We start from the raw sequence: 60,948 nt of genomic DNA on the forward strand, positions 1-60,948 counted from the left end.
TATCTCAGTAAGGCCTCTGTTTGAAAAGCTTTTGGTAAACACAACATTAAATACTGTGCAATAAAGAAATTCATTAATAATAATGAAGCATTAGTAGTAAGAGGGGTTCACTGTCACTGTGCGATACCACCAAAATCTCATGTATCCCGATCTAGTTCATTTCATATCCAACGATACATATGACGATATAGCACATTTTCTGTAAATCAGTGAGTAAATAGTTAAAGTGACCACATGGAAAAGCTTGGTATTTATTATTACAGTTTTTGGAGATGTGAGTCGCAGCAGCCCCCGTTAACAGCTCTCTGTGCTTTCTGAAATGATTCCTGTGTAGGTGGTAAAAGAAGTCAGTGGTGTTTGTGTCTGCTGTAGGGAGCGGGTTCTGGTTTTCTGGTACGTTTCAGACTTTTCATACCCAAACCATGTCCATACAGAAGTAACCCCTTTAGTCTCGACTGGTTAGAGTCCTCCTGTTTCGGAATTACCCTGTTCTGTGTCATGTTCACTCTCCTTCACGCTAACTTCCTCCCTGCATCTGTGCCGTGTAACGCAAAGTGCAGGGTTCCCACGCGTCCTGGAAAACCTGTAAAAAACTGGAGGTTTAGAGAATTGTTTTCCATCCATGGAAACACCTGGAAAGTAATTAAAATGACCAGATATCCTGGAAATCATGCAAGTTGTCCTGGACATTTTTTTTTATGTATTAATTTATTAAAAGATTTTATGGGGGCTTTTTATGCCTTTATTTGATAGGACAGAACAGAAGGGGGGAGTCAGGTGGGCTACTGTGTGCCCTGAATTCGTATTATAGCCCCTCAGTGAGATCACCTACATAAAGCTAGGTGCATATTTTGTTTGAAACTCGACTGCTGGTTAGATAAGTTGCACGGTATGACACTTCAAAGCGTGGAACGGACTTGCAGCAATATCTTCAGCGTCAAGTCTATTTTTACCAGCGCTGCTAGGGGAATTCTCCTATCTACATCCATACAGCCAGTTAATGATCAAATTTACATTTGTTGTTGCGGTCGATAAATACATGCAAAGTGTTGTTAATTGTACATGCAACAAACACTTTCACTGTCTACTTATTTTAATTGGCTAATAGGTGAGAATAAGAATTTTCTATAACATCAGTTAAATTCTACTTGATTTTTTACTTATGGGCTGTTTTGAATTCACTGGAGACGGCAGCTCTGCTCTGCTAAGACTGCAGTGGAAAAATCTACGTCTGTGGCGAGAACAGCCAAGTGTGCCATGAAGCGAGCTAACACGGAGCGTCCCATAAACACTCAGCACCTACCTGTAATGAACACTTTACTAGAAGCAGTATCGGCTGATACCGATCACCGAGTCTATTTAAAGCAGCAGGTGAACCGCGCTTTGGAGGCTTGTTACTGATGTCGCCTATCAAAAACTGTTGGTTTACCTGCTCAGTGCTTGTTAAACGTCAACCACATAACACCTCTATCTGTTTCTGTGAAAAATGCACGAGACTGAAAAACAACGTTGGCTGCGAAACCTGTGAAAAACACAAAGGCCCCTATCTAGAGCCAGTGTTTGGTTTGTCCCTTCTGGGCTACTGTAGAAACATGGCGGCTAAACTTGGCGGACGGAAGCAGGCCATGGCATCTGTAGATATAAACAGCTCATTCTAAGGTAACGAAAGCACAACCATTCTTATATTCAGGTCATTATACAATAATGGAAACATAACTATGAATATTATATTCCATTTCTAAATGATACACACTGGACCTTTAAAAAGAGTGGGCACGCTGAAAGTGTCCAAATGAGAACAAATGTTGGCGTTAAAAGAGTTGATTTTCGACACAACGAGAGAAACGTTTTTTCTATCATCACATTGTATATCATCACATCACCCAGGCCTGCTGTCCGCTGTGGTTTACTGTCCAACTCAGACTGCAGAGACTGCGCTATGATCTAATCAACTGCATTCTATGTTGCAGAATAGCTGTCCCACCCCCCTGTTGTCTCTTTCTCTCATGTGTTTGTATCGTCTGTCTCCTCCTGCCTCCAGATGAGTGTCGGTCAAAGGGCCAGGCTGACCTGCTCACCTGACTACGCTTACGGAAACAAAGGCCACCCGGGTATCATTCCTCCTAACGCCACCCTCATCTTTGACGTTGAGCTGCTGGGTTTGGAATGAAACAAATTCACGGCCTAATTCTTTGTTTGGTGTAAGTATTCTTCAGAAGTAACAATTTACAATCAGTGTATTTTTAGCTACAAATCACCTTCTTCTTGTGGCACAGCCAACGTCATTGCTGGTAAATGACTGTAGCTGGCAACCTTGCTAACGTGCTTGCAAGTCAACCTATTTCTGAAGCATATAATCGTTACTTTTTATATTTCCCAACTTTCAGGCAGCCAGTGTGGTCCCTATCTTTCACCACAAAAAGGAATTCAAGTAGCAGAGACTTGTGTAGATTGGTATTCCATCACAGTGAAGAGTTTTATTGCAGGGGCCATTTTGGCCTTGGCAGTGCATTGACTGAAAGCTTAAACAACAGATCTGTGAGTAAGCTGCCTAAATGCATTGTATTCAGGATCAACATTGAATACATGTGGACATAAGCAAGTGTGAAGACTCTTTAAGCTCATTTTAGTGCAATAATTTGAGTTCTGCTTTGGGAAATGGACAACAGTAATGTTAAGCACAACTGATTTATAGCTAATAGGCTAAAACATGCAAGACCTCAGTTACAGTCGTTGGAACTGACCTCGTGGAAGGTTTTGTTTTAGCCTCCCTTTTATCAGTTAACAGGTCTTCCTCAGGCAAATTCCTGCAATTTGTTTTTCACAAAGGGTTTAGAACCAAAATAATATTTAAGCAAAGGAGGCAGACAGCACCCACATCCAACCTTAGGAAGGTGTAGGGCAAAGGCAGCTCACAGTGTCTATTGCAAGCTCCCAAACAATGCAGCTCTTCTGCCTTCAAGATCAAATATGACAAAGATCTTGAAGGTTTGAAATTTTAACTTTTGGGAGCTTGTATTATTCTCTTTGCAGACTCACTGTCCTTTAACAAAATATTGTCTGCCGTAGCTCTGCGGTGCATATTCAATCATTCTTCAAGAGTTAACTGTAGGTTAATATCCGGAAAATGACATGAAAGTAAGTATTGTTGTTTTGTAAATGATCAGATCTGCAAAGCAAATCATGATCTTTCAGTGCAGTCATTTTGTGATTGCTCATGATATGTCAGCGAACAGTGGTGGATTACGGTTATTATTGACACATTTGGAGCAATGACCTGCTGGAAAAAATACACACGTGTGTGGGGGGAGTACAGTTGTGAAGACGCAGGCAGGGACAGACAGCAGAACAAAAGATTAAATGCAGCATGTGGCACTTTGTTATCACAAGCTATGGAAAAATAGTTTTGTTACAATCTGTTCACACTTTGGCAATAAAAAGTGATTAATACATAAAAAGAATATTTTCGAATTGTACATATGTGACCTTTAAGTGGAGATTTAGGGGCTGTGTGTGGCACTGCTGTAACCATCTGATCCATGATGATCCTAATCCTGCAGTTTTCCTTTTCGTTGTCTCCACAGGTGACTTCCTACCTGGATGACCTGGAGAGAAGCTAGGAGAGTCTGCACTTGATTCTATAAGAGGCTTGAGTCTATAGTTCCACTACTTATTTCATCAGACTATTACAGTTTGTGTTATTTTGTCTCTCTGTGACTGAGTGAATTATATTTTCCATCATATTCTTCCTCCTAAAAAACTATGGGCCATAACCTTACAAACCTCCATGTTCTTAATCTTGATTTTTTTTTTATTTGAACTGCTCTTTTCATTTTCTTTGTGTTTTTGAAGTGTCGATTGTGCATGGTTGCGCTGAGAAGTACAAAATACCAATGAACCACTAGCAGTGACATTCATCTCTTAGGAGTCGATGCGTAATAGTAATACAATGTTTGAGAGCTGGTGCTTGTTATATCACAGAAACAAAAAAAAGTGTAGAAAAGAAAAATGAAAAGCACACATTTGTATCCCTGTCCAGCTTAAAATCAGAACAAATGAGTTTCTGTTAGAGAGATGAGGCTTAGTGTTAAATTTAGTGGCTAGCTGTAGTGAAATGTCGAGTCATGGGAAGCCTTAATAGTGCGACACAGGAACCGACCCATTTCTATATAGTACCACTGTTTTCTTTGTCATAGAAGTTGTGTGTGAGCTAGAGGGGGGTAATTGGCGCAAAGGAGAACCAATCACACTTGTAGATAGTTCTAATGTGTGCTGAAACACATGGTTACGACCTTGCCCCGTCTGCATGCTCTAGGCCCGACGGAAACCCTAGTATGTACGTTTTGAAAGCTTTGCATCCGATTTGCGTTCTTATATTGCCTTCTTACCTCGCCAAGTCTTTAAACCCCATTTAAAGCCATACACAGGTCGAACAGTGCAAAGGCAGGATTTGCGTTGACGCACATCAATTGGATTGTTATTTTTTTCTTAGAAGAAAAAGGGAAATGCTTGAAATTTACAAAAGGGGGTTGAGGGATCAATCAGATTGTGACCCCCCACCCCCCAAACTTATTTTGTGTAACAACTACAGTCATGTATTTTTCAGATGCCAACTTTCTATCTCTGAGAATCAACACAGCTAATGTATAACCTATGATGTTTTTCTTTTCTTTTTTTTTTAAACTGAAGTCTAGAAAAAATGCTTACACACAGGCATCCTAGTGGTTTTGTATCTCAAATAAAAAGTTTTAAATGGAGTTTAAATGAAGGAATATGCTGGCCTGGCTGTCAGATATTGACCGTGGCTATCGATGTTACATATTGGCCAAGCTGCAACTGGTGTGGCAGCAGTCCACTTCTGTACTGTGTAGTTATTTGCTGATATGTTATTGTATGCAGGCTAAACCAATGATGACATATTTAAAATAAAAGAAGTGCTCTCCACTTGTCTATTGACGTTTTTTTTGGGGGTATTTTCTCGTTATGATGTGTATTTATGCTTTTAATCTTTTACATGAATGGAATAGTGATGGTTCGGGTCTTTACACCATGCTAACACTAAAAATAATTCCTTAACATGTGTTGTTGTGTACAATAGTTTGAATAGTTTCAAGCTGTAATGTATCATCGCACTCTTGACACCAAAACAGTCAATCTACGTTCCAATTAAGTAAAGTAACTAAGTCCATTTACTTAAGTACTGAGTACAAATTTGATGTATTTATATTTGCTTAAGGATTATTTTAATTTTATGCTACTTCAAAATTCTCCATTACATTTCAGGGGTAAATTGTACTTTTTGCTTACATGTATTTTCAGCTTTAAATTCAAGCTTGTTGATTGCCATCCCCACATACAGAATATAAGGGATTGCTAATATAAATATAAAAATACTGAAAAATACACAAAACAAATGCAACAATCATGGACATTCATGCATGCAGCAAACGTTAAAAAGCGATGGTGACAGGAGTGCATTTTGCATAAGTATAAATATAAAAGTAAATTATTCTGTACAGATGAATTAGTAAACTACTAATAATCAAAAGTAAAAATAATACCTAACTAATGAGCCCATTTCTTGTATATAAAGGTTATATATATGAAATTCACCTGCTGCTGGATGTCACACTAGCATCTCAGACCAAAATAATGGGACAAAAGTCAAATCAAACTCACCAAAACCGCCTTTGTTAGTCTTTCTAACAGCCACCAACGTTGGTTTGGTTGTAATAAATTATGAATTCATTGAGTTAGATGTGAAAATATTCATGAAAAGGGCTATAATAACTGCAACAAGTAATGTAAAGTAACATTAATCCTCAGGGACACATATGCCTGTTAAAGAACATCCACAAAGGGTGCTTTTTTCTTTTGCCACTGACAGACTCAGTTTGTTATTCTCAGTGTCTGACAACATTATGGAAAGGATCTATTTAGAGATTTTGTTTAGCCAGAAACGGCTATAATATCGCTATCACTAACCACCTGACTCCATAGACAAAAACAGGGATTTTAGCTTGCATATCATTGTTACATTGTAACTTCCTTCAGAGTGGACTGAAACAACATAAAACTTACATTAACTTCAACCTCCACAAACTCTGGTTTGGTCAAATAATTTCACTGATATAGATGATAAAAAACAGCAGTTTCAGTCGCTCTGCTCAGCTGCACAAGGAGCAGACCTGCTATGTGAACAGACCACAGAGAGGCTGCGATAGCAACACAGGCAGAGGGAGTGTGACACCATGACTCCATAACTAGCTAATAGTTGTTTGCTGCTATATTAATGTTATCAGTCTCATATATAAAACCTTTATGTTACTAGTTCCTTACAGAAATCAAGTTTTACGTATAAAACGTGATCATCTTATGAAATCTAAGATTAGGGTTAGGGATTTACCTCTGGGGCCCCAGAGGAAAAAAAAGGTTTGTTGTTGGGTCATATTGCACCCCTTCCTTCATTATACAGTATACCTGAGGACCTGCAAAGAACAGAAAGAAAACAGGGCCCCACTAAAGGATAGGGCCACAAAGATTAGATAACCCATGAATTGCCTGAGTTAATACTTTTTGTTTAAAATTCTAAATTCCTAATGAGTTAATCAATTTACATTCAACCATGAACAAGGGGATTTTTGGACCTCTAGGGATCACCTCTGTGTCAATCTTGTCCAGTGTGTAGTCCAGCCATGCCCAATAATATAGAAAGTATGAACAACATTAATGCATCTGTAATTAACGCTGACAGGGTTGTTCTGCACAATGAGTACTTTTCAATTTAATTTTTTGAATGCAAAACATTTTCTTGCAATGGAGAATTTTTACACTGGTTTAACTACTTCTTGTTAAATGTGTGTAGGAGAAAGTACAGTGGCCGTGAAAAACACATAACACCCTATCTAGAGCCAGTGTTTGGTTTGTCCGTTCTTGGCTACTGTAGAAACATGGTGGTTCGTAGAAGAGGACCCGCTCCCTCTGCAGATAAAAACAGCTCATTCTAATAACCGAACAATTATTATTTTTAGGTGATTATACACTTAGGTCTGTGACTCATTAGCCCCTCTCCAGTGGCTGCTGGTGGCTTTGACAAAAAATATATGGAAAATAATAACCTTATATATAATTTACCTTTTTTCAATTTTCACTTGTGGTAAGCCTAAAGTAATTCTTAAATTCTCCAATTATAAAACAAAATGTAGCCTATACACAGAATCAAATATTTTTTTATGTATTTTGTTAACTACAATGCGTGTTGAAACTGAACTGGACACATAGTTGACAAAGGTGTGTCCAAGTTGAAAAGTCTGAAAGCTGAGCTTGAACCAATCAGAAGGTCAATTTCACTCAAATCCTCAAAGGAAATCGAAACCCTCCCAAACACTGATAAATTGCTGTATTTGAAACATGGAATTTTGTGGGCAATGGGAACACAAATAACAAAAAATGTCAAGAGCTATAATTATTATAGCTCTATAATTTCATATCAACAAAACATTTTATTATTGTAATAGAACTGCAAAGTTAACGTACCAAACAATCTCAGAGCCACATTGTGGTAAAACATGAGGCTAATGCATTTAGACCTGTTAGTAATGTTTATAGGCTAATTAACTTAATAGTACTTAATACTTAATTACTTAATAGGCTGTATTATAAGGCTCAAATATGTTTTGTGGCTCCAGACAGATTATTATTATTAGCCTATTATTTGGTCAAAATGATCTTTTGATAGTAAAGGTTGACTCCTGTCCTAAATGTTACACACTGGTCCTTTATATCAATAAATCAATGTAGAACAATAACCATCGGGAGTTGCTAAGGTCCCATACATATTGGGAAAGAAAAGGCCCAGTTTATGCGTTAACTGTTGCTGAGGAAAAGGTTTGCAGTTAAATCTTCAGGGCATTGTAAATATTTGCTAAAGTCTTCTCATACAGCAGCGGCTCTCCCCTCTGATCAACTACAGGTACGGTTACAGGTGAGGAACGGTTATTGTGAGTCAACGCTCATGTGACCGATACGGGGCGTGGCTTACGACGTCAACATTGATTGACGTGGTGTGCCCGACCAGGAAGCCAGCAGTGACATCACTTTCCAGAAATCCCCTCTAGTGCCGTTTCAAGTGAACGACGGAGAGCCACAGCGACGAGGAGAGAGAAGGAAAAACAAAGGAGTTTGCTGCTGTCTGAGATTCCCAAGTGTTTGAGCTGATTTTACAAGCAAGACATTAAAGGTGAGCCCGTCTCTACCGAACCGTTGACCCAAACCCTCCCTCACCGGTACATCCGCGTCTCGTTTACCTAACAAGCTAACGTTACGGCTAGCTCTTCGCTTCCCTGCTGTGTCGGAACAAAGACGGTCCACTCGGCTGAAACACATTAGTTTAGTCATAATTCATGTACATTTCAGTCTGCTCTAATTTTGCCTAACTAACTAAGTTAACGTTAGATTTGTGTGTCTGCTTTAAGCAGCTAACAGCGGTGCGGTTGGTTAATGTTTAATGCCTGTGCACTGAGACACCTTTATGGTAGCTAACATGTAATGTCGTAACTTAACCAGTCATAAGACAGACATAACTTCACTGTAGTTCCTCATTTAAATCGTACACAGATGTTTGCCTCAATATTAGAAGATATAGGAAACGCCTTGTCTGTTATCATTAAGCTACCGCCAGTGAAGCCCTGACTAAACAACGCAGTTCCTGTGTTGTTACAGCGTCAATAAACCATGAGCTAACTTAGCTCATGGTTTATAGAGGACGGTTAACGGTATAATATCTGTCTGGCCCCATGTGATATAATGTGGCCCATTTTATTTAATGGCCGCATTAGAAAGGGTGTGCAGCAGAGACCTCTGTGTCCTTTTTTACCGTTGTCAGTCATCCTCTTCCTCCTCCTCCTCCTTCTTCTCCTCCTCCCCACTCCCTATCTGTTTCCCAGCCGTGTCAATAGACCGGAATAAGCTGCCAAGAAGACCACATTCTTGTAAATAACCAATTCGTTCAGGCTTACTGAAGTTCCTTTCCAGTGTTCACCAGAGCTTTTGCTTTGCTAACCGAGTTGCTGAGTAGCAGCGAGCACAGCAATGCCTGTCTCACCTGTTTGTTGTTCAGATACATTTCTGTATAAGCAGGGTTGGGAGGGTTACTTTGAAAATGTAACCTGATAATTACCTGTTTAAAAATGTAGTCAGTAACCTAAACCCAGTATCACAGTATTAAAGTAATGTAACTTGATTACTTTCCGTTACTTTTGGATTACCTCAACGCCAAATAAGTAAATACAGAAACAGGAGAAAAGAATCAACAGAACAATGTAACCGTGGAAAACAGAATGGGAAATAGAACGATTTTTAGCATCAAAAATGTGTCCTCTGCTCAGTGTATTTAAAAAAGAAAAGAAAAACTGACGTATATTAAAAGTGTAATCATGCTAAATAATCCTAACTGTAAGGTAATTACAGCTAATGGATTACAGTTTTACCTTTTTTTTATCGTGATTATGTAAATCAGTACATTGATCTGTTACTGCCAAAGCCTGGATATAACAGTGCGGCCGTCCGTTAATCACAAAGTTTGAAAGTTGGAGTTGAAGTTTCCTAGAGCAGGGCTGCAACCATTAGTCACTTAATCGATTAGTTGTCAACTATTAAATGGATTGCCAGCCGTTTTCATAACCAATGACTCATCATTTTTAAAGGAATAATGTCCAAATTCTTTGATTTCAGCTTCTCAAATGTGAACATTCTTTGGTTTCTTTAGTCCTCTGTGACAATAAACTTTAAACACCCTGGGCTTTGGGGAACATTTTCCACAAATTTCTGTCATTTTACAGACAAAACAGCAAAATGATGAATCGATGAATAAAAATAGTTTTCTGAATCCAAAGTTGCCACCGATGGGCAGGCCAGAACCCTGCATGACACCTCTGCCGCCATTGGCGTATGAGTGTGTGTGAATGGGTGAACGAGGGGCAGCATTGTGAAGAGCTTTGTCTGTTACGGTTGAAAACGCTGTATAAATGCACTTCATTTTCCTTTTACATTTCAAAGAACGTCACTTTCCACTTCTTTTGAGCTGCAGTTGCAGAAGTGACTCAAGGATTTAGGTTATGTCACTGCAAGAACTTCCCAAGAACACTCATTTTTTCCAGGCTTATTCACTTATACCACTGGCCTGCTAGTCCGAATGAGGGAGGAATATAAAGCAAGCAAACAAACACAGCTGTAAAGTAAACACTAGAAGGTATTAAAATGCTCCTCTGTCCACTGACACAATGATGCACTGTCTGTGAGGACTGAGAATAACAGACTGGAGTAGTGGCTGGAGTAGCTGGGAGAGTGAGACGTTGCAGTTATGTGATTGTGGTAAAGATGATTAGTTTATTTAGGACTCAATGCACTTTTTGCCTACTGCTGTCAACATGAATGTTTGACCACATCCTACCACTGTGTGCACATTACATATCTGTGTGGACTATTATGTTTGTGATGTTTTGTACTCTTTAAAACATTTGTTGAGTTTTTGTTGGTGCAGTATGGTGCATAAGCTTTTTTGGAAATTCTATATGATAGGGTTTAACAGTATGAAATACAGGGAATCTGTGTTTTTTACTTGACTTTAGTTGTCAAGTCCTCCTCCCTTTGATTTTCTGTTCCTCATTGAGTAAGGTCACATATCTTGTGATAGTGACACACAGTTGTTACAGTGCAGGCAAGAAAATGGGAAAGAAATCAGTGATACTTCTGTCCTCTTCACTTTTTTGATATAAAAGTAGAAGGATTGCAAAGATTAAAGTGAAATCACATCGCTATCGCACATCGATAATGTTTTCGCTTTAGGGACTCACGGATCCCACACATAGGATTGGTAGCAATCCACATTAAATCCACATTAAATGCAGTGTCTTTATAAATCAGGAGTAGAGTTGCAATAATTAACTGATAATCAGTGAGTTGTTAAGTAGTAAGTCAGTTTTCTGAAATATGAATATTATCTGTTTTTCTTTGTCTCCTGTGATAATAAGTTGAATGTCTTGGAGTTATTTGAAGATGCAAAGTTGTGTTTGCATTCTCACACTTTTCTGACATTTTAAAGACCAAACTGTAAAACAAATAATTAACAGATTAATTGAAAATAGTAGAAGCCCTTACTGGAAGAGAGACCTTGATCAGTGCATACATATAGTACTTTATTTGACGGTTGACAGTAGAGACAGAAACACACTGGAAGACTGTGATGACATGCAGCAAAGGTCCCCAGCTTGAATCGAACTGGGGACTTTGTTATTGGATGCGCCTTGGCCAGTTAACATTTTTAAATGTTAACTCTATATGTGATCGGCCACTGCCTTATTTTGTTCTTCCAAATCACTATCAACAGACACCAGGGCACAGGGAGCAATGTGGGCATTATCAAGACAGATGAAAGAAAGAACTAAATTTAAACAAACTTCCGTCAGACTCAAACTTATTTTATTATCACTTCCTTATCAGGCTGCTGTTTTGTTTATGTGCTGTGGTAATGAGTTCTTCTTTGTTTAGTTTGGTCAGAGTAGACCACTGTTATTATCAGAACAACATCCTGACAGCCATTGACCATTATCTGTGCTTTTGTGCCTCCACCCTCCACCCATCATGCATTATGTTTTGTGGCAGCCTGTACTTCACACAAGTCACCCATATGTACAGACTGAAGTGCTTCAACAGAAAGCTTTATCATGAAAAGTGCAGTTGAGCTTGAGAGTGGATGAACAAAACAGAAATATGTTCCTTTCTTCTCACATCCTATGCTACTTCTGCCTGCACGCTCTCTGTCCTCCTCTCACCTCGTACTGTGGTCCACATGTTTATCATTTACAGCAATAAGTCAGTACACACATATACCTTAAGCTCACCCTGCATGAGAAGAGATTAGATAAGAAGAAGTGGTGCCAGGGTGAAGCGATCAGCTGTGACTCCAAAAAGTCATGATGCGCATCAGAATAAGTGCACCTGTTTTATGGAAGTGCACTGGGTACTTAGATTATGTTCACACTGTATTGCCTTATCTTAGATGTAATTATAACTCACCCAAATTCTGTTAATGAATGCAAATTGTGATGTTTATCGTAATGTATGTGTGAGATATCTGCCTAGCAACAATATCCAGAGGTCTAGAGAAATTCATTATATCATGATACATGTCGATAGTTGATTGGATTTGTAAGTTTATCCTGGAAGAAATGGCTACCTGCCTAATGCATGTGAAGCAGATGTTGTAGTGCGGGTAAAGTTGGATTTTCTTTATCAGTCATTTATTTATTAGATTAGGTAAACAGCAACAATAAACGGGATGTGGCTGAAAGCTGCATACAGCTAGAGTTGGTTTTAATTCTCACTCGCATCCTCAGCACTACCATCCCTTTCACACCATAAGGAGTCCTTTGATTCAATGTTACTCTAGAAAGTAACTTAATGGAGTTCAAAGGTAATAGATGATGTCATGGTCATATGAGGTTATCCCAGTCAGTAGTCTGGTGAGGCTAATCTGGCCCTTTTCTCAAGGTCCTCCATTCACTGCTGTTTGTGTTTTCTCCTTAAGATGTCCCTGTATCCATCCCTCGAGGACCTGAAGGTCGACAAGGTCATCAAGGTAAGTGTGTTGGAGTGAATCGTTTTTAGACAGAGACATCTATGTGGACACGATATGCTTGGTAATCTGTAGTAACCTGTGCCATATTTTTGTGCCACTTTTTAAACTAGATTACAAAAAGAGCTCATGCTTCCTGCTTGTCCGTGCAGTATATATGTAGCAAATATAGCAAAATTGCAGGGGGGGTTAAAGATATACCCAGTTTACTCAATTTATTTGGGGTAATTACCATTAAATTCAGCTCACACCACCTCTGAAAGCAGATACAATATTATAATGTCTTCTGTGGTTCTCGAACTTTCAGAAGTTTGGGCCTGAGATTGGGTTTGAGACTTTCAACAGAGAGCCTGCTGGCGGTGTGGGGTTTGAAAGAAGTGAGCATTTAAGAGTCAGGAGGATCTGGGGCAATGCAAGATCCAGTATTTTTGGAGCTTGACCCATATCAAGGACCAAAAGTCAGGATGTCTTGGGCTCTGCTTCTTGTGAGTCCCCCAACTTCATTGAAGTCAACAGAAAATTCACTAAGCTCAACTTTTAGCATTACATTTGCATGTCAGTGAAGATATAAGCTGTTAACTCCTATACACTGTGAAAGAATAAATTACCATTAGGTGTGTTGCGTAGGCCCAATAATGAAGGCGGTTCCCTCTGAGTAAAACCACTCTTTTAGGGTTTGAGTGTCGACTCTGTTTCCTTAACAACCCTACTTTAATCATTTCTCCTTTCTCGTTTATGTTCCACTCATGACAGCTGCCTTTCATCCAGTATTTACCATTTTATGTCCAAGTACACCTCCAGTTGACTGGCGCTTCTGATTACTTTCTAGGCCCAGGCCCAGTTTGCCCAGACTGCCACCCCCATGCCAGCCATCACTGAGGGAACCTACCAGCCTCAGCTTGCCACTGCTGGGATGCCAGGATCAAGTGAGTCTCACATATACTGAAAATGTGTTACAAACTACTGTAACAGAAACACCTTCACTGGTATCTGCTTTCCGTTTTTCCTTGTCATTTAGTCTCTGTTCCTTTTGTTTCGTATACTGGATATTGGTTGGTGTCTCAATGTGGGGGGTCTGTGCTTCTGAGCCTGTGCTATTCTTCGTTGGAGAACAGTTCTGTAGTCTTAGGAAGGGATAAGGACGGGTGGTGTGAGAGGACTGGGATGGGAGGAGGAGTTATGGGGTCTTTCACAATAACAGGAGTAAATGGGCCTCCCCACACCAGCTGATTTCTCCCTCTTTCCCTCTGTGTTTGTGACTCTCTGTGTCTTTGTCTCTCATTGTATTTCTGCTCAGGGGTTTACGTTTTTCTGAGTTTGTGTGCAAGTAGGCTTGAACTCTGCAGTAAGCCAGAGTGAGATGGGAGGAAAGAGAGAAAAAGGAGGCATGCACAAAAGAGTAAACGTGTGTAAATGATGGGCAAGGGGCTCTTTAGAGATTACAGAACACAACTTTTGAGCTGATTTTCACTCACTACTCCCCCTTTTTCACATTCTCCCACTCATTCAGTTTCTCTTTTCTCAGTTTGGATGCAAAGTCCTGTAGGCCTTTGGTCTTTTGTTTTTACCTCAGCAGAGCTCGCTATGAGTCACCATGGCGACTGGCTCTGGCAGTTGTGCTGGGACGGGGCATGATGGGAGAAAGAGAGAGGAGGAGGAGGAGGAGGAGGAGGAGGAGGAGGAGGAGGAGGAGTTGATTTGAAAAGGAGGGTGGGAGGGAGGAGGGCGAGCGTAAGGGTGAGCTAGAGGAGAGACGAGAGGAGTTTGTTCTCCTGGCATTGAGTATAGAAGCAGAGAGGGGAGGTGTAAGGGGACATCAACACTGGACCACAGTCCAGCCATATACGCTAATGCTATAAATTGCGATCACTACCTTTAAATCACCCCAACCGCGTGATGTATTTTCTTTCTTTCAGGGTCTTTAAAGCTGCAAAATAATGTAAATTGTGATTTTAGTACAGCTTCAGTTAGACACATTTTACACCGTGTACTGCACCCGGGTACGGATTAACGACCTAGCCACCTCAAAAGGTTGCGTCAGTATGGTTCAGGTTTACTCGGGTTCCCATGAGGTGTGAAAACAATAGTACCAAAACAAGAAAGTAGGAAATAAATTTGTATTCTTTGTTAATCATTTCTTGTGGCCGTCGTTCACTTAATGAGCCAGCTTTCCACCATTTTCTCTTAAGCGGTGCTCTTATGTAATTGCTCCGTAGAAAGGGAAACTTCCGCCTTAGTGAGGTGTATGAGCTTGGAATCTTGTGATTGGCGGGGTTTTCTACACTGTAGCAACAACATAAGCAAATGTCAGGTAGATTGTGACACAAGTGTATAATCATACTCGGGCATGGTGTGGAGAAACCGTACCTAATATGAAAATCATAATCAACCATTTCTTAGAAATTCCACTGGCTCCTTTTGGAATTAGGGAGTTTTGAGTTCAAGGGCTAATTTCTGAATACTGTAGCTGAAGATAGACATTTGAGAAGGAAGCGGTCAGGCGAGGGGTAAATTGCATGAACAGTGAAATAGCATTGAATTGAAATAAAGAGCAGTTCACTTTTTCACATTATGTGGGTAGATGTGGAGCAGGCGTGTGTGGGAGAGTTCAGTGAAAGAGACGGTGATAAAACACGAGAGCACACAAACATAAATGAGGAAAACACAGAGGGCAACTGTTATGACTAGGCTTTTTCAGTTTTGTGAAATAATGAAATGCATTTAGTGGTTTTTTTATTAGGGCCTAGTATAGGAGTACAGAATGAATCAGGATCTGGATTTTTCTATCATTTTATATACTTGTATATACTTTTGATATTAGGCCAACAATGTGTGGGTGTTTTCTCGCTTTGTGCATTTTCTGGACCATGACCGGAGCCGTCACCTGTAACTGATGATTTGTCTGGGTGGAGTGTGTGTGTGGTTGAAATGTCTTAATCAAACCATGTTGACTTTAGACTTGACTCCACCTGGCACAGCCATTGCACAGTCATTGCTGTTGAAACAATGAGCTTCAGTGAATATTAAATTTACATAAGTATTGACGTGGATCCAAATCCCTGAGCTACTTCCTCGTACTGTATGTACATTTTGTTGGTTGATGTGTGTTTGTTACACTGTATTGACCTTTACTGGCCCAAACTTTGCCTTGTTTGTTCCATTCCACTTTTGTCTCCTAACTTCTGATTCCTGGTAAAGACATGCCAACAACTGGTCAAGATCAGCTCATACAGCCAACTATAAAGTTCTCTTGGGAACCCACTTCCACATATATGAGGGCGTAATATGACCCTACACTACCATATTTGGCAAAAAAATGACCTATGATGTTAACTCTAATAAGGTTTCTTTGTGTTCCAGCAGTAGCACTGATACTTAAGTCATTAGTACGATGATGTATGTCATTGATTCATCCACATTATTTGCATTCTTATATACATGTTAAATCTGTATTCAGCTGACACTTGTTTGGCAAAATAAGAAGCCAAAATGATCTGTTATTATTGTGTGGACCCTGTAGTTAACCTGGTTCTTAAAGGTGGGGTCAGTCATTCTTTCAATAGCTGATAGTTGAGTCTCATTCCCAGGTCGACAAATATCGGTGATTTGGGTAGTATTTGGCGACTATGATGGCGGTGGTTAACGTTTGGAAGATGGCTTGAAGAAAGTATTTTCTTCCAGTTAAGGCAGTACCTAACCTTGCAATGTAGCTGGACTCTGGACAAAATCACGCAAGAAACCACCTTGCCAGGCTTTGATCTTAGCATTTATGGCCAAACTACAGTGGTACCAGACCAGTCGGCATCCTGTACTGGCAGCTATGGGGGTGGGCGCTAAGTGTGACGCAGCAAAGAGACAATGTTTGTTAAACAACAATGGTGCCTCCCATGGTGGTTAGCATAGATACTGCCATCATCAGTTCTATCAGAACTGGAGAGTATTTCTTCAGTGAAAGAAGGGCAATGAAGGCTTTACTTGACGGAAAAGATGTTGTGGCTCCTCTCCCGACTGGCAAGGTGGCATCAACCTACATAATATGACACACGTGATTTTGGGGGGGGCACTGCTATAAAAAAATCCTAGAGGAAACACTGCTGCCACTACGTAGCCCCTGGCTGATGTAGCTTATACTTGTTTTCCGACCTCTCACTACCTTCCATACATGTCCTTGATTTACCTTTGCCAGGATAAATGCAGTCATCCTTGCTCTGCTGCAAAGGCAACGACAGGCTCTTGTTGCCAGAACAGAACAGTGATGCTGGAGGGAAGGAGAGGGACACACAGGTACACACTGTCCAAACAGTGAAGAAGACAGAGGAGAGACACAGTATCAGGAATACCAAGCTTAATCCCAACCATATCTTACATTGTATGAGTTTGTTAGAATGCAGAGGTGCATCTTGGTTCATATCCGGGAACTCAACTGTTACTAGACCAGATTTTTCTGAGGAAGAGATAAGATGCTGCCACCTGACCCGCTGAAGGTCTCATGAATACAGATAACATACAGATCATACCAAACACTTAGCAGCCTTTCCGTCATAGCAAGGAAGTGCATACTGATGCCAGGAAAGTTTTACTGCACTGCAACACAGAGTGCTCATTATCAGCATTCTTCCAATGGAGGGAACATTGTAGCTCAAGCATGACCCGACTGAGATGGACGGCATGAGTAAATATAAAGTGTAGGAAAGAGTACTGCACACATGTGAATTCACAACAAAATGGATACAGTACCAGACCTGTCTTCAGTGCTGCAGTGTAGGAGAAGCACTAACAGAAAGCCTAGGCAGAAAGGACAAGTGTAAGAAAATATTGAAAAATTATTATGTGTTAGTTTTTTTGGGTGAAAGCCTGAACTGCTAGAAAGCAGTGCTGTAAACGTAAAGTGAGGGCTGTGATGTTACAGGGACTGTAATGAATACTAATACAGACCCACTGTTCTGGCTGTTAAACGTGTTTAACCTCAGATTTTATGCATATGGTGGTGTTTTCTTTGCACTATGACAGTTATCCTAAAATTAGATAATTAAAAAAAAGCAATATATGGCCTCGCTTACAGTATCACAATATATCACAATATATTGAATCATAACCCCTGTGTGGTGATACGTATTCTATCGCCAGATTCTAAGTATGTATTCATTTATTCATTATGTAACATTTGGTAATCTCCTTTTTTTCTCTCTCTCTCTCTCCCCTCTGGTCTCTCTACCCTACCAACCACCTGTCTCTCACTTTCCTCCTCTCCCACCTGCTCGGCCTCCCTCCGTCCTTCTCCCCTTTTCACCCACCCTCCCCCTTTCCACCTCTCTCTACATCGTTCCAGGCTTGTACCCGAACCTGGAGGAGCTGGGAGACTATATGGGTCTGGCCCTCAACAGTGAGGAAGTCCAGAGGAACCTGGCTTTGTTGCCTGTGGCTGACAATGTAAGTGTGTTTGTAAACATGTGTAAGCGTGGAGGCATTACTAAAAGAGTCCCCCATCAGATTGCATTGCACTCCTGACACTGACTCATGATGGTCAGTTTAAAGAAAAAAAGGATAAAAATCCATGCAGCAGAACAAGAGATATCGTCTTTTTTTATTCCACACAGTCACATTCCTTGTCAAAACCTGGTGCCTACATCACCCACAATGCAACCTGACCGCTGACAGTTTGATCTCAGATTTAGGGGTTTTATGCTAGTAGCGACTTGTAGCCGTGACGCCATCGACAGGCACTCAAATGCATTGTTACATATAATAAAATTAGGATTTTCTCTGGGTTTGAACATTGTTGGAAACTTTGGGATTATGTAAGAACACATCTCAACAAAATGTAGAACCTGTGTTGTCATTTTTAGACATCTAAATGCAGAAATGTTACATATTGTATCTTTTTAAGCCTCTTGCTTCAAACCCTGATTAAAACCCTGTTTTTAGTAGCTATATCAGAGCACAACAGTATTCCGTTCCTGGAGATCCACATTACCGAGTGACTCACCGCGGGCCTGGAGCAGTGTGTGTGGGAGGGTGTAAGCTCTTCACTCCCCTCCAACTGCGTGTGTGTATTGTGTACATGCGGATCCTGCAGATGTCAAGGCTCTCACAGCAACCCTAGCTTGTCAGTTGGCATTTAACCATCTGTGTTCGCTGCCATTCGCTGATATCTTCACCTCGACCATTATTCTTCTGATGTTTTTAATTTCACCGTTGTTAGATCAAAAGCACATTAATGATGCTGTTTCAAAAGCAGCGCCCAAAGCTTTCCTGATCTCATTCACTGGTGGAGGAGGAGATGAGATTGAATCCTCCCACATACCTCTGTTTGATGAAGCATTCCTTTTTTTTAATCTCCAGCTGAATTTTAAATGTAATACTTTCTTCCTCTCACCCCTCCCTCTCTCACTCAATTTCCTTATTCTTGCTTCTCAACTCACCTCTTTCCTTTTCTCACCTCCCTTTCTGTCTGGCTTCCCCCTCCGCAGCAAGTGGCACTGCCCTCCAGCTCAGGCGTCGGTGGGATGGTGCGGCCGGTGACAGGGGCTGACGTCGGCATCAGGAGGGCAGAGATCCGCCCAGGGCTGCGGGAGATTATCCTCTGTAAGGACCAGGACAGGAAAGTGGGACTCCGGCTCAGGGCCATCGACAATGTGAGTTAGCGGCACAAAGTCTTTGACCTGTGGCACCTGTTCTCACATGAATTATTCAGGCCCTGACTGCTGTTAACACCCCTTTGACAACACTGATGAAGGATATCCACACTTCCATATTCTACTGCAACACACGGTCATGGTTGTGATCTGGGTCAAACTCTGCTTAACTTGGTGTCAACACTCAATGTTTAACATGTTTTGCTCAATATCTGAAGCATGTGCACTAGAGGCCAATACTAGTTTAGCAACTAATACTAGTCACAAGGTTTTGTGGGGAAAAAATGGTCAACTGCTTTTTGGGGTGGTGGTCTTATTTATGTCATATTTACTGATTTTAGATGAAGTGTCTGGCTCATTAAGAAGGAGTTTGCACAGAATGAACATTAAAAAGCTTGAGGTTGGCTTACATCTAATAATTAATAATAATAATAATAATAATAATAATAATAATAATAATAAATCTTTGTTTTGCTCACAAGCCTGAACTGAACAACTTAAAGCAGCTACACGGTACAGTCATTATAATGCAGGCATTAGTGTTATTTGGATAAATCTGATGAAGTTGACCACAACTATATTACCCATTAGTAGTCAACAACTGCTGAGCTGTTTATAATCGAGTAAGTATTATGGGACATGTGCGTTGGCTATAATTAGGGTAACTTGCTAAAGTTAATGACTGGGGTTATTATCGGTACTGAGAGCAAAGAACCATTAATATGTTGGAAGGAAAACAAACAAAGTTTGTGCTTGATCTCTTTAGATAACTGGGGAAGCTAGTGGGTGGTAATGGGCTCTTGGATGCAGTAAATTATTCATTATTATTTGTATGCAGTTGCACAAATACAGTGGACAGCCTTTGAAATGACTGAAATGATTTGGCTAAAAGATTAAAAGATTCAATTTGTTAGTGGTGGAATTACTCAAATGAAGGACATCATTCCAATCAAATAACATCATCACATTGTGTGGACATCATTAGACATGAACCTTCTGCTGATTCTGTTTTGTTTTGCAATATTTTCCTTGCTTTTGAGTTGCTCTATTGTTTTGTCTATCAGTGTCTGTCTTCCTGTCTTGCTCCAGTCCTCAGACTCACTTTGTTTTATCTGTTTCTTCTTTTCATCTCTCAGGGAGTGTTTGTCCAGCTGGTGCAGGCTAACTCCCCCGCGGCCCTGGCTGGCCTGCGCTTCGGGGACCAGGTCCTTCAGATCAACGGGCAGAACTGTGCCGGCTGGAGCGTAGACAAGGCCCACAAGGCCCTGAAGGCCGCAGCTGAGACCCGCATTGAGCTCGTGGTCAGGGACAGGTGAGGAGTATTTTAGTTTAGTTTCAATCAAAAGTGTCAACAAATATTTTATAATAGTTTTAATAATACTGCATGTCCAATTTTTTTGAGAGATTGAGAGCAAATTACTCAGAAGTGCTTTGTGAGCCGCCGCATTAGACTATAATGTACATTCAAATGTATTATGGAATAATACATGAGATTAATGTGCCCTCCAATGTGGAGATCTGTAGACCTGACTTGTCTTTTTACGTTTGGTGGAGCAGTTGTGGTTTAACATTGCAACACTTAGAAACTACTCGACATCCATTTATCTAATGTGTAAATGGTGCTTTATTGTATTACATTATCTTGCCTGTTCTATTGAGTTCTAATGGTCAGGATTTTAAATGCATGTAGTCAGCTCTTTACATTTGTAACAGCCTGTTGGAGTTCAAAGAAAAGGGGTTTATGAGAGGTTGCTACCTGATCATCAAGTAGCAATATATAAAATATATAAAAACATGGGCATCCCTAATTTGCATACAAAGTATTAATGAGTATCTATGTATATACCTCAGTATTTAACAGGTGAGATTTTCTGTCATCTGTTTTCTAAACGGTTTCCTGAAATGTTTGGCTCCCTCTGCTGGCTGTTTCATGGACATTATCAAATGAGAGTTTCATGTTCTCTTGAGTTCGCCATCTGTTTCTGAGTTTTCAGTATTTTCTATTCATTCTAATTATGAATGGACATGGTACGTTGTAGTTCTCAATGAAAGATTCTCAGGATTGGCTCTTTATGCCTGTGGATTCCTAATGCTCTGTGTTTGTGTCTTTAGGCCATTTCAGCGCACCATCACCATGCACAAAGACAGCTCAGGCCACGTGGGCTTCATTTACAAGTCTGGTAAAATCACCTCTCTGGTCAAGGATGGCTCTGCTGCCCGCAACGGCCTGCTGACTGACCATTACATTTGTGAAATCAACGGACAAAACATTATTGGACTTAAGGTCAGACACTTTGTTTCTGTATACGACTCTTTTCATCAAATAGTTCTCATTATACGAGGAAGTGAAGCTGTAAGACAAGATGAACTTTATTGATCTTGTGTTGTGCGAAAACACAGAAGTTTAAATACAAAATGTATGTGATGCTTTTTTTTAAATGTTTGGTGGCTAATTTCAATTTTGCGTTGGGATGGCAGAATGTAGTGTAACATGGGAACGTGCAGCATTTGTAAGTAAGTTGAGCATTCAGCAGCTCCAAGTCTGTGCAAATGTGAAGTAAAAAGGTGTTTAGTAATGTAGCCACAGTTAGCTTTTCGTCCAGTGTTTTCTTTGGTAGGCGTGTAGTTTCATCCTGCCCTGAAGGCTCTGAATGTGTTTGTAGCCTAAATGTTAAAGATCCCCTCCAGACATATATCATCCTTCCAGTGTCAGACTCTGCACATACATCATTCTGCACAGTGAAGATCAAACTCACCGTAGAAACAAGAAGAAACACTGAGTTTTGACTGGAGGGGGACTTTAACTTTACTTAAAAACCTCAAATTTGATAGTATGTCATTATTCACGTCCTCACATGTCAGTCACACTTTCTGTATGAAAATTCCAGGATTCCCAGATCAAGGACATTCTGACCACCTCTCCGACCGCCATGACCATCACCATCATGCCAAAGTTCGTCTATGAACACATGATTAAGAGGTAGGACTTCGGCATTTGAATCTAGCGTCATTATCATAGAAAATGAGGCGTTGGCACAGTAACTACACATAAGGTGCATTGAAGTGCATGACCTGCTGTCAGTCACCAGAATTTGACAGCCCCCACAATGCAGTATGGTCATCACCAAAACTGTCCAATCATTGAGTTACCAGTCAGTGTGTATGATTTCCATGTTTACTCCCATTGGTTTGTTCGTAATAAGTCAGTTTAAACAGGAAGTGGACCAGAACTAAACGGCCACAAGGTATCATTTTATTTTATGGTCCACACTATTGACAGTATATAATTAATGGACAAGGCTTCCAGGTCTGTGAAGTGAAGCCTTATGGGGAAATTAGTCTACTTCTCACTTGATTTATTACGATACCCATGCCTCCTGGAAAACATGGAAAGTCTGGAAATGTAGAGACTAGTTTTGACTAGTTTTGATTAAAATGACCAAATATCCTGGAAATGTTTAACTGTACTCTAGCCCCTCACTCAGATTGCCTACGTTGTTGGTAGGATAACATTCAGGTTTACCAGGTGTGGAACAAACTTTTTTTTTTGCCAGAGCTGTGATCAGTATTCTCATGAAAGCCCAGTGGAAAAATGTTGATAAATACATACATACAACACTTCCTACTTCTTTTAATTGGCCAATAGGTGAGATGAAGTAAGATCAGTAAATTCTACTTAATTTGGTAAGTAAAGTAATGTTGCTGTTAGTGGAAAACTGTAGTAAACTGCAGTCAGTTCAGTGGAGACGGAGGGGACAAATCTACGAATTAAGCAAATCAGCGAGTGTCTCAGAAATGCTGACCTCCTATCTGTAATGAACCTGAGACTCTTCAGATCATAAATCTGCACCAATAAAAAAGAAATGGGAATAAAACGGCGGTTAAGTGTGGCAATGCTCGGCCTACCGGCAAATCTTTGTGAGCAAGTGCTGTCCTGAATTGTCAAGACAAACTCTTGAAAAAGGTTCTGGGAAAATAATTTCTTAAAGAGCGAGAGCCTTGTCTTGGTTTGGAAGCAGCCCTTTACCAAGTTATGGGTGATGTTCACACTTTCTAACTCACTAACTAAATCAAACAGCAGGTGTAACAACGTTAAACAAACCCGGTGGGAAGATGGATTTTGCCTGATCCTACTCACTGACGAGCTTATGGATATGCTTTGTGTTTTTTCCTCCAGGATGTCCTCCGGCCTCCTGCGCTCAGCCATGGATCACTCTGTCCCAGAGGTGTGAAGACCAGGAGGAGGACTGTAAACTGTCAGGATGTCTTCAGTACAGAGATATCTCTCTCTCTCTCTCTCTCTCTCTCTCTCTCTCTCTCTTACTTATATCTTTATCTCTCTCTCTCTTTCTGTCCTCATACCAAACCACCTCCTGCGTCACAATCATCAGCGCCATTTCTCACACTTAACATAATCTTAAGATGCCTTTTTTCTATTCATCAGTTCTTTACCTTTTCTACATTTTCCTCATCTCTGTTGATATGTCTAGTACTTTTTATATGTTAACCTCATAGTCTGAGTATTATATGTTTATTTTCCTGTTTTGTTCGATCAAGGACAGAACAAAATGTTTTTTTTTTTTTTTTTTAAAAGCCATGCACACTATCATGAGTCTAGAGCTTCCTCCTCATGTGGAGATGAATCATTGGCACGTGATGTTCCATCTTTTGTCAAAATGCTGTAAAAGCTGACGGTCAGTCATCAGAGCCCTACCATGTAGATCACGGCCGTGCTCCCGGTCCCTGCACTTGGCCCCTAATGTGTGTACGTTAATAATCTGAGCTGAATTAACACCCGCGGCCTCACATGTGAAAACATTTGCTGACTTGATTCTAGATTCCAGTGTACAGTCAGTTTTTTTTTTTTTACTTGGCCAGTAAAACGAATAGGTTTTAGCAAAGGACTTGTTTTTAGTTTATACCAGAATATTGGTGAAAAGTAGTGTTGATTTCGGCATTGCGATTTTTTATTTTTTGTTATTTTTTGTGGATACCCAACATTTATGATCCCTGGATTCTAACATATGAGACAGTTACATCTTCTCAAAGAGGTGGTGAGGTATCATTGTACCACGTTTCCTGTCTCTGCGGGCAAATGTCACGATGAGACTCTTTACGTGTTGAATTCGTAGGTACTGGGAACACTATGTGCACATTCCAGGGGAAAGTGTAGGGAAAGGGGCAGCAGTAGATGTTTGTTGCCCTATGCAGCTGGGACTGAGCCCTGTCCACAAACCTCATAATGCCAGAGATATACTTGCTTTTGACTACGCATTAGAATGCACATGATGGCTCGCATCCATTTGGACCGTTTGGTTGTGCACGTCCTGAGAAATAAACACAACATGAACACGTGGTTAAACAGCAGGTATATCTCCTGATGGAGAGCTATGAGACGGTGAAAGGCAAAGTTCACAGTGCAGTATGTGATTGGCTGTTTGTTGGAAATCTAATCTTTGAGGGCATTGTTGGTGTTTGATTGGACAGGGTCTGTGCTGGGCAGACCCACTAAGTGCACTTTCCACTACCTTTTAAGAGGTTGTCTTTCCTGTATCCATTTCAATAGTTGTGCTCTTTTTTTTATTATTGTGTTTGTGGTGCCTCATGTTAATGAGAGAACTCATGAATACAAACTGTGTTAACTATAGGAAACTGCTTAAATTTGATGCTGAAAGCCATGCGCTCAAATGAAAGGTGTTCAGATTCCAGATCATGGGTTCAGCCAATGAACTTGCTTTCCTCTGCTAAGCATCGTTAGAGGACGTCCCTCTGTAATATTCCTTCCCTGACTGACGAGCGCTGCGAGAACAAGCAGCGCTCTCAGTTGTGAATTTCTACTTGTTATATAAAGTTGCTCCTTTTAATGCTGTTCATGTTTGGATGCATGTATTCCTTTAATTTTCTAGGTATGCAATCTGATAAACATCACTGTCATTCTGTAAGAAAATGCTAGAAAAATCTAAAAGTTTATATACGAATGTAACCAAGATAATAATGTAAAACAAATAAAGTCTTTCTGTTCACATTAACTTGGTGTTTTCTTCCAATCAGGACTTTTAACTTTATACTGATATATTTAGAGATGTAATTAACTCATGATTCAATACAATTCATGATACTGGGAGGTTTTCTTTAACGAAATGAGACTGAAGACAAATTATGACTGAAAAAGATTTATTTATTTCTCAGATAAATTTAAATGATTTTCACCATATTGACCTATTGCCATATCAGTGTGGTATTGGTATTTTTATTATTCAGTGTGTGCCAATATGAAAAGTATTTTTCCAGTATATAATGCAGACAAAATGCTTGTGGTAATATATTTATGTCAATGCAAAGTTGATCCAGCAGAGTGCGCTGTGATTTATAACACTGTATCAAGCAGCACAGAGTAAGAGAGAAGAAGCAGCTCTCAGCAACAACTAGAATTGGTTCACAATGTAAATGTTAAATTATTTAACATGTTAAAATATATTTACATTAATTATTCTTTAAGTTATTTGAGAAAGCAGCCTTCTGAGTACCTTTGTCTGAGTCATGTCAGAACTGATGGATGCAGAAAAACTAATCTATGCATTTGTTACTTCTAGGCTGGATTACTGCAACTCCTAATTATCAGGCTGACCCAATAAGTCCATAAAGATGCTACAATTGAGTACTGACAGGAACTAGTCAGCCTTCTGACTACCTTTGCAGAGTGATTTCAGTGCAAAAGCCACAGAGAAAAGGGGTATTTACATTCGGCTGCTGCATCAGTAATGTTATAGGTCGAGCTCTAATCTTCCCTCCCTTTTTTTTTTGTTTATCAAATCAAAGAATCCTTTTTTATTTCTGACGTAGGATATAAATTCTTCAAAACAATTAAATTCTGAAAATATTTAATATGTTAAAGACCTTTTAGCTTCAATATTTTTTATGTATGTTATTTGTTTTAGAAAGCGACCTTCTGATACCTTTAAGAGTCATATCGGTGCAAAATACCGATGATACCGATTTTAAATTACTGATGCAGTTAGTCCGATATCGGTTGGGCTCTTATTTTCTCTTATATCTTTTTTATCCGATCAATAGAATCCTTTTAATTTTTATGTCTACCAGAGCCATTGAGCTACAATATAGCTATAATATAACTTAATGGGTCCGGTCTTTGCATCTTGATACAGCTACTAACTGAAGTGATGTAGGACATCAAACAAGTACGCAGATATCATGACTCACTGATTTGAATCTTCACATATTTGTATCGTGATGTATTGTAACATCCCTAGATATATTTTTTCAAACAGTGTGGTTGGGAACAAATAATTCCACAAACACAAATATGGAGCAAGAAAAACATCCAGAGATACTAGAATGAGACAAACACACAGATGAAGACAACAGAGACGTTTCCTCCATGCTGTTTAATATAGGGGCTTTTGGTCTTTCTTTATACAGTGTGGTGGGAGAGTGAATGGAGAAGTAGCCTACTGATGTATTTTACTGTACACACTACTATTGCCATTAAAATAGTTAATTTACATGACGTTATCTGTAGATATCTATGATGTCAGATGAATTCCTATACAAGGCATTAAATGTCCTCAATTGTAGGATGTTGAAGGACTTGGTATAACCTCTGTATACATCAATTATCATTACATAGGCCATGAAACACATACTCAGACAATCAGACAAGGAATAAAGCATATAATGACAATACACATTCAAATGCTGACCAAAAAAAAAAGCAAAACACCCCCCACCTCCTCCTGTCTTCCCCAGAAATATTCAGCATTATGTGTCTAAGGATATACGTAGTATATAATCAGTCACCCCCCTCCACCCACATACTGTACACTGGCACAACCGTACACTACAGCAGGAAGTTTAGGTGTATTATGGGACAGAAATAGAAAACCGGGTCACTGTGAGGCACGACGACGTTCTTGCAGAGTAGGACACTCTCGGGATAATGGCCTCCTTGGCTTTGCGATAATCTCGGAATGGGTTTTGATAAAGTGCAGTATGGTAAAGACTGATGGGAGCAGAGTCAGATTGAACTTTTAATGAATGAATCAATCACACCCTGATGAGTCTCCAGCCACTGCTGGAACTGAAGCATTGAACACGGGAGAGTACTGGACTGACTCAAACAAGGGCATTTTGTTACCCATAGAACTGGAAAAGTGTAGGAGACAAAATGACAAGGATGTCATTATGTTCACCAAACCTCTTTAGAACTAGTAAGTGAAGACATAAAGGTGTAATACAGGCCTGTTAGAAACACCAACATACATCAAAGCAAAGGACAAAAAGCTATTGAGTACAGAGGCCCCAAAGTCCTGACATTTTCTTTTTAATTTTGTCAGCTTCTGAGAACTTATCTTCATTCTTTCACATTGTGCACAGATTATTATTTGAACAACTTGGCATTTAATACTTTTAGCTCACTATTTCAACTATCCATTACGTTAAGTTAGACAATTTCAACCATATCAATACATTTTACCTGTCTATTTAAAGCCCCTATAAGAAAATTTAATTTTGTTTTGATTCTGGCGCCCCCTGTGGATAATAGCAGTAGTGTTTCTACCACCTTGTTTTATTGATTTAAATGGGAATCGGACCCGGTGTCATGCAATAAAAGTAACTATATAGAAATAGCTAATATCTTGTTTTGGATGGTCTTGTTTGTTTATGTAGCTCATATAGAGGCATCAGTATTAAATTGAGACAGTTTCATAACCAGTTGAAAATTCCTTGTAGCACATTTAACCATTTAAGCATTACTAATAGAAGTTATGGATAAATAGTTGAAATACAGTGAGATGGAAATTAGCTATCATTTATTCAATTCTTTGCTTGCTAGTAATGTAACAAGTTCAGGTGTTACAGTGGTTGGGAATTAACTGATCGAGTGCACACAACATTAAATCTTCTTCCAAGACAATAACTTGTGAGCACAATATATTAAATGGTAACTATGAGCGATACATTAGATACATAACTTACAGAATACAGAATAATGTTATTTGCGTAGAAGAACATAATAAAAACTTGTGAGCACAAGATGTCAAATTGTGACAAGTTTTTATCTTATTAGCAACCAAGATAAAAACTTCTGACAAGATAATGTGCACAAGATCCAACGCACACAAAATTTAAAAAATCATCTTTCAGGACTTTGGGGGAGCTCCGTATAACAATACTACCTATAACAACAATGCACTACAGTTTAGTAATAGAATTATCAGAAACACACATACATGAAAACATAATGCAGCTATAGTGTAGAGTGTTGTGCATAGATAGATGAAGGGGCTGAGATGATTGTTGCTACCCACAACAAGCCTGGACCTCTTTATACATCACAAGTTCACTAAATCTGGCCTTTCTTTCCTCTGTCACCCTGTATCTGTTACAGCAGCAGCCTGTGTTTAACGACAGCATGAGAGTCTGAATGACTGAAATCAAAGTATTGTGCTGACAAACAGCAGTTATCACTCACATGACTTTCATTATTAAGAGATTTTTTTTCACAATACAATAATATAGAGAGGAGGAGGCTGCCTCCGACATTCTCACACCTGTTCCCCCACAGGATTATATGGCTTTTTGTAAAACATGAAATTGTTTTAGCCTCCTAATCCACTTCATGTCAAGCAGTTCACACAGTTCCAGGAAATGGAAACATAGCTAGTGCACACAACTCATGAGAACAAGGAAAATGAGCAAATGTGGCAAAGTAAGCGGAGAAGAGACCGTGTGTCTCCAAGGCATTCACTCAGTCTTTTCACAGCTCTTAATGCATTGATAATGGCCGCCGGTGCCGCCGCTGTGGATCCCTCAGATCGATGAAGTGAAACCCAAACACAGACAGGGATTGTCATGATTGTCACTGACGTCTGACAGTTATATAATTTGAAGCATAAACACGGCTCATTCTTTACCAGTGTGTCTTTTTTTTACAACAGCATTAGACTTAAAAGTCCATTATTTTGTATGGCCTGTAGATACACATTGTGGTCAAAATGTAAAGAGCTGAGATCAATAGCTCTTATCATGGATGAAAGGCAGCTGCTTTACAGTATTCACAGAAATTATTAAATATATTGTAGTAGTATTTTTAAGTATCTACCTGAAATGTCTGCATTATCTTAGTTACATGTCACCTGTTTCACTTAAACACTCTAAATGTCAAACTAAATTGAGCCTTCCTAAGTCCCGCCCATTTTTGCTAACATTAGCTAACTTAAGATGTGATATTATATATATATATGTCTCTCTTTTATCTTTTAACCATCTTCAAAATGTGTTTGTCTTTTCAACGTAGATTAGCCTAGCACATAGCATATCTCAGTACAGGAAAGGAGGAAGTTGACCGAGGTTGTGACAGAGGCTTGCTCAACTGTTATTGGAGCACAAAGCAAAAAAGGGCGGGATTTAGGAAGGGCAAACACCCCAATCAGTCAGAACTCAGTGGACATACAACCCTTTGGATACACATACAATCTCGACTTCAAGTAATTGCTTAAAATTCATAAAGTGAACAATAGTGCAAAATATGTCAAACAAATAGTAAGAACAAAAAGATTCATGCTGCTTATCTCTTCACCAAAGAACTGAACAATTCAGTTGGTGTCAGACTATTTCTGCTGGTTGTGTCGGGGTGTTTCTCGATCCACGTTTGGCTCGCGAGTCTCTGAAAGTCAAGACGTATTTTGATTTTACAGTTGCAGGCTGCTTATTTGCCCTTATTATTTATAAGTTAAACATCAGCAAACAGAATAAATTGCCATCAGATGCCACTTTCATCAAAGTCCTCTGGAAAAGCACATTCAAACAATCCTGATCCATAATGCAATTACAAGAAATGCTTTGCAGAATAAAAAGAAAGTTAACTTTTTTTTGCAGTGACTGACTAACTCTTGTACAGTGGACTTGAAATACACACTACCAGAGTGACAATTAAACTACACCACAAGAACATTAAGTTAGCAGAAATATACAGCACAGAGCACAGACTGAGCACAACTCACTTCATTCAGATCTGCATCAAAGTGTCAAACTGAGCCAGTGAGTATCTACAAACAAGTGTTTGATCATGACTTCACTATTAGATTTTATGAACGGATTTCCTATGTGTGTTATGTGAAATGAAATAACCCAAATTGAGTTTCAGCTGAGGTTGCTTCCAACAAAGGTTTAGGGGTACAATAACCAACCGTGAGTATAGGAGTCCACCCTAAGACATAATATCCACGTAGGGCTGTCATGATTTCAGATTTTTACTACACGATTATCGTGGCCAAAACAATTTACGATATTATCGCGATATCTATAGAAAATTCAAGAAAATAAACAAATAATGCTATCAGCACTGGATTATTTACACAATATTATATGTGTTAACACAATATGAATATTTCAGTTTTAAATATTACAATTATCTTTAACAATAGTATATTGCGACACCCCTATGTCCATGTTGTCTTATTACTCTCTCTTGTAGCCTGAAACCAAAGAACAAAGGCTGTGATGAAAATATGTTAAAAAAAGAGACAACACAAACAAAGTGGCTGAGAGCTGTTGTTAAAGGTCCAGTGTGTAACATTTAGGAGGATCTATTGGCAGAAATTGAAAATAGTAGAGAAAAATTTTATTTTAGCTATAGTTAGCTGTTTATATCTACAGACCTGCCTTCCATGGAGTCCACCATGTTTCCACAGTAGCCCAGAAGGGACAAACCAAACCCTGGCTCTAAATAGGGGCATTCGCATTATTTACAAGGGGAAGGTGAAGCGAAGGAGCTGCAATCTGCAACTACACTGCTAGATGCCACTAAATTCTACACACTGGTCCTATGAGGGAAGAAAGAGTTCCAGTACGTAGCTTCCTGCAAAAAAACACAATGAGTCTTACACTTTGGTTGCGTACAATTTAAACAAGATTTAATTTAATTCGTAAGCTTTAGAGGTGCTAGTAGGTGAATTTGGGACAGAACCAGGCTAGCTGTTTTTCCCTGCTTCCAGTCTTTATGCTAAGCTACGCTAATCACCTTCTCGCAGTAGCTTCGTATTTAGTGTAAAGACATGAGAGTGGCATCGATCTTCTCATCAAACTCTGCAAGAAAGCATATAAGCATGTGCCCAAAATGTCAGACCATTCCTTTAATGGTTGAAATAGAGAAGGAGTAGAAAATATGTCTGCCGTGGCTAACTGCAGAATCAATACCCAGAGGGACGCTGTGCACACAGAAGATAAAAGGATTCACTGATCTTGAGTTTTTGCATCAGCTTTGTTTGGGTTCTAGAGATGTAATCATATACTCTCAGAGTAGAAACACACCAGACACAGTGTAAAAGCAACAAATCCCTCACATCTTATTAATACAATTATTTCTTTTGTTTAGAATTGGGCAGATTGGGTGTGAAGTTAGGCTTGGTTGCTGGGCATTGCCTGCTGGATCCAGCTTTGTTTTAGTTCACTTCAGTTTACAGATCTTTTGACAGTAGCCATGTGGGAACAGCTCAAACCGATTAAAATACAAATTTCTAACTATCATCTAACACTGATGTTGATTGTTTGGGCAGTGAGATGTTGTTCAGACTGACTTTAGCCTTGCAAAAATGCAAACCATCATTCATTTGAATGAGGCCAATCCAGCTGCAGAGCTAGGGTGCCAATGCAGGGGGCTCAGACAAAGAAACGCTGAATCTGTACAACGTGCCTGGCATGAACAGAAACAACAATGTGAGCTGCAGTACACTGTGTTTGGCTTAACAGCACGACTGATTGATAATTCTTATAGTTCTGCCTTGACGCAGTCTGTTTTGGTGTGTTTCTACCCTTAGAGTGAACCTGAGTTCTGTGTCTGCGTTGTTGATAGCAGATAAGCTCCATCTTTTCAGTTTTGAAGACGTCAAAGACTCAAAGAGAAGCCCAAACGTTCTCCAGTCATGCGAATTCTGAATGAGGGTGGATTTGCCCTCAGTCACTGGTCAATGAGCATACATACACATACCATATTTCATGTACACGCTCATCAATACAGGATAATTTGAACATGTCAGAATTGAGTCAGACTGGTAAGTTGACAAATCAATGAACCTTGAACATTCCCCTGCATTTAAAAGAAAACAATCAGTGTGTTAAATATCCAAGCATAGATCATTCATTTCAATCAGCTCATTCAGTTTTGCACAAGTCAGTAATGTTAGCAGACATCTTGGTAGCAACAGCAAGGACCAATGGGCGAGAGACAATAAGGAGCAGGACCAAACAGAACAGAGGTGCTGAACAGATTCCCCTCATATCAGTGATCCGCCCAGGTCTCCCCCGCCTGCGGGGTAATGCCTCAACCCACCTCCTCTGCGCAGCGAATGCAGCGCCACAGTGCAACAGCCTCGCAGCAGCGACCCTATATGGTACATTGGCTGTCCACTACGGACTGGGCCACGGCAGAGCCACGCCACTGTTGGCACAACAGGGATGGCCACTGCTAGCAGATCGACCAGGAAGTGACGGCTCCAGTAGCTTTTCTCAATTGTCCCAGAGCCAGACGGATCTCCCCCATCTGCTGCAGCGCTTCCTGTGGCGCCTTGTTCTTCAGTTTCATCGTCATCATCATCCTCATCATGGACCTCAACTACAGTGACACCAGCTATCTCTTCGTGGGAAATAGATCTCGGCTGGGAGGTGTGAGGCTGCTCTATTTCTGGTGATAATCTTGGGCGACTTGGCCTCGGATCTGCTGCCTCTACCGGGGTTGAGCCTGCCGATAGACCATCCTCTAGTTGCCTGTCTTCCGCAGGGTGGTTTTCAAGTGTTGTCCCAACCTGTCTCCCTTCTCCACAGCATCCTCCAAACGTAAGCTCACCATCTGTCCCTGCTGATGTCTCTGCTAAATTGCACAGTTTTTCTGGTTCTGCCTCCTCCACTGCACCCTGAATGTCCAACTCATTTGAGCCCATCTGCATCTGCTGCCCTTCTTCTGCCAGTCTTATCACTGTTGTTTCCTCCAGCTTTTCCGTTGTGACAGCTTCCTTCTCTCTCTTCTCTTTCTCCTGCTTTTCCTCTTCTTCCACTCCCTCTTTCCCCTCACACAAAGAACTTTCCATGGAACATGCCACAGTAGCAGATCGTGGTAGGGGAGGGACCAGCGGCGTTTTGGAGACTGGAATTGGCTCTGTGGCTGTACTCATGACTGTCGCTGTGGTTACTGAAGTTGTGGTGGTGACGGAGTCCAGCTCTTCCTCTCCCTCATCAGACATCCAGGTGGAGGTGGGGCTGCAGGCCTGGGAGCGGAAAGTGCGTTGCTCTGCAATGGTATCCAGATCAGAGGGGTAACCTGCTGTTGCAGGGATGGGGCAACTTTCGGTCTGAATGCCTGTTTCCCGCAAGGGGTGAAGGTAGAGGTGGTGGTGGGACAGGCATGGATGGCTCATACAGCCCACTCCACCCAGGCCGCAACGAAAGGGTGCCAGTCGGTCGCCTGTGCACAGCTTCTCATAGGTGGAGGAGTGTGGCATAGTGTGGGGCACTGAGTGGGACAAATTGTGGGGGAAAGAATGAGGTAAGGTATGGGAGTAAGTGTGAGGCAGAGAGTTAGGCAGAGAGTGGGGCAGAGAGTTAGGCAGAGAGTGGGGCAGAGAGTTGGGTAGAGAGTTAGGCAGAGAGTGGGGCAGAGAGTGGGGCAGAGAGTGGGGCAGAGAGTGGGGCAGAGAGTTGGGTAGAGAGTGGGGCAGAGTGCCGGGCAGAGAGTGGGAAAAGGTCTGTGTGTAGGAGTTGAGTAAAGATGCTGTTTCCTCAGAGAGGAAGGCGGCCTCCAGCAGCAGGTCGGCCCGGCTGGGTACACTGCTCTCCCCACAGCACACAAAGCCACTGTCCTGGGTGCCATCACCAGACAGACAAGGAAAGTCTGCACCATTACCATTCCGGTCCACCAGCGCCTGATCACTCAGCTTAGTGTAGGTGGAGCTCCGGGTCAGAGAACGGGCTGGGGAACCATCACAGGAGCAAGAACCCCTCCCTCCTACTGCTGGTTTGGGTATTCCCCCTGGACTTTCCCCTGAAACTGATGCTGGTGCTGAACCCCCAACACGGCTCCGGCAGCCTGGTATGGCTTCCCCCTCCTTGGCTAATCCAGCCTGGGCTATCTCCATGTTGAGCAAAAGGTTCTCAAGCTTGTGATTCTGAGTGTTGATGTCCTGGAAATACTTCTGGACCCCTATGTCCCCGCTGAGCCCCCCAGCATCACTGAGCCTGGCCCGAACAGTGTCCACAGCCTGTTTGAGCTGCTGGATCTCCTGACGTGCCTCCTTCAGGGCCAGCTGAGCCTCTACACGGTGACATTCCTCTTCAACCCAGTCCTCCTGCATCCTGTAGAGCTGGCCTCTCAGCTCATCTATCTCTGTGTCCCTAAGAGGGTCAAAATAGAGAGGAGGAAAGGGAGAAAGAAAGAACAAAAGAGAAATTGAGAGAACAAGAGAAGTAGAAGGATAGAGATATCAGGCTCAGGGAAAGGGTATGGTTAGAACGTGTAAAGAACAAGTCAGGCAATATAAGAACTGACTTTCTGGCCAATGATGATAATCTCTCTTTCTAGCACAGTATCTCACCTGTCTTGCAGAGTGTTGATTGTTTCCTTTAGCCTGGCCCGCAGGTGTCGGATACAGACCTCTTTCTGTTGCAGGGGTGTGAGATACTGCTCTGGTGGAGGGGGCCGGATACCATGGTTGTCTGTACATGACGTGTACTTCTGATGACGTCTAGGACACAAGAATATGAAAGGTGTTTTTATTTAGAACTGATTTCCCTCCAGTGAGGAATTGGGGATTATTTTAATGACCAAAATGTGTCATCAAAAACTGTCAAGTACAGAAAGCTGGCATTGAACACATGGTCAGGTTTGTAACCTTGTTCATTTATCCGTCTATCAGATAGTCCCTGATTTAAATAGAATGATTTGCCAGTTTCATCCTTTTAAACCTAAATTAATTAATTTCTTTTGGTCGCTTGGGGGCAGAAAATATCTTTATCTTCTCTTCTCTTCTTTCTGTCTTTTCTCAATGGCTTATTAACACCACATATAGTTGATGTGGGGTTGATAGTACTCACTGGAGTACAGTCTAGACCGGCTCTATTTGAAAAGTGTCCTGAGATAACTTTTGTTATGAATTGGCGCTATACAAATAAAACTGAATTGAATTGAAAATTGATATGGCCAACATATTGGCACAGTGGCTTATGTCCATCAAACACAGAGCAACATTTGTATTCATTTGAAGCTGTGTTGGTGTTCCCCTAAAAAAACGGACAGAGCCACACAACACTAACCTGTCATATCAGCCAGGCTTTTTGTGCCAGGTAACGTTAAATGACTTGCCCAAAGATATTCATCTTACTGTCTAGTTAGCCAACACATTCTGTTGTTGTGATGTAGTGTTGTTGTGAGTCTCGCTGTCTGGAGCTGGTGTGCTGACTTTGGGAAACCTTTTCGTCCTCTCTCCATGTTGCTGCGCAGTAGCGATACTTTGCTAATCCACAACATAGCCAACTTTAGTAACATTACTTGCTGTGTCGTTGTTCACTCTGTATCTATCTATATATATATATATATATATATATGGTATTTTTCACAATATTGAATTTCGCTAGTATCACTTAACCCACTTATAAAAAACACTAAAACTGAGAGCTGAGGGAAACTGCAGAGTTGGACGAGTTGATTTCTTGAGCAACAACTTTTACATAACACACAGTAGTTTGATCCGCCATTATTAGAAAAAATATTGACTACAGCAGCTTTAAAAGACTGAAAATGTGTGGTAAATGCTTTTGCTTGTGTTGAAAAAGAAACACAAAAAGCTATAAAACTGGAGCTCGATTCCAGGCCTCTGATTTTCCCCCCACATCTCATTTTCATTGATTTAGATCAAGTTCTGTTTTTACTGGCGAGGAAGGTGAGGAAGTCACTCAAAGTTTCAGTTTCTATTCTATAAATGGATCATTCAATCATTCTAGGGAGTGCGTCGGACATGGGCACTGAGTTAGAGAACAGGCCATGCAGTTTCTGATGCCTTACCCTTTGGTGGGGCTGCAGTCGCTGCCTTTACAAGAGCCTGAGTTGCTGCCACTGCTGATGGAGGCGTTGCCATAGGGATCTCTGTTACTGGGCGCGGCTGGTGTCCGCCTGGTCCAAAGTAAGAGGATACATGTTAATCTGTTCCTGGTAACAACATGAAACCACACTCCAGAGGTGACAGTGAATTCTGTGAGCTGTTGAGCTAAACCACAAATGACACCACAAATCAAAATAGACAAATGGAGCAAACGTCAATCCAGGTCCACTAACATGCCAATACAACACAGATATGCACAGATAAATACACAGTCACATTACAAATACAGGACAAAGTCACTGCTAACAGACAACAGTTCTGTTTTAGAAACAAGGACACACACTCCTTTGGGCACTAACAGTGATGTTACACGGTTTAAAAAAGAGAATGTGCTCTGCAAAGATGAAAACCAAAACTCAAAACAAATTAGACACATAATGATATAATTGCAACAAGCATTCCTCAAAAGAAATAAAGGGAGGATTGCTTTTGCTAAAGAGTATGAAGAAAAGAAAAGAGAACAAACAAAGAGGAAAGAAGAAGGGAGTAACAGGCCTGACATGATGCTATGGAAACAATTCTCTCAGGTGTTTTCCACAATATAACATCATGAAACATTCACAACAGTGCAAAGGGTCTCATCATTCCCATGCGTCAGAGAGTCAACACTGATCGGGAGGAGAGGAGAGGGACTCAGAACAGACCGAGAACGAGGGGTGGAGGGAGAGTTTGTTGAGCGGCTGTGGCGGTCTGGAGACTTGGTGGAAGCGCATCCTTTAGTCGGCGACTTGGTCGATGCATAGCCTTTAGTCGGGCGCATTGAGACCATATAGCCTGTCTCCATGGGAACGTAGTCTAGCTCAATGAACCTGCAATAGTCAAACCTGACCAGGCAGAGACAACAGGGTGTTAAATTACAGAGGACAGCAGAGGACCCCACCTGAACGATACAATGTGCATACGCTTACTATTGAGGTGAGACAAAGCTAGCTGTCTGGCATATAGCATGTCTTGGGATTCACCTAGTTAATTCAGAGGCTGAGCTGCAGGCAGGAGGATGCTAAATATCAACAAGCACTCAAACACTGACGGGGCCCAAGAGAGGTGGCTCACTAAAAGCTTTACTATGTATGAAACATCTATGTGAAGTAAATTGCAGCTATGAGGCCTTTACTGGCACAGAGGCTAACAATCTGCATCCTGAAATACAATTCACAAGAGGTAAAATGTTCTGAGACTGATGAATGAATGTTTAGAGAAGGGGCATTAGTATTTAAGAGTATTATCATCCAGAGCATTTCCATCCAGACAAGATTTAGGTACACATCAAAGACATAATCAAACATAAATTCAACCTCTGAAACCTCTGATACAACACTAAAGATTGTCAGAACATGACAGTACATCATGACTCTCATCAGGAAGTTATATTTGCTTTCTATCTGACATCCCTGCATTTCTTCCACTCCACACACCACCAGAGAAGACATCGTTCTTATTCCACTGCTGAAAACACCAAAGAAGTTAGACTGCTCCTGCCCTGCACTGTGAGGGCAGATTCAAACTCATAACGTCTTAACATTTTACTGAACAACATTTTGGTAAATATACTTATTCACTTTTGTGCAAAGCGTTAGATGAAAAGATCTAATCTACTCTCATGTCTTAATGCAAAGTTAGACCTAGGGGCAAATTAGATTAGCTTAGCATAAAGACTAGAACCAGCAACTAGGTTCTAAACTATTCCTTTGAACTAATCAATGTCAGATAATGTACACATTTGCAAAAATCCGCTTAGAGACCAGGTAAAACCACATATATTATTCAAACAATAATGTTGAAAAAAACAAATACATATTTAACCCTAACCATTACTATCCTGCTAACGAACATAAAATTGTTGAGTATCACAGTACAGTTATATCAGTGGTAGCCACGAAAAGGAAGGGTGATCTGTGATGGGCAACTTCTGTCAAGACTTTCCTTGCTGATAATCAATATTGTGCAGTGATATTGAGTGACACATATCAAATGTTGTAATGACCTAACTTTAAAAAGGACATGACTGTTGCCCAGTCACTGGCCTCTGCAGAGGAAGGAGGGGACAAGCAGGACCAATCAGAGCAGCCATGAGGGATTTTCACACAGGACACAATAACACCACGGCACCACACTGAGATCCGAAACACAAACACACCCAACTCAGTGACCTTATACTTAAACTTCAACTTGCTAGAACCTTTTCACCGTGCAAACTGTCCGACCAATAAGTGAGACTTTGTAATTTTTAAAAGATAGAAAGATTCATTAGCAATACAACGCACAGTTGCTCAGTTCAATACACTCAGCTACAGCTGGTCTGGTATGGGTGCCATGTCAGTGCTCTGAAGGCCCATTATTCCAAAATCCCAACAGTCTGAAAAATGTCCTATTCCATTTGTGTGACAGTCTATTATTCCAAAGGTATCACCAACTTATGTACATAACTTCACTGATGTAAGTAACATATCTGAACCCAAACCATTATCTTTTCCTAAACCTAAACCAAACCAAGTAGTTTTGATGCCTAAGCCTGACCCAACAGCAATTGTTTCACACATTTTTACATATGTTTATTATTGTAACGGTGATAATAAGGGCAAAAAACTAATTTTGGAAAAATTGGCCTTCGGAGCAGTGGGTTCTTGTTTTCGGAATAACTGGTTGAAGGACATCTGGGCTTTCAGTCCAATGGGACATTTTCCGGACTATTGAGGTTTCAGAATAATTGGCCGTTGTATGTGCAGTAGGCTATGGCGACTGAAGTTAGCTTATGCTAGCAAACTAGCGAGATATAGCTATATAATGGACATTACTGAGAAAGTTTTTTTCATTTCGTGACTTTTTCCATTTTATTTTAGCAGCCATTACATGGAGCCAACAACAACCTCTTTGAAGCAATTCCAATCAAGCAAACCAGGCATGTTAAACAATTCACTGGAGATATATTTGACACACAAACACAATGATGTGTAATTCTCACTTCTTTGTGAAAGCATAGCCATTTTTTCGAGCTAACTCACTTCCCCAAGTTTCAAGCTAAGGTTGTACTAAGGAAACGTGTCCTGTGTGATGCAATAAGGGAGGAGGCCAGATATTGACTGCTCAGTGGTTCTTCGGAGATCAATATATGACAAAAGCCAAGACAGAACAGAAACAGGCAGAGGGAAGCAGCTGAAGCAGTGAGCCTGGAGAGGGACCGAATACAGTACAACAGTGTTTCAGGTTTGACAGTCTGTCCAGTCCATCTGCTGGGATGGAACTGGATGGGATGGACTGTGGTGGTGGTGGAGGTAGTCTTCAGGAGTGTTGCTCAGGAGTCAGGTGCTGGTTAGTGTGTGTGTGTGGGTGGGGGGTGGGACAGATATTGCTTTCCGCTGTGGTTTGTTTCAGGAGACTTTGCTTAAGAAGCTGAAATTATTAATAAAATAAACCACATCTTATTTTTAAGTAAACCAAAAACAACATTCAGGCAATGTCGATGTCTCACCAACTCTCTGCTGTTGAACTGTTGTTTGTAAAAAAAACATGGTGCTGTTCATTGCGGCTGTGGTGACCAGTGATCACTAGTGATCACAGTATGCTTCCATAGCACAATGATGTGGTGTTTTTTCTACCGTGCATGTAGCCTCTAAACACAACTTCAGGACCATCCAGGACCAGGATTTGTACAAATCCTCCAATTATAGTGTACAAATTTACCTAGTGACTCTACTAATGTGCATATGTCAGGTGTGTATGCAAGTGCACACCTGTACATCAGGATTTTCCTTGGTTTTTCCTGCCTGGACATCAATAGTCTCAGAGGTGACATGACACAACAACACTCACAGACGTCTGTGCTGTTTGCTGTTGTTGATGCCAACTTCTAAGCTGAGTATGAACACTGAGAGCTCCGGTTGGGATCCCAGTGTTGTTTTCATGTTATTTATAGTGGGTTTTCTGAAGGATATTTTAAATCAGGTAGGCAGGTCGGCACTGCAGCAATTGACCGTTCACTAAACCCCGCCAATCATTGCTTAACAGCTGTAACTGGTCATGGCAGACCTTTGGATTTCTCCACATACTAAAACGTCGTGCATATGGGGCTGTAGCAATGGGCTGTAGCAAGAGAGATACTCTGGTTCTAAGTCCAGGTGAAATAAAAATTTAATTTTAATCCTTTGAGATTGCACCTTAAGTTATAGAGGACCCATATTTAACAATGTATGCTAAAAATCAACAAAAGCTAAATTTCTTTTTTTTTTAAATCAAAATCCGTTGATTTTCTCTTCCTGTAAAATTAAATATGATAACTCGCTAAATGTTAACTGCTGCTGTAGCTGCTGTTACATGTAACTGAACGGGGCTCAGCAGCCTCCCAGTGGACACAACCTCCGAGACAGAAAGTTGACAACAGCGGTACTGAGGTGACATACGGAGGTTCCAGATGGACTTGTTGCTAAAAGAAGATAACTGTCACCGATAGTAATGTTAGAAACCGGCAAACAAAACCACCTCGGTACTGAATTCCCTGTCCCACTATTGGCACTATTTAAAATTTTGTGTTTTTCTTTCCAAAACCAAAAACACAAGAGAAGAAATGTAAGAACTAGATTAAATAGTGTGTTTATCTGCTGTAACATTAGCTGCAATCAGTTCACTAGGCTTCAATATCCCAAACCTCTGGTTGGAAACCGCTGCTTTAATGAACTAGCTGGCTCCAGCTGATTCAATTTTCAGCTGATATACGAGAGAAAGACTTTTAATGGAAGTCTGCCATGTCATCATTATAAACATAAGTGAATTTAAGGCTTGACAAGTGTAGAAACACAAAGTAAGGGGGCGGAGCTTAGCAAACGGACAATATGATAATGGACAGAAAACCGTGTAATCCGTGAGACAGGTAGCATAAATGTTGCCTGTGTGTTGTAGTTGGTCTTGTTTTAGTGGCTACAGTGCATGCCGGAGCTACAGATACAGCTACGGAGCATGCTGTCTGAGACTGTAACTGAAGTGAGTCTCACGCAGGGGGCGCTGGCACAGGAATTGCCACCGGTGCCGTGGCCCCTGGCACAGCCGTCCCCGACGCCGGCTTGGGCACAGGGACGGGCGAGGACGCCAGTATTTGCTGCAAGCGGCGTTTGGGCTGCAGCGCCTTCAGAGGGTTGAATCTGAGGAAAAGAGACGAGAGAGAGGAGGACACCATAGCTACAGATTGGACTGTCTGTAGCTACACATTACCAATAAAACCAATACAAGCACTAATCAGATGCCTTGGCTTTAGAAAGGCAGTTATCTGTCTTTGACCCACACATAAACTTGAAACATCTGGATGAGACTACTGATTAAAACTCTTTAAATCACTCAACACAGTTCTTACAAGTAGACTTTTGGCAATACAGTGGAACTACGTGATACCTAAGCTCACCAGCCAATGTCAAAGCCAAATAGGCTCTTCATAGTATTAAAATAGTGACTGTGTAAAACTGGACCCCAGAGGTATGCTCAATCAATGCCCAACAATCATATTGTGTACATTGGGTATAAAACACACATTCTCTCAAAGTGGCTTAATGGATGTGGAAAAAGTAATCACTGGTCCATATAGACAACAAAACCTCAATAATACAGCCGTATCCTTTAACCTGTGTCCAGTAAACAGGCCAGTAGCTGTAGGAGAGAACACATCAATACACTCAATAAAACTGGTTGCAGTAAACTTGCTGTTCACTGGTCAGTGTGTAGGAGGCGGCTGACCACATCTAGTTTATTTTAAGTCCCTCTTCTTGTCAATAACAGCCTGGCGCCTCCATCAGGATCATTAGAGCTAATTTAAAACCATACAGAAACAAACTGAGATAAAATGCTGACACAACGATGGCTGCAGCAGAGCAGAATAGAAAAAGAGAGAGCCAAGTAGGAGCTCAGGGTGCCAGGGTTTTTATTCATGTTTAAAAAACAACTTACTAATGCTTTATGAGTTATAAGCCATTGATTAGAACAACTTTTGGGAGTGGACTCCGGGAACATGACTTGGACATGGGTCAGACTCATGTGAGAGATACTTAATAAGCTGTTTAAAAAGTCTGCCACAAATCAATTAATGTTCCTTCATTTCCGGATCAAACGCTATTCATTCCCAGCAAGTTGACTCTTAATCCCCCAGATTCACTTGGTTTAAACCTATCCAACAGCATTCAATGTAGATGCAAGAGAGGAGAGGAACTAACGGCCGTTCATTCTGTTGGTTTAGGACTTGGGACTTGTCATCTTGACTTGAACTTGACTGTCTTGACTCGGGACTTGAATTTAAAGCCTTGAGAAAACAATGACTTCCCACCTCTGGCAGACAATAAAGCCCACAATAAAACATCATATTTTTTTGTAATTAGTAATGTTAATAAGTTGTCATTAACTGTGATCCGGATGCTCTGCAGTACTTTTGTGGACGGTCAGAGGTCGGACTGTCCACTGGAGCAGTCCACCTGATGAACTTAAAGGTAAAAAGACAAAGCAAGAGTCCTGCTGAAGAAGAATAAACACCAGCCTGGCAACCCAATCTCTCATAGAGAAAGAACTGATCTATAAGCTTTAGTTAAAGATTTGTTAACCATTAATGAAGCCATTGGTTACAACTTCTAAAACAGGCCCCAAATTAGAAAGTGGCACCAAGCTCTGTAAGGATTCTTCAAACAGCTGGTTACATTGGAGGACAGCTGTGCTCAAAAAGTGTTTAGGTTAGAAATAATTATGCTACACACAGACATACACAAAGCACACAGAGTATGGCTTTACACACAAAATTTGTGCTAAATAGGTCATCTCACAGGGTTCATTTGTTAATTTGGAAATCCGCAACATAACTGCGCTACATGGAGAAACTCAACAAAGGCTGATACAAGGAAGAGAACATGTAGAAAACGTGAGTAAGTAGGATGAGTTAATACACACCACAGGAAACATCTGGACCTGTATCTATCAAGTGTCTCAGAATTAAGACTATAAACAGTAAGAGTAATTTCTGAAGCTTCTTTCACTGACTTTCAGAGTGGAGAAGGACTCCAGATAAAGAGTGTGTTGTTGCTGTTTTACAACCATCTGCAGTATATATAATGGACAGGTCTGTGAAGTGTATGTAATGGCGAGCAGGGGGCAGCTCCATGGGCTGCAATAACACACTGATATCATGCAGTCTTAGAGAGAAATGACCTGACTTCTCACTTGATTTATTGGCTCAGTTAACGGTTTCCTAATGAGTTTATGGTCTCAATTACTTATTTTCAAGTCTTCTTCCATACAGCATGATGTTCATTTAGTAAATTATGGTCCCATTTAGAGTAAAATAGGCAATAAAGCGGGGTAGGGTTTTAGGAGCTCTAGAAGGAATCAGAGGAACCTGATTTTGTCACAGATTATCTGTCTTATGTACTACTGTCAGGATATAGTGAATGTTGCATATATTGTGCAGTATTGCACATGTGCCAATGGTGCTGCACTTCCACTGTCCAATTGCCATTCCAACAACACTCCTTGTTAAAGGTGTTTGTTGTATTTTTGTTAAAATAAGTGTTAAATAGCTCGACATTCTGACAGCCATCATTGATAGTGTTCAGTCAGTAACATGGGTCCCAGTCCCTCCTACCTGCAATAAACAGAGTAAATTCTCTGGTATAGCGTTCCCATGTTATCCAATCAGGAGAGAGAACAAAGAGGTGGAGGACTGCTAACTGCAAGAATGGTTTAATTTACAGGTAAGTGATATTTGCTCATTTCTGTAACAATATGACCAATATGAAACAGCTTGTGGAAATTAATCTGATGAAGTTTGATTTATTGCTGCTGTATTTGTGGTTGTTACAGACCCAAATCATCATTGCTGCAAAGCTACATTTTCCCTGTTGCTGTAAATTTGTGAGGAACATGTGTTGCTGTTATCATAAATGAATGTCACTCCTCCCACAGAACACATGTATGTTTCTGCCTCTATGTTCTGGTGACTCTCAAATATCAGCAGTGGTATTTAGCACTATTTCCACAGTTCAGAAATTTGATGAAATAGTTTTACTCCTAGTCCCAAAAATAGGACCAAAGTTGTGTCTCTCTAAGAATTTCTGGCCACTTAGAGCTCCTGCTCTGAAACACTTGATAAATAGAAGTCCTCATAAAGGAGTAACTTGAGCAACTTGTCCCTTGCATTCTTTTCAACTGTGGCTTTCTTACAGACAGAAAAAAAAACAGGTGATGGGTCCTTATTGGCTACCCACCGGCGAGAGCCCAACCCAGACCTCCGATTGGCTGGAGCAGGGGCAGACATGGGGGCCGAACAGCCTCTTGTGCAACCTTTAGCTTCTTCTGTCCTCACTGTGTCTCTCCGTTCTTCAGCACAACACAGAGCCTGGATGGAAAACACAGACACGACCGGTGAGATGATAGACACACAAAGAAGAGAGAGCAGTCAACAAAAGCAGTGACTGAGAAAGTGCTTGAGAAAGAGACAAAAAACAGGGTTTACTGAAGTTACACACACACAATACGATACGTATCACCATACAGGGGTTCCGGTTTAATATATTGTGATATATTGCGATTTAATTTTAAAAATCTAAATTTGACAAAAACTGTAATAATAAGGCTGTAAATTAGAAGATAAAGAACACACCACAGTTTGAATAAAATCTGAGCTAAAAAAAGCTAACTTTTTATGCAACCAGAACAATGGGATCTGCATTTGTATTTATCACTGTAACATCCAACAACACAGTCCTCAGTTTAAGTCTGCAACACTGCTTTCTGTTGGAGGTTTAACCCCAAAAATCCATACAGTGTTTTTGAGAATTAACACTATATAACAAAATAAAAAAAATAAAAAAAAAAAAAAAAAATATATATATATATATATATATGATATTTTCTTACACCCCTAATCTATAGTGAATGTGCATTTTTATGCTTTGGAGAGAGAGAGAGAGAGTGGAAATGACATCCTGTGATGAATACCAAGAATGTAAACAACTGGATTTGATTTCAAGACTCAGGGCAGTGCATGCTCTTCCTGGTCAATACATCAGATTTATTATTCAAAGTTCTCAGTTTCCTGAGCACTGCATATGTAGGTTTCACCAAGAGCAAGAGAGGACGATAATGATACAGAGGAGAAGGAGTCAGTCTTGCTGACTGCTCTGCGTTGGGCTCTGGATGCCTCAGCACGCAGCATGGTACTGCTGACTCAAGCTCTGACACTTAGCTGGCATAGACAGAACATCAGGGTTCAGCAGCCAATCACCCGCCGGCCATGAGGGAGAACAAACCAATCATTGCTCAACTGTCTCATCTCAGGCCAAATACCAGTGAGAGCGCCAGAAGTAAGTAAAGGGAGCTGACATTTTCATCTGCATGTAAGGACGTGTGTGTGTGTTCTCATGTGAGAGTTCCCATGTGCCTGTTTGGAGACGGAGAGATGAGGACAGAGCGTCTTATAAAAATTTCATCATTTATCCCCCCTGTCTGCGACCCCAGCAAGCGGTACAACGCTGGAAAAGGCTGAATGCAAATAGTGGGGTTGAGAACGAGAGAGACGCGTAGAGACAGAAGGAGAGAGCACGTGGAGGGGAAAGGAGGAGGATTACTCACATCAATAATGCATCACACACAACTCAGTGGGCTCTTGAGTGCTGGGTTTGTGTACTACATGTGTGTAAATGCAAGGCACCAGCTGTAAGTCACTTCCTGCTGTAACACCTCTACACGCTGACGGACTCCAGTCCTCTCTCCCACTACAGTCAGTTCTCAAACCTCCCTCATCCCCCATTCAGAAGCCCAAAAAAGATGCACAATTTTTATCAATCATTAACAACGACAGTTGACCAACGTACTTGTGTGGAATCTAATCAAAATACATGAGAAATGATCTAGGTTAAAGGCTTCAGCACCCATCAGACCCATGTTTTAATAAAACTTTAATCAAGGGAAAGTAGTTATTTACATTGGCTGTGACAGTGCAGATGTCACACTGGGTCACAGCTTTCCCTGTTACGTCACCTCAACCTCAACATTGCAAAAAAGCAATAGTACGGGTCTCTGGCATGAATACACAGAGGAAAACACATTGTGCACAAGAACACACAGATGTCGGGCAGGTTTGAGTGCCGCACATGTTCAGAGTAAATGGGCCTAATGCCTCCAAATCCTGTTTCATTAACATCCTTTAGTTTCAATCAATTATCAGTCTGCTGTATCATGTGATGTGAATCGTCATGATCAAAGTCTGAGTGATTCAAAGAGAGGAAGATGAAACACAGGGAGCAGGGCGGATAAATAGGGACAAACCTACAGCCATTGCTTAAATCGGATTGGCTGCTGGGACTGTTTAGATCAAACAGGGAATATAATTTTCGAATCTGCAGACATTTTTCCAAATATATATGGTCTTTTTTTATTCAATTTATCCCTAATAAGTCTAAAATGTGGCCATAACAGATAATTAAATCAAATTCTAAGTAAATTTGTTAAATTTGATAGCGTCTGACACCAAACTGAGGTGGCAGCAGGCATTTTTTAGGGATGGCAGCTGACATAGTATCACAGAGTGATTATTTTGAGATACTAGGTCAATATTTTGAGAAAGTTTCTCATTAATACTAGCTTACAAAATCTTTTTTTTCCTCGTCACATTGGCGGAAATGGGCTTCCAAACTTACTAGACTAAACATACACATTATTTGGAAAAACAGTATATACATATTCATTGCCTGTTGTGTAACATAGTTCTGATATTGGATTTTTCTTTTTATGTTTTACGATTTTACTATCCTACTCTACGCAGTGTGACGTAGGCTCTGGAAGGCAGCATGTTCTCTGGCCACTGTCGCAACAGACTAAAGCACATCACAGCACATCATACAGGATTTATTAAGTTAGGCCTGTTATGTAACACCATCGCTGTCCAAAGACAGCCTGAGAGAGGTTGACATGCAAGCAGCTTCTGCACTGACAAGACAGCAAGTAGAGATAGGGATCCAGAGTGAGGATTGGATGGAGAAAGAGGGGAAGAGAAGGAGAGGAAAGCCAATTGGACGAAAGGAGGAGGCGGCACAGACCTTGTGAAGGTGAGAAAGTGGAGACAAACAGGAGGAGCAGATGAGGAAGGGATAATAGAGAGATAGAGGATGGACAGCACAGTTTTGTGTGATAACCTGGATCATCCCCCTCTGTGTCTGCAGCAGAGGGGACACTGCGGCTGCTCTTCTTAGAGACAGTGTGTCCTTGCTTTCTATGGCGATATGACCTTGACTAATCTCATTATATATAAAACAAACGTTCTGCAGAGTTGGAGCGTACATGTGTGTTTTTGCACGACAGTCCATATATCACATAAAACAACGACAAACAGTTGACTTGAGAGGACAACCGCTGCTTGTAATACAATGCAATGCAAGAAAAGAGTTGAGCTGCAGAGACACAAAGTGGTAATAAAGCTCCCTTCCTCATCCAAACAGAGCAGACTGCAGCGGTAATGCAACTCACGACTTGCACCCCATAGGTCGGGACAGGCTGGGGAAGGGAGGGGTGTGTGTGTGTGTGTGTGTGTGTGTGGGAAAGTGTGACTCACACAAGCTACGCTCAAGAGTCTCCTTGAACACCCTGTGCGTTCCAATCCAACAAACAGTCAAATGCTAGCAAACAGAGGTTTACAGACTATTAGACGGCCCCGGGGTCAATAACACTGAGTCACTGCTGTTAATCCAGGAGACCCATTCAACCCTGTGTGTCTGTATGGATGTGTGTGCTGAGTGTTGCTCATCCAAAGACCCTCTGGTCCTTTCCAACACTTTTCCTTTTGCGTATTTGGACACTGATCAGTGAGAGGCACTGAATCATTTGTCTGCTGCGTGTGTTATTTATCAGAATCAGAATCAGAATGAGATTTATTGCCAGGTAGGTTTTTACACATACAAGGAATTTATCTTGGTGCAATGGTGCTTAAAATATACAATCACACAAAAATATCCTGTGTTTGTGTTCATGTTAGATCACTCAGAGGTCAACATTGTGCCGAGTCAGGCCGCTGTACCTCAGCAACTTGTCACTGTGTACTTAGCTGAACATCTGCTGTCACCATTCATGCTTACAGTAACAGAAATGCCAGAAGACGTTTCAGAAATGTCACTCAACAGTTTCAGGTGAAAACGGACCCTTCCCAAGTCCCTTTGGTATGTGCTGGGCTCGTCTTTGTTGAAAAGTCAATCACATTTTGAAGGTGGTTAAAGATAATATATTAGATAGCTAGTTAGATAGTGTTTTGCTAACATTTGCCAGCTATCAGGTCCAGTGAGTAGGATATAGTGGCATCTAGTGGTATAGTTGCAGATTGCAACTCGCTCGCTTCACCCTCCCCTTTTAAGAGCAAGAGAGAAGCTATGGTGGCTGTGAAAAACGCAAACGCCACTATCTAGTCAGTGTTTGGTTTGTGGGCTACTGTAGAAAGATAAAGATACAACATGGTGGACTGCATGGAAGGCATCTGCAACGGCTCATTCTAAGGTAACAAAAACATAATGATTCTTATTTTCAGGTTATTACACACATACCTATTAATATTTTATTCAATTTCTGCCTATAGAGCCTCCTAAATGTTAAACACTGGACTTAAGATGTGATATATAGCCTATATGTTCCTTTTATCTTGTCATTTCAACACAGATGAGCCTAGCACATAGCATACCTTGGTGCACAAATGAAAAAAGGTGACTGTGGTTCTGACCGAGGTTTGCTCAACTCTTACTGGACAAAACACAATGGGGTGGGTTTAGCTTAAGTTTAGCTTAGCATAAGAATGCATGCACGGTGGAACCTGCTAGCCTGGCTCTGTTCAGAGATATTAAAATTGCAAACAGTAAAAACACCAACTTCTATTCTTAGTCCAAATTAATTAATAATTCATACAAATTATAAAAAAGTCAACCTTGTTCTCTGTTATGGCACCAGACCAAGCCAGTATCTTACTTCAACAACAGTGAGTCCTGATAACAAAGAGAGAAAGTTCTGTTGAGTTGTACAGTAAGAGGTGTATAAACTGGGCAGTATGTTGAATTGGGCTGCAGTATCAATGAAAATGAAATACAATGGAGATTGAGACTAACATTTCTTGGTTATATAACTAAACAATAGTGTTGAGAAGAACGGTTCTTTTTTCACTCACCGCCACTAGTGAACAACTCTTTTGGTTCTATATTTTTCTCTGACTCCGAGTTGGACGTTAACTTGGCTCTTATGCACATAAGCAGGATTTTTGGATTCACTTCTGCTTGCAAATCGAGTTGACTCCTTCCTCTTTAAGAGTCGTTCAAAAAGAATGATTCATTATAAAATAATAATATAATAATATAAAATAAAAGTGAACTCGTGTTTTACCAGTTAAATGCTTTAAATGTGACGCTGCAGCAGTAGGAAAAGTTCAGATGTAATTCGCAATAACTTAGTAGACCATTTTCTTCCAGGAATAAAAGTATCGAGGCTGCAGGGTGCACACGCAGCAATGGGACAGCTCCCCGAAAGTGGAACCAAAACATCTTGATAACCCGTGGCGGCTGGCTTTGATATGCAGTAGAGTTTTCTATGAGTCATCACACATTTTAAACATCAATATCATAGACGATCACATTCATTTAATTGTGGGAAGCCAAAATCATGATTGTGATTAATATTCGATAAATTAATTAATAATGCAGCGCTACATATCATATCCTGTTTGCTTAACCCAAATATTTATTTATTTTTCGGCAGAGCCAGGCATTTCTGTTTCTGTATGTTCCAAACTAAAGTTGAGAAACTTTCATCTGATCTAAATAATGATCTCTCTATCTGAACAGATGATGTTGATGAGTAATCCTCTTATCTGGATAGACTGCACAGTCAGCAGCTTCTATTAGCATGCTGCCTGGGAAACACCAACATTTGTGCTACTCTAGGTTCTATAAATACTCACAGTTGTGCAAGAACAAGAGGAGGTGGATATTTTAATTGTGAAACTGACATTTTCTTCCATAAAAGATCCTGTGTACTTTAGTAAAATAACATATTGTGTGTGAATAGTTTATGTGAATAAAAAGGAAAGAGCTTCAAAGCCTACTGTAATAATACCAAAAACCTGTTTGTGACTATGTTTGTTTGTTAGCTGGAGCCAGGTTTGGTCCCTGATGTCTAGTGGAAGAAAATCAGACCCATGGGACTCCTGTTTCATATCAAACACAGAGGTCAGTAAGTTACAGTTACAATCTGCTTCTACTGTATTTGATTATGGGATGCTCTGTGGTTGAAAAATGCCTCTATTCAAGTGTTAAATAAAATTGACATGTGTTCAACCCTTTTATTATCTGACAGTTAAAGGACCAAACAACAAATTATGAATATAATCTGCAGTTGCAGCCCTCCAAGAGTGAAGCATGAACACACACATTCATCAGACCTGTCCTCAGTAAACGCAGGATGAAAATAACATTCTGTAAAGAGCACAAACACTGACTTTTAGTTTTCCCAGTGTACACAGATCAGCCCAATCCTGCAGAGTCACCCTACTGCAGCAGCGGATGCAGACTAGCTTAGCTAAGATCCAGCAGAGCACAGCAATAAAGCTACAGCACAGCTCTTACTGGACCATCAATCAACATAACACTTAACACAGAGGGTGAAAGGGGAAAAAGAGGGAGTGGAAGATTTTGCAAATTTTCCAAATAATTGAAAAAATATCTTTAATAATTAACCCCATTTAATGGCCCAGCAAAGCATTTATGTCAGACTTTGGTACACTATACTCTCACTGGATTTTGACAACATTTAGCCCTCTTTTGGCTGCAAGTTCTGGGTACAATGCTGTTAGTTTGACTGTGTAAAGTTCCAAAGCACTTTACACAGCTCTCTTATCTGAGATGACTGGGAACCTCTTAATCAGGTCATAAACTCAAAATATCTTTGGCCATGGGTTTGTCATTAGTGAGCCAAGCAGCAGCGATTAAGGCGCTACGGCCTAAGTGATCATGCTAATAGTCTGTGTGAACTATGTTTCTCGGGGGCAAGACAAGCAAAGAGCATTGATAAAAACAGGAAATCAATATTCAATCACGTTAATACCATGTGGGAGGAGACAACACAAATTAATCTCTCTACTCTGTCTACATCAGGCTCCATTCAGGATGAAGATGCATTGATAAGACAGCAGTAATTCATTTGTAGTTTTTTCTTTATAATAAAAATAGCACCATATCCTTATGGCGAATGCCTATTCACATATCCAGCAGCAACATAGGCATTTAAAGTTGTGTTTCTGGTAATCGTATGAATAGAAGACCAAGATTCACTCTCTTGTAGCTCTGTTTTGGTCTCCATCATATCCTGGGAGAAATATGTGGCTTTAGCTGCAAAAGACTCCACTGTGTTCACCAGCTTGTCGCTACATTTGACTGTTGACCTGCTGTTTGGTGCTGTTTTGGTATTATACTGTTGGCTTATCAGAGCTTTTTGCTGATAAACAGTTGGAAATGGGAAATGAAAATGGTAAGACTAAACCAAAACAGTGAGGTTGTGGACTGTAAAAAACAATGAGCTCAAAGACAATAAATAGCTCTGTAGAGACTGAGGGGAACTACTGAGTCAGATCATAATGGGTTTTTCACCACGAGTAAGACCATTCACATTACACTATTGGCTACAACCAAGATATTTACACTAACTACAACAACCCAACTTGTAACCTGGTAAATCAGGTTTAAAGGACCAGTACGAAGGATTTAGTGGCATCTATCAGTGTAGTTGCAGATGGAAACTCCCTCACTTCACCCTCCCCTTCCAAGTGCGGAGGAGAAACTACAGTGGCCGCGAAATGTCCAAAAAAATAAATTATAAAAAGGGCACATTCATCATAAGCCCTATTTACATGTGATTATACACTGATGAAAACACACCTATGAATATTATATTCCAATAGATCCTCCTAAACACACACTGGACCTTTAATACAGGCATTTTAAAACATAGCACTGAAAAACCCCTGTTTTTAATTAAATAATCAGTGGATCCATAAAATAAAAGGTACAAGTGAAGAATCATGGGAAATATGAAAAAAACGATAGCAAATGCAGAAATGATATAATTTTTAAAGACTTTTCTCTAATAAAACAACGTAAGCCTATAGTTTGACACGGTCAGGCCTCGAGAAACTCTTGAAACAGTCTACAAACAGAATGGATGACTGCTCACTGTTGGACATATACAAACTATGACAGGGGTCACGTGTAGACAAGGCTTTTCTCTTAAGGGTAACAAGCCAAAATGTTCCACTGTCCTATACCATAAGGAATAACTTAAGCATTAAGTTTACTGCTACTTTCAAACATCATGTTGCACCCATACACACTTTTCCCCTCAGAGCTACTCAGCTATTGGTAACACTGTATACCATAAACATACAGTGCAAACACCTGAGATTGAAAGTGGTGTGTTTTGCTGCTCATACAGGCAAAAACGACTTAGACAGATCTGCTGTCCCCTCCCCTGCAGCAAGAGCAACCATGGAGTTAAATGGTGTGATCAGCACTACAAGTACACTTCAGATAGCTACATCCTCTACACAAAAGAGGTGATAAACAACAATCAGGAGGCTATGGTGATTTTGAATGAAGACCTGAAATTAACTGTTGGTCCTGTGAGACCACTGCTGTGGTGTTATGCTCTTATAGGGATCAATAATTCTGTCTGTGGTTAGAATTATCATAGAGAAAAAAGGCAGAATTAGAGATTTTCCCACCACGGGCGCATCTGAGCAAACAGCATGCTGTGAAAATGACTGCCAAGTCACCATGGCGACGGTCAGTCCGCCACTTGTGAGGAACGTGAGCAGAAGGAGAGCTGCCATTGGCTGAGAGTGCTGAGGAACAGGATGGAGGAGCCTACTGCTGACAAGTGGCCATGCTACAAAGGGTGAAAGTGACCAGTAAAGAACACAGAGCTTCGTCCCTGTGCTCAGGGCATGCTGTGTTTCTGCTCTACACACTCTTGCATTTCAGGACTCAAATATAAATAAAGGTTCATATGCATAAAAGGGTTACTGAACAGGCCTACGCGTCAAAGGCCCAGGGACCAAAGGGTCAAAACGACTAGGAACTGATGTAAACGACCAAAAAGAAACTCAAAACAACTACAAAGAAGCACATAACGACTACAAAGAGACAAAAATTACAACATAAAAACTACACATAAAAGAACAACAGAAAGACTAAAAACAACCACAAAGCACTCAGTCTGGGTGTCTTACTCCTATGTTGGAATGGGGCGGGGGGCCTTCTACATCTCTATGCCCAGGGGCCCACTGTCTCCTAATCACCATGTTCACATGTTAGACAATAGTTAGTATTTTGAGTACAAGAGCGGTAGATTATGAGACCACCAGTCAGTATCAGTTGTCCAGATAAATCATGTGTTTTGTGCCAAGACTGTTCAGGAAGATCTGAGAGTCTCCAACCACTACTACACTCATCCATTCATTTCTAATGGCACTGTGTTACATTAAGAAATGGGCTTCTAGGCTTTTATTGTACAGAGGTGGAATAGTAATTCAATTAACACTGAGCTAACCCCATACAGCCTCGTGGAGACTGTATAAAGCTTTGATATCATTACAGTAATTCAGTCGCAGCATTTGGAAGCCACACTGAAAGGAGCTGTTATGTTCCAGGTGGGAACGTGCGTTCCTGAAAAACAGAAATGCTGCAAGGTCAAACTGCAGCGCCAGGCGACCTGTCACGACTTTGTTTCCTACAAACATGGATGTCACTTACTTTGGCTCTAAGACACAGTGGGGTGTTTGTCCATGCAGGGCCAGGGGAGCCGTCTAATTACCAACAAAAGTACGATTCAGTATCTAACCTCTTATGACGCTGACACTGGTGGACAACATCTATCTGACGCCCAAAGGCCCCAGGGAGCTCCAGAATGGGCGCACAGGATGACAAGAGGCGCAAACATCTGCCGGGGCGCACTGCGCAGCATCCATCAGCTGCACCATAACAAACAGACAGGAAACAGCCCGAGCCTTGCGGAATAAACACCAAGCTCCACACGTTTCCTGCACGGTTACTCCATATTGATCCTGGATGCACAACACACTCTCTGCACTCCTAAAGGCGCAACCTCCGCAAACCGCCGGCTCTGCCGCGGCCAGTGGCCAATGATTTCAATGACAAGCTCAGGCCTTACCTGTGCGCCCTTTCCCGTGGCGCTGTTAGTCTTTTCGCGGTTCCATCGCCTCAGTTCGCCCTGCGGTTCTTCGCCAAGAGCTCCGCTGCTTGGAGCGGTGATCCTGGCTCACACACCCGGGGAGGAGGGGAGGAGAGGAGAGGGGGGGCCGGGCCAGGGGGATGCAGGAGGTGCGCTGGATGGCTGGCTGCCGCGTGAGGATAGGCACAAGGGTATATGGATGGAAGCATCTGCGTCACGTTACGTCGGATTCTTTTTCCCTTTTTTTTTTTAAAGGGAAACGCCACTCAGTTTGTTGAGGAAGGCTCAGTATATGGTGGCACATAGCTCACTGAACTGCAGGGCTCTGAGGATGCTGTCACTGAGGAGTGGCTGTTGGCATAATGCAGCATCTAAAATAAACTGCTCCTGCTCATTAACAAATAATTAAGTCTCTATGTGTTCGGCAGTAACTCATTACTGATAAGATTACTTTCCCCACTAACTAGTAGTGTAACTCATTACTAATATATTTCAGTAATAATATTAAAGTTACTCCCCCCCAAAACATAATTAGTTACAAGATTACTTTTGCTGTCACCTACTGATTTGAAATCCAACAGTCCAATCACATCCCTGGATTCATTTTTGTAATCGTAAACTAGCTGTTAATATTCTTTAATTTTAACAAACAAAACTGGATTTTAATCGCTGTGAGTCTGAATTTTGGGGAGAAAGGACACAATAAGCAATTTTGTGGGAAAAGTAATGAAATTAGTACTGTAACTAATTACTAGGGAGTAATATGTAAAGTAGTAATATTACTTTTGAAAAGAGTAATGAGTGATAAAATTAAAAAAAATGTGTGTAACAAGCCAAACACTGGTCAACACTTAATGGATTGAGGAATAATTCATTCTCATACTTTATTCATTTCTGTGCCACCAAATGATCTTGATCCAGTTACAGAGAATCAAGAAACTTTCATATATAGGAATTCTTGTGTTTTTGTTATGGCGCGGGTCACCTTCTATGGAGTCCGCCATGTTGAACCACCAAGTATCTACTGTAGCCCACAAGGGACAAACTAAGACAGGGGCATTTGCATTTCTCACACGATTCGCAACCAACAAAGGTTCTCTTCCGCACTTGGAAAGGGAGGGTGAGACGAGGGAGTTGCAAACTGAAACACTAAATCCTACACACTGGACCTTCTATGTTACAAGTTTTCTAAAATGTTAGGTTTAAATATGCAAATGAGGCATCATCAACACTAACTTCTGGTGAATTTAGGAGAAATCTACAGACACAAATAGACAGTGTAGGCTAATAAAATAAATGTGTATTTTGAGCACTTTCTTTCCACTAGTCTGAACGAAGACATGTTATGGAAACAAGCCCCAAATCTCAAAATTGTACCAGTGCATGACAAAAACGTTTTTGTTGTGTCTCCCCAAAAAAATCTAGCAAGTGTCTCTTGAAATATCAGGGGAGAAAGACCAAACATGTTTAACCTTTGACGCAATGGTTATACAGCAGCTATATCTGTGGCTTTAAGTAGGGTTAGGGATAGGGGGGAAGCTTTTGTTGTCCCTTGCCAAAGAAACAAAGACATCCAATAAATAAATCTTGTGTTTGTGCTTACAGTTGCAGTTCACAACAGAAGAGTCAATAACGTCCTCTCCATTGAGCTCAATAACTCTACAGTATCGTTGACCCAATGGAAACAACCTGGTCAGTAGTTCAAACAGTTACGACACAAGGCTGAATAATGAAATGAAAGTTTGTAGTTCCTTCATGCTACACACACATAGAAAAAGATAATCTAATTCCTAGATAACATAAAAGTAAAATAAAATAAAACAATACATACAGTTATTTATATACATACACATACTCCTATACACCCGGTTGTTTTATTTTTCTTCTCATTTCTGCTATCTAGTGGAAATATTGAAACACTCTGTCATGGACAGAACATGGAGCTGCAACAATTTCAATTATTCGATTAGTTGTCAACTATTAAATTAACAGCCAACTATTTTGATGAACTGTTTTGAATCCAAATTGTCTGATTTCAGATTCTCAGATGTGAATATATTCTGGTTTCTGAATATCTCTGGGTTGTGGACAAAACAAGACTTTTTAGGACGTCACCCTGGGCTTTGGGACAGTGACCAAACAACTAATCGATTAATCAAGAAAATGATCAACTGACTAATCAATAATTAAAATAATTGTTAGTTGCAGCCGTAGTTGTGATGAGTGAGAAATGGTGTCTGTGAATGTTTTTGACTATGGGACCTGTATCCAAAAACTTTTATCTCCATACTCTGTACAGAGACAGCGTGCATCATGTCAAACTCTCCAGTTCCATTGACTGTAATGTTAAAGCTTCACCAGCAGAGGTCACTAACTCATTACTTTCTCCAAATGGTCTGCATCATGTCCACTTCATCAACTCTGACTAACATCTTTACAGATGTATCTTAGAGAGAGTTTTAATGTGCTGCTGTTGATCATCTTGACCCCTCCAGTTTTCTTATGAAACATTTAGAGGCACTAATGTTGCAACGTTAACTTTTACTGTTACTATTTTACTATTTGTTCACCACTCTACACAGTATGCTAGAATCTTATTTATTGATTTTAGTTCGACTTAATTTTTATGATAACACATATCTTTTCAGATTTTTCAGAGATTTTCAGTTCAATAGAGCAGTGGTTCTCAACTTTTTGGTGTATTAATATGGGGGTCCATATTAATATACCTCAGGGCATATCTGATGTAGTCTCAGAGATCCCGTCAGATAAATTTGATTTGATCACCTTTGTTCTTTCCTAGCAACACACAAGACACTCCTGACTTTTGACCATCACTTGATCTGCCGCAGAAACTGTCAGTAGTTAAAGATGCAGTAAGGTAACTCTTATGAGACAAATACATTAAAAAATAAAGATAAAAATCAGGTTCTCGGCTCTGATTGGTTGTTTTCGTCTAGGCCCAGTGGATTCTTGCAAATGACATTAGGAGCACTAGGAGGAGCCAGAGGAACCAGATTGTTTCACAGATTATCTATCTTATGTTCTACTGTCAGGATATAGTGAAAGTTTCAGCAAATATTCCACAAAGTTATTTTCATAAAAGTTATCTACTGCAGCTTTAAAATCTTTGAACAGTCAATAACATCTGACAGAATCCTGACCACCTTGTAAAGGAAGCTACTCAGACATTGTATGTACTTAGAAGGTGAAATTATATCTCTGGAAACAGTGTTTACGAATCTGGTGGTTAGTATTTAATTCTTTGTGTGGTATGGAAATCGTAATGTCAGGAATAAACTTACTTTGCAGAGAATAGTACATATAGCTTGTGAAATTACAGGGAAGCTCCTAAAGTGCGAATTATGGATTGAATATAAAAAGGCAAGCTTTCAAGATCCCCCCCACACTCCTCACTCGCACTTAGAGCCCTCAGGGGGGCGCTATAGACAAGTCAGCAAGTCTTTCTTGCCAAATACAATAAGGATGCTGAATGCATACTTTAATCTACAGCTTTATTTTTATTTTCACTGTCTTTGGGCATTTTGAATCATATTGTTTGTTGATACAGCTTCTCTCCTCCTTGTCCTCATCACTGTGTGTTGAAGGTTATTGCAACCATTTGTGTTGTAGTAGTTCATACTTCAGGAATGTGACAAACAAATTGGATTTCTTAGAATGAATTATACTCTGAATTATGTGTTTTAAGCCAAACAGTAATGTAACGTAAAGTCATACATTATATTGTGAATGTTTTAAGTTGAGACTGGAAAATGCAGAATGTCTTTCTGAAACAGACTGCTTTGATTTCTTTTTTAAAATACTTTTTACATTCACTTCCTCTCCTGCTGATGTGTACTGGTGTCATTATACTCGCACACTTCCATCGACACTGTTTTCATGGTTATCAATCTTCTGTCTGACAAATCAGGGAATAGTCAGTTGAAAATGTGCTAATAAGCTTCTATTTCAATCATCATTAATATGACTCATTGACAACTCTGAAGAGCAGTCACGTCACACACACCATTCAATAAAGGAAATGAGCAGATCTCTATAACCTGGCAAGCTTTCACTCTCACTCATTATGCTTTGCTCCTTCCTGTTGTGTTCTTATCACAATATGGTGATGGCATCTGCTTTTATCTGGCACTTTTCTCAATAATAATGTCTGTAGGATTCTCTTCTGTAGCCTTTGGGGGGGGGATATTGTGCTTTCCAATTCACGCACTGCGGCTCGGATCATTGGAGATCACCCTGAGGGGAATAGCCTATTCCATCAAATAAAAGTACACAACATTTTATGCAATAAATGGTCCTATATTCTCTGACAGAAGATATTGTTTAAGTGGATGTTGTTTTATTTATTTCATATCTGATGCATCACAGAGACACTTGAGCTACAGAGTCAAAATGAAGCAGAGAATAAGGGATGGGATAAATATTTAATCTGTCAAAGCTTGAGAAAAGATAAAAGCAGAACAATAGAACAAAATTGTATTTGTTTACACATGGCACCTAATAAAAAGAAAGACATTCTGCATTTTCCAGTCTCAACTTAAAACATTCACAATATAATGTATGACTTTACGTTACATTACTGTTTGGCTTAAAACACATAATACAGAGTATAATTCATTCTAAGAAAGGGTACAATTATGTGAGCATAACTCAAAATAATTTCTGACAACATGTTAAACGATGGCGACACACTATATTTGTTATTGTCAACAAATCCCATGAAAAGACCAAAACCAACTTTCACAACCATCGACATATAAAAGATGCATGTCTCCACTTCCTCCTACTGTACAAAAATAAGGCCAAAATATCCTGGATAGGGCCAATGCCATCTTTCACCATTCAGAGCCAGTCTGTGCAGTAGTGATCAGATTAATCATCTTTCTTTAAAATTTCCTGTGATTCTTCACTTGTACCTTTGATGGATGCTTTTAAAAAATGGGTGCTTTTCTGAGAACCATTACCATCCAATGTTGTACTAATGTTTTCAGTGGGAAGTTTTGATTTAATTCCCAGAATGTTCTTCTTAAAAGTTAGGAGAAAAAGAGAAAACAAAACAGTCCAGCTATATTACGATGGAAGAGAAGAGAGAGCATTGTCGCATGGAAGGTATTAGAAAACTTATAGAATATTATGACAGGATCCCAGCCCTAACATTTTGCGATTTTATCTTATTTTATGTTTTATTAAAAAATGTAATCCATAATCTGTAACCTCAATAATGTTACCCAATTGGGGGGGCATCTCAGGCCCTAATGGTATTTTCCAAATGTTGCAATGTCAAATGTCTTCCTTTGTTATTGTGTAACATAATCTGTGCCTCTGAGAACATCCTAAAAACATCCTAAGAATGTTACAGTGTCTTAGTTAACGTTTAACCTTACTAGAACATTATTTGAAATGGTCAACATTCTTAAAATGTTCTTTAAATATTGTATTAAACTTTTTCTTTAAACTATACTCTACACCAGAACTTGTAGGGAATTACATTTACAGGCATGTTTTCATTAGTGTATAGTCACCAGAAAATAAGAATCGTTGTGTTTCCGTTACCTTAGAAAGAGTAATTTGTATCTGCAGAGGGAGTGGGTCCTATTCTGGTGGAGTCTGCCATATTTTGATTAGATAAGATTGATTACTTATTTATTTGATATGTTGAAGATCTATTTGTAGCTATTTTACCACCATGGCATGGCAGATTGCAACTAACTGAACACCGCTTGTGTCCGTATTTGATGAGCTGGGAATAAGAACAGGCTGTGAAGTGTATAGGAGAAACTATGGTAGCAGCAAAACTTAGTGTTTGTCCGTTCTGGGCTACTGTAGTAACATGGCGGTTCAACATGGCGGACTCCATGGAAGCCAACCCGCGGTGTCTTTAGAAAATAACGGCTCATTCGAAGGTAACAAAAACACAACGGTTCTTATTTTCAAGTGATTATACACTAATGAAAACATACCTATGAATATTATATTCCATTTCTGACAATAGATCCTCCTGAATGTTACACACTGGACCTGTAAATATCCCAGGTCCCACCACACAATAATACCCCAAATAAGTAATATGCATCACACCTGTCTGTGCCATTAACAAAATCTTTTTTAATATTTGAATTTATGATTGTCTAAACAGTGACAGTGCTGTCCATGTGTAATGATGGGTTATCTAACTAGAGTAAAATGTGTTTTCATTGTTACATCCTGTTGGCATACTGTGGGATTTACTTAAATGATTAGAGAGGTCATGTCCTGTATATGG

The 60,948-nt window shown here is 40.4% G+C and overlaps 3 protein-coding genes across 6 annotated transcripts in view; 2 read left to right on the forward strand and 1 right to left on the reverse strand.

Annotated features, from left to right (window-relative positions):
- fkbp1ab (FKBP prolyl isomerase 1Ab) overlaps positions 1-4,944 on the forward strand; it is a 9,195-nt gene extending 4,251 nt beyond the window's left edge. The window contains exons 4-5 of the mRNA XM_051425517.1: positions 2,042-2,201; positions 3,585-4,944. Coding sequence (XP_051281477.1) covers positions 2,042-2,170 — 129 coding nt within the window. The 3' untranslated portion in view covers positions 2,171-2,201; positions 3,585-4,944. The remainder of the gene's footprint in view (positions 1-2,041; positions 2,202-3,584) is intronic.
- Positions 4,945-8,072: 3,128 nt separating this feature from the next.
- On the forward strand, positions 8,073-25,298 carry sdcbp2 (syndecan binding protein (syntenin) 2). The gene is made up of 9 exons (XM_051425512.1): positions 8,073-8,239; positions 12,587-12,637; positions 13,464-13,560; positions 17,964-18,064; positions 19,105-19,269; positions 20,406-20,581; positions 21,382-21,553; positions 22,158-22,249; positions 23,447-25,298. Exons 2-9 carry the CDS (start codon positions 12,587-12,589, stop codon positions 23,499-23,501), a joined length of 909 nt encoding a protein of 302 aa, XP_051281472.1. The 5' UTR covers positions 8,073-8,239; the 3' UTR covers positions 23,502-25,298.
- Positions 25,299-26,656: 1,358 nt separating this feature from the next.
- snphb (syntaphilin b) lies at positions 26,657-54,875 on the reverse strand. 4 transcript variants are annotated; one of them, XM_051425501.1, is made up of 7 exons: positions 54,645-54,875; positions 44,663-44,793; positions 41,423-41,569; positions 37,082-37,261; positions 36,341-36,448; positions 34,875-35,024; positions 26,657-34,674 (listed from the first exon to the last, which is right to left on the reverse strand). In XM_051425501.1, exons 2-7 carry the CDS (start codon positions 44,710-44,712, stop codon positions 32,565-32,567), a joined length of 2,745 nt encoding a protein of 914 aa, XP_051281461.1. In that variant the 5' UTR covers positions 44,713-44,793; positions 54,645-54,875; the 3' UTR covers positions 26,657-32,564. The 4 variants fall into 4 exon arrangements, with proteins under 4 accessions (XP_051281461.1, XP_051281462.1, XP_051281463.1 ...); XM_051425502.1 differs by lacking the exon at positions 41,423-41,569 and having other exon boundaries at positions 54,645-54,874; XM_051425503.1 differs by lacking the exons at positions 41,423-41,569; positions 44,663-44,793 and having other exon boundaries at positions 54,645-54,874.
- Between the last annotated feature and the right edge of the window lie 6,073 nt (positions 54,876-60,948).

Source organism: Dicentrarchus labrax, unplaced genomic scaffold (assembly GCF_905237075.1).
Source record: "Dicentrarchus labrax unplaced genomic scaffold, dlabrax2021, whole genome shotgun sequence".
NCBI lineage: Eukaryota > Metazoa > Chordata > Actinopteri > Moronidae > Dicentrarchus > Dicentrarchus labrax.

Coding starts and splice junctions, on each gene's coding strand:
- snphb (XM_051425501.1), bottom strand. CDS start 44,712: ATGTCTGCCCCTGCTCCAGCCAATCGGAGGTCTGGGTTGGGCTCTCGC. Junction 37,262..41,422: donor CCTGTGCCAGCGCCCCCTGC/GTGAGACTCACT, acceptor CTGCCTGGTCAG/GTTTGACTATTGCAGGTTCA. Junction 34,675..34,874: donor ATCAACACTCTGCAAGACAG/GTGAGATACTGT, acceptor TGACCCTCTTAG/GGACACAGAGATAGATGAGC.
- sdcbp2 (XM_051425512.1), top strand. CDS start 12,587: ATGTCCCTGTATCCATCCCTCGAGGACCTGAAGGTCGACAAGGTCATC. Junction 13,561..17,963: donor TGCTGGGATGCCAGGATCAA/GTGAGTCTCACA, acceptor ACATCGTTCCAG/GCTTGTACCCGAACCTGGAG. Junction 20,582..21,381: donor GAGCTCGTGGTCAGGGACAG/GTGAGGAGTATT, acceptor TTGTGTCTTTAG/GCCATTTCAGCGCACCATCA.